Genomic DNA, 71,081 nt, shown 5'->3' on the forward strand with positions numbered 1-71,081 from the left:
GCTTTATTGTTGTAACTTTTCATCTAAATTCGCTGCCTTCCTAACTTTCTGCTCCTGTTTCACAGGGACTATCTGTCCGGAACTTTCTTGGAAAGAAAGCAGAATTCCCTTTTGACAGTCACACTGCGCGCACCCCAGTCTCCCCACCTGCTTTCATCTGCTCCGCTGTTCTGAGGAGCACGCTCTGCCCTCAGTGGGCAGTGGGAAGGTGGCCTGCGGTTGAGGGCGGCCTCCCTCTCTCTCTCTCCTTGTGGAACGACAATAGAAAACAGAGGACTGGACAGCATTTTCCAGCCCGGGATGGAGATGGGACAGATGAAAAGAGAGATGAAAGCGCGGGCCCGTCTTTGATGGTCTCTGTCTTTCTCACCAAGGGTAGGAAACAAGGCAGGCGTGCGCGCAAGCTAGATGTGTTTGTCTTTATTTGCTTTGCAATTTGCTTTAGTTTCTCTTTTCCTAAATCCCCGAATGAGGTTATTAGACTGCTAATCAATCAAAATTTGCAGTTTTGCACCTGTCTATATTTTGATAAGATATCGGGAGAAGCAACATTGGCATTTTAGCTAGGTGTTCCAGAACTCAGGGTGGAGTTTTTAATCAACTTTGTTTTAAGAGCAATTCTAGGTTTACAGGAAAATGGAGCAGAAAATGCAGAGTCCTCATCTACCAGCTCCCTCATGGCCCCACACAGAACCTCCCTTGGGGTCAGCATTCGCACCAGAGGGTGTATTTGTTACAACTGCTGAACCACATTAATACACCATCATCCCCAAATCCGTAGCTTACATCCGTGATTGTTGTTGGTGGGCTTGCTGTGAGTTTTGGCAAGCATGTGGCGACACATCGCCATCATGTACCCAGAGGACAGTTCACTGTCCAGAGAGAATGTGCTCCAGCTGTCCATCCTCTTCCCCCCTCCATGTCCTGGCAGCCGCTTATTTCTTTGATATCTCTACAGCTTTCCTTTTCCAGTACATCATAAGGTTGGAATCAGATTGGTTTCTTTCACTCAGTAACATGTCTTTTCATGACTTGTAGCTCATCTCTTTTTAGAGGTGAATAATACAGTGCCTACTCATCCAAGTACCCACTGAGGGAAGTCTTGGTTGATGTCCTTGGTTGACTTCCATATTTGACAACTATGCATAAATCTACTGTCAACATTTATGTGCATATTTTTGTGTGGACATACGTTTGCAGTTCATTTGGGTAAATACCTTGGACTGCAGTTGCTGGGAGGCAGGAACAGCATGTTTCCTCTGGTAAGAAACTGCCAAATTGTCTCCAGTGTGGCTGCACCATGCTGCATCCTTACCCACAAAGGATGAGAGCTCCTGTTGCTTCTCATCCTCACCAGCATTCATTGTTTCCAGTGTTCTAGATTTTCACCATTCTGACAGGTGTGCAAGAAGAATATGAGTACGGCCATGTAACAATATGCCAGTTCTTAATGATGCATGACATTGACTATCTCTCTGGACGCTTATGTGACATGTGTAGGATTTGCCTATTTTTCTACTTTACTAGATTTGATTTGCTAATATTTTATTCAGGAGTTTGCATCTTTGTTCGTGAGAGATATTGGTCTTTTCTTGTGATGTCTTCGGTTTTAGTATTAGGCGATACTATTTTCATAGAATGAGTTGGAAGTGTTCCCCCAGCTTTTGAGGACATTGTAGATAATTTTAGAGGACATAATAGATAATTGGTGTAATTTTATTTAATGTCACAGAGCATATCTAACTTTATTCCTTTATATTTATTCTACACTTTCCATCATACTTAATGTAGGTTTTCTGTAGACAACATGGAGATGGCCTCGTTTTTAACAACACACTCTTACAATATTCTTTTACTTGATGTACTTAGACTTTGAGCTCTAAAATGATTATTGATAGAGTTTAATTAACACCTTACTGGGTTTGTTACTCTTTTCTATTTGTTACTCTGCTTTTTTCATTTTTGTTGTCTGCTTTTTTCCCTGACTTTTGTGGTTTTACCTAACCATTTTGTAGGACTCCATTTTCTCTCACTGTAGACATATCAGTTATGCTTTTTTTTTAAACTTTTGAAGTGGTTGTCCAAAGGTTGCAACTTACAGCAGTCCAAGATCACTTTCAAATAAGAATGTAAGCGTCTTGGAATCACCAGGTGTCCCAGGTCCTCCCTCCCAGCGCTTCTGTCTTTGCTGCTACTTACTTTGCTTGGAGATAAGCACATACGTACCCGTTACTGTATGTAGTATTGATGTTATTACTTTACTTAATCATGTATTTGTTAAATCAACTAAGAATAAGAAAAGTCAGTGTTTTTATTTTATCTTCACAGTCCAGTACCCTTTCTTTTGTTACATAGATCCACGTTTGTGGTCTGTACGTTTCTTTTCTTTGAAGAACTTTCTTTGTTTCTTGTGATGCATGTCTACAGCAACAAATTCAATTTTCATTTGAAAAAGTCTTTATTTCACCCTCACTTTTGAAAAATTATTTCATGGGACATAAATTTTTACACTGTTTTTTTCTCAACAGAGTAAATATTTTACTTTTCAAGAATAGCTTTCTGGCTTTTGAGAAGTTGAAATAATTCTTGTCTTTTCTCTTAATAGGTAAGATATTCCTGGTTTTCCAGTTTTTAAACAGATTTTTTTCTATATATTTTATTTTTATTTTATGCAGTTTGAATATGATGTGTTGGACTAGCCCCCTCCCTTTTTTCTTGCTTTTATTGCTTGGGTTTTTAGTCTTTTTGTTTGCTTGTTTTTGCATTTTTTTTCTTCTTTTTGTTGTGGAGTAGTATCTGACAATTTTGGAAAAATTCTGTTATTGTTGCTCCAAATATTTCCTCTGCTCCTTTCTTTTTATTTTTCCTATTGTGTATCTGTTGCACCATTAGCAGTTGCCAACAGTTTAGATATTCTGTTCTTCTGTATCTTTACTTTTCAGCCTGGAGGTCGGCACTGAGGTATCCTCACCCAGAAGATCTCTCCTCGCCTGCTCGACGGACTGATGAGCCCACCATGGGCATCCCCACTTCTCCTGCAGAATTGTGACCCTCGGTGCTTTCCTTATCCTTCTTAGACTTTCTGTCTCTCTGCCTGCATCATCAGGCCTGTGATTGCTGTCACCAGTCATCTGTGCAGCAGTGAATGAGTATCACAGTGAGACATGATCGCTGATAATTCTCAGAACCATTCACTGTAAATAATATATAAAACGTACAAAATATGCTCAGATCAGCTGTTTTGGTTAATGAGAAGGCATTCTAGTCCAGAGTCGTATGGTGGCTTAACTAATGGTCAACTTGTAACACCCACCTGAACTGAATCAGCATGGTTCTGGGATGGAGGGCCCACCTAAGGATTGTCGTCAACAGCATAAGAAGGAGAACTGGAGGGTTTTTCTGGACAAGCTTGACACACTGGCTTTCCTAACATGAACTCAGTTGTTATCATCAGAGGAGCTCAAGTCCCTGCTGTCACTGAGACTGGCTATGGTTCTCTTTGGGGAAGTTCTGGTCCTTACTTTGAGCATGACTTCCTGGTTCCAGGGCAGATCCCTCATCCTGCTGGCACAGATCCTTCGTCCACTGGCGCTGGCTTCCACCACTGGCCTTTGGACCTTCCCAATGCAGATCCTTGATACAGACTTGCAGGAGATATTGTCATGGCCTGTAGGTCTGCAACTGGACTCCTGGAGGACATTTCCATGAACTTTAGGTCTTCTATGCAGGACATTGCCGTGGTATCCAGGCCCTCAGCTGGAGTCTCGGGTCTCTAGTATGTGGACAGATTTCCTGCCCTCCCTTGCCATTGATTCTTTGGGTAAATATTACAAAATAACCCTGTAAATTGCGTGTCATGGGTTATGTCTGTATCCCCCAGGCCTCATGAGTTTGCATTGTGTATTTGTGATTAGTTCATTGTCTAGTGCTTGGATTGATGGTGTCAGTGCTCCACCCACAGAGGGGTGGAGCCAGGATGTGATGTAATGGCAGGAAAAAGGTGTGTCTTTCTTTTTGCTGGTTCGAGCTTGCTGTCGGCGGCTGCCATGAACTGCAGCCCAGCCATGCCTGCCTGTCGTGGAGCCAACTGAGTGTGGACTGAAACCTCCAAAAACTGTAAGAAATAAACCTTTCCTTTCCCAACTTAGGCATCAGGTATTTTGTCTCAGTGACAAGCATAAAGTAACCAAGACACCTGTATTAAATCTTTTCCTTTGTAAACACTAACTATAACAGAAGGCTGTTGCTTGAATTTAGGGAAAGTCAAAAATGACCATAGATATTTCATCTATGTGAGAGGGGAATGCCTCAACCCCACATTGTTCAAGAATCATATAGTATTTATATCTATGAACAAGTACAGGCAAAGATATATTTGTCTTCATATGTACATTAAAAAGATCTATACAAATTTTTCTATTTGTAATATATACAAATATAAAATGACCTGCTGCGAGGAATTGCTTTAAAGAATTATGAAGACATAAGTCCCGAGGAAAGAGAGGTGAGCAGGCAAGTTGGATTGAGTTCTGGTCCACCTGCAGAGACTGAGCCCCTAGAGGTTGGTGATTCGTCTCTGTCTGAGGGCAGCAAGCTTAAGCCGGAAGAATAGACACTTTGACTCAAGCCCAAAAGCAAGAGAAGAGCAAATGCTCATGGTGAAGGCAGTGGTCTCCAGAGGAACAGACCAACAGGATCACTCCTCTGCCAAAAAGATTTACTATAAGGTGATAACTCACACAGCACTGGAGGCTGAGAGACCCTGAAACCTGTAGTCAAAAAGCTGCAGAGTCAGGGAATCCAGTTAGAAGGTCCAAGAGCCAAGAGGCCATGGTGTAAATTCTAGTTCAAGTTCGAACATCCAAGAACTGGGAGCCTGGGGACAGAAGGCTGCTGTTCCAGCCCGAGCAGAGCCAGCTACCCCCACCTCTCCCTGTGTGTCCTATTTAGGCAAAGTCTCCCCCACCAACACAGAGCAGAGCCCAGCCCTCAGTTCACCACCCTAAGTACTAATCTCGTCTGGAAGCTTTCTTCAAACACACACAGAAAGCAGGCATCTCATGGCCCAGGTAAGCTGCCACACACAGCTCGCACCGACTGACTGAAGAGTCCACTCATATTGGGGCAGCCTGCTTGACTCACTCTGTCATTCAAAAATCCCCTCACCAAAACACCCTAGGTAATGTCTGACAAGGTACCCCCAGTGCCCTGAGGCTGGATCACATTGACACAGTTAACCATCATCTTCTGGCCGGCGTGCCCAGCACTGAGGTATCTCCAACCTGTGACGTAGCTCACCCCTGTCCTCACATGTTGAAAATGGCAGAGAAGGGGGAGGAGAAGAGAATGAGACCTGGAGCCACTCACTGTGTTTGGGAGAATGAGGAGTTCAGTCCTTGAAGGTGTGCTGTGATGAGGACGGAGGCAGAGCAGGCCATATGCTGGGGACACGAGCACCACCCCAGGGAAGTGACAAAGGGTTTTAAGCACAATCATAGTCGCATTTCTGAAATGTCTCCAGCCTGCCTCCTCATATTGGGCAGAGCTCTCCTGCTATTCGTCACTCAGATATCAGCCTTTAAGGACTCTGGAGCGGCTAGATGAGTCTGCAGCTGTGAGTGGCATGCAGCAGACGGGACCACTTCCGTGCAGGGCATGCAGTGGACGGGACTGAACCTGTGTGTGGTGTGCAGTAGAACCTCGCTCCTATCTGCAGTGACAGCTGCATCCAGGGGTGCAGCCCCAGCTGGGGAGGCCAGAGGTACTATAGGCCCTGCAAGGGGACTCCTTCTGCTCTTGGAGTCCATTTGCAGCCAAGCCAACCTCTCTCACCGTAACTATGGAAATGCACAGGCCCAGAACATTTCTCCCACTGTTCCAGGGGTAAAATTTTCATACCTGACCCAGTCCTGTGGAGCTCCAGTCTTTCTCTCTACTCTCCTCACTGTGCTGTGGGCTCCTTTCCTGTCACACCTGTGTGACTGCTCCTAACCTCAGGCCTCTGGCATCTGCTGTCTTCTTTGCCTGTGCTTTGCTGCCCACCCCCTTCACAATGCCAGCCTATGTGACTGAGTCCAAATCCTCATGGATTTCATTTCCATCACTCTAGTGGCTGAGTCTTCCTGAAGCATCTTGACTACTTGCATCTTCTTGCTTTTCAGTTCCAGCTATCCTCTATCCTCCAAGAGAAGAACATGGTGATGTTTTACAAATGTCAAGACATGAAAGATACCAGGGGTCTCTGCTGAAATGGAGCAACAGGGTTATGTAGCCTTGCATCACAGCACTGAGTGTGTTCTCCACTTCACTAATCACAGTGAGCTGCTTTTTGTGCTACTTATTAATGGGATTTGGAAAGAATGTGTTTGCCAGATCAGTAGTCACATTTCAAGTTCGCAGGTCTGTGTTTATCTCTTCTAGTAAAGATGGCATGTCCACAACCACTGTGCAATTGAGGCTGACATTTGGCTGCATGTACAGTGCTCCATTTCATGTGCTGCATCCATGTAGCTTCTGCAGAAGCCACATGGATAAACTGAACAGCAAAGACATGGCGAGGACCATCAGCCTGCCTTTGCTAAGTCTTTGAGGGGGCTCTTCGCCACTTTATCCAGCAAGGGACTACATGGCTTCTAATTTGCTATCTTGTTGGTAGAAGAGTTATTTCTCAGACTCCTCTGGTACTACTAACTTTGACAGTTCTTCCTCCACAGATCAGAGAATGAATTAGAGGCTCTCTCAGCCTCTAGGAATAACTGTATACTTGGTGATCAGGTAAAGAGAAGAAGGCAGGTCTGGCTGCAATGGGCCAGTGTGTGACAGCTTGAATCACCATAGCCAGGAAGATGGGCTACAATGGCACATTGGGTCCCTTGGACTAGGGGTTAGCCTGGGCATCACATCTTAGTCCCCTCCATAGATCCATGGGAAGGATGGTGACCCTCAGGGAACACAGTGGGCTCCAGGCCTATGAACTGACCCAACTCTGGAGAGCGGAAAGAACAGCAATCTGTGTGGCAGTGTGTCGGCCTCTGTCCATCAAATCTGCTCTTTCTGGTCTGCAGCTCAGATCACATCCTAGCCAGTTACCTGTGAACCCCAACCCTGGAAAAACTGTTCCACCAGCCTCCTCTTTAAAACCACCCTTGCTGCCTTGATGGCTATTGCCTGTTGGCCTTTGACTACATGACCCTTGCCTAGTGGACCTTCTGCCCCCCATTTGCTGATTGCTTTGCACTATGGCAATGTTTTCTAGCTTCATCCAGGCCACAGAAAGCTGCAGTGTGGAGCTCTTGGGAAAGCCAGGTGCTGTGGTGGCTTTAATCAACAAGGTGCAGAATTGTTTCTGGCTCCTCTCTGGAGTACGGTAATGTAGTAAGCTCTCTGGTCCTACAGGTGTCCTTACCCTCCTACCTTTCTGCCTACCTCATCTCTGCCTCTGCTGCCAGGGCAGATCCAGGACTTGATCTCGCACAGGGGACATTGAGGAGCCATGCAGGGGCAGCTTCCACTGCCTCTCATACTCTTAGCTGCATATGAAGCCTGAGACACAGCCCAGGACCTGGATGTCAATAAATTCCCCTGGCTGCAGTGTCTGTCCTAGGCTTCTTTTCCAGCCCAGGTTCCTACCCCTCAAGACCCTAGAGCATTTGCCCCCTGTTCCCATTAGCACCTACTGACCAGCTCTGTAGAGTGCAACCCTCACTTGACTTTGTAGATGAAGTTTCACTGGAACACGTCCATCCCCACTGTTCACATATGGCCAAAAGCTGATTTCATACCAAAACAGCAGAGTGGACAGAGACTACAATCTGCAAAACCTAGAAAACCTGTCACCCGGCTCTGATACCTACTTTGTCCTGGAGTTTCTGCAGGCTAAAGAACCAAGCTGCTCCTCGGGTGCTGCTCAGAGGGCTGGAGCCTCAAGCTCTCTACCAAGCTGGATCTCATCTTCTGAAGGACAGTTTTTCAGGGTACATCAGTCTAGGCTGGAAATTATTTTCCTTTGGGATCTGAAATACTTCACTCCATGCTCTTCTTGACTTCATTGTTTGTGTTGAGAAGTCTGCTGTGATTCTGATAGGTTTTCCTTTATAGATGATCTGTCTTTTCTCTCTAACAGCTTTTAATATTCTGTTCTTACGTTGGATTTCTGGGATGGTGATTATTATACAGCTGGGTGTAGTTTTATTTTGGTTATACCTATTTGGGGTTCTATATGCTTCACTAATCTGTATATCAGTTTCCATTCTCATGTTTGGGAAATTTTTAGCAATTCTGTAAATAGCCTTTTGGTATCATTTGTGTTGTCCCCTTCTTTTTTATTTATCCCTACCAAGCTTATGTTGTTTTTCATTGCATCACCTTGCAGCTGTTGAATTGTTATTTCCTGATTCCTTGTTATTTTTAAAAGATCTTTCCTTTCCTGTTCACTAGCTGCAATCTTGTCTTCGAGATCTGAAATTCTATCTTCACTTTCATTGAGGTGTTTTTGACAACTTTCAATGGAATTTTTGATATCTCTTTGAATCTGCTTCATGTATTCTGTTTCTTATATTGTTCATCCAGGGATTCTTTTTGTTTTGTTCCTCTAATTTTTTTAACTGTGTCTTCTTTAGATGTGTTCAGCATCTCTTTGATTACTATTATCATTTCTTCTTTTACTTGGGAGATTATTTCTAGTTTGAATTCCTTTAAAGCTTCCTAAAGTTGCTTCTTTATTTCAGTTGCTATTATTTCAGATATTTCAGGTGTATGGCATATATTTTCTTCCATGTACATGGTTCCTAGACTTTCTTGGGATGGGCTGGAGGTTTGAGATTGCATTTTGGTCTTTTGTTTTGTCATTTTCCTATATTTCCTTGTTTCAAGTGTTGTTCCAAGGCTTCCCCTGGGCCTGTTGGAAATTGTTTCTTATGCCCTCAGCTCCTGGGAATGAATGAGGTTGCTGAGTGTGGTCCAGTCAGGCCCATAGGACCTCTTGCATCACCTCAGTGTTTCAGGAAGCTGGGCGGGCACCTAACCACTGTGGATGATGGTCCAGAGCTCTCCCTGTGCAGGGACCAATGCACTGGAACTCACTTCATGTGCTCTCAACTCCCCTGATTGAAGAAGGCCGATGGGTGTAATCTAGTCAGGCCACAAAATCTCCCAAGCATAGTCTAGTGTGGCTGGAAGCTGGGCGGGTCCTTGACCACTGGGAGTGATGATCTTAAACTCTCCCGGAGCTTGGGATGGTGAGCAAGAACTCATTCCCGCTGGGAGCCCAGTTCCCTCCTCCGACAGCACAGTTCCCCAGATTGAAAGCTGAATCTCACCTTCTGCTGCTCTGTCTCCACCTCCTATCTGAAGTGAGAATCACCAGGTGCTTGTTAGCCTCTGCAAAATCTATGACCCTGACCTGGGGCAGTTTGATCCCCAGTGCATGAGAAATAAAGCACTGCAGGAAGGTGATTTTTAAGTTTCTGTAGAGGAATTTGGTGGCACCACATGAAGAAAGAGAAGACATAGGCTCCGAGAAGCACTTCGGGGGTGCCTCAAAGTCAGTGACTGGGGGTAGGGGAGGACAGAACCAGGGAGCAAGAGAAAGGGTAGGAGCAGAGGAGTGTTCTGGAGAATGGGTTCAAAGACTGCATATCTGTACCAGATGGCTTGGTCTAAATCACTTGACTTCTCTAGGTTTTGGCTTTTCTTAGTTTTTAAATGGAATCAGTGATAATTCTTGCCTCTTGGTGAAGAGGCAGCACTGTCCCTGCAGGGCGGGGTGCCTTTCCTGGGGCAGGGAAGGAGGCAGGGTGGCAGCTTCTCCGAATTTCCATTTTCATCTTGCTCCTGGCCTTCCTATAGTCTCTGTAATTACATTGTCCTAATACAATGTAAATTGAAAAGATAAGAAAAAGCTTGACTGGACATAGATTTCCTTGTTATTTCGAGTGCATAGCTTCTCTCAGAGGCTTGAGTCTGTGATTGCTTTTGCCTATAACCTTCATTACTGAACAGGCAGCAAGGGGCTCTTAATGCCTACAGCCCACTTTCCAGCAGAGGACTTCTCTCCAGGCAGAGGTCATGGCTGCGGTATGGGAAGGCTCATCTGAAGAGTGCAGCTGTCTCGCCCTCACCCTCGGTGAGAGATTGTGTGGGAGAATCCCTTTCCAGGTCAAGGGGGACTTCTAGACAGGTTTCCACAGACAAAACTCTTGTAGGAAATTGAGATGCTCCTGCATTTTCTATTATAACTCAGCCACAATGCCCCAGATACAGCCAGGAGAGCCAGGAGGTAATGACTAGGGCTGTCGTGAAAGGAATCTGGGATGCATTTGTAAAGTCAGAGACTTAGTGTCCAAGCAAACAGGACTTCCCCAAGAGGTTCAGAGGATGATCATTTCTTGATCTCAGCCTGTTTCTTCCTATGAAGATTTTTATTTGTCGCTTTCAAAATTAATAATCTGTGCTCTTTAACTGAGCATTCAGCCAAATAAAAGCACTTTGGATATTTTCCACAGCCGTCACTTCTGCTGGAAGGCTTTTGCTTGGACTGTAAGCAGAGCCTGTCTTTGGCCAGTTGGAGTCTCGCTGTGGGCATTGCTGGTAAAGGTACAGCAAGGTGATGATGCCATGGTTCCTATGTGGCTACAACTGAGCCGCAAGTCTTTGCTGGCTGCGTGTAGCTGGAGTGAGTCATTCTACTGTCCTGGATCCAACTTTCTTTCCTACAAAATAAGCCACAGCATCTCCAAGAAGTCAGTGACCTTGGTTGCCCCTAGAGAAGTGAACTAACCACCTGATGGCCAGTTTAGGACATGCTGGATCTGCGTGAAAAACCACCTTGTGTTGGATGGGTACTTTTCACAGTAATTTATGCATCTTTTTGTAACCTGTGTATTTTACACAACACATGTGTACCACCTACCCATTTTAAATGAAATAAGTCCGTAGACCTAGCTGATTTATGTACCTTCTTTCAGATACGAAACATACATTTTCATTTCTAGTCCACAATTCTATGTGTTTAGAATGATTTGCAATGTATCTTTTATATATCACCATCGTGACTCATTAAATCAGATTTTACATATTATAGTCCCACAGTGAGCTAAGTAAAAGGACACATGGAGCTGTCCATTCTAATTCAGGGCATTAACAAGTGTGACAAGGCCCCATTCTGTCCATCAGAATGAAGCATCCATCCTTGTTACTGGCAGTGCAGGAGATGGGGACTCTATCATCTTATAGTGTCCCCCTAATTGGTGAGAGCACTGGTAGGGGTGGCTGAGATGTGTCCAGCCAGCAAATGACTCTGGAGCCAGGATGATGGACAGAATTTTCATTCCAATCAAATGGAAATTGGTTTAGTTAATATAAAAAATTATATCAATAACAATTCAAGAGGAAATGCTTACTATTTGGGGCCAATGAAATGTTGCTTGAAGGTTTCTCATATTTGTCTAAACTTTGAACTTCAGGGACAACACGGGATGTATGTGGCATATATATAATAGTAATAGCAATGTAATAGTAATGTAATAATGTAATAGTAATATGTACATGTGAATGACTACCTAGTATAAAGAAGAAATAAAATTATGAAAGTTGGCAGCAACATCTCAGAAACAATGATTTGCAAGGGATTCAATCTAAATTATAATTTCTTAGTCTATCACAATTAATTTCAAGACACATGACCTACTTTTCAAATGAAAAAGTATTGACAGGAATATCAGCTGTACACAGTAGTATTTTATGTCTTTTCAGCCCCTTCCTTCAAAGCATTGTCTTTGTATTTGTCTCTGATTTGAAACCTGAGAGCAAAGGACATACTGGCTGCTCACCATGAGCAATGGCTAAGGGATCTGCAGAATTCCAAGCTAATAATTTTGTTTAAGGTGGAAGAAAACAGTTAAAGAGGGTTGGTAACTCCCCTGGGGTCACGCAGCTAGCTACAAGGAAAACACAAACCGAGCTTGGTGTGCTCACTAGGCCACCACACCCCCACTTACCAGAGCCCTCAGGTAAAGGAGCAGCCTCCTTGGTAGAAGAAGGCACTTTGAGGCTGGCAACCAGTAGAAGTAAGCATGCAAATACAAGGTCTTATCCCGGGCAGTTAGCGGTGTCTTATTTTATCATTTAAATCCTTTTATCCTCATGCACACTTAGGAAGTTCCCAGGAGGCCTTAGCATGGATCCTGCCTCCCCTCAAAGTGCTGGCAGGTCAGTCACTTTGCAGCATTGGCAGCTAGCAATAGAGCTGAGTGATTCACCCCACACTGACCCAGCAAGCAGCCAAACATGTGCCAGATGCACTGCAGAGCCCAGCAAAGGGATTGCTCCTCCATGGAAATAATCAACAAGCTTTGATCAAGAGGCTGTGTTGATTCTGTCAATGAATGTCTTGATTGAAATAATCACTTCTCCAAATAGACCCAGGATGATCTGGAGAGAGTAACTGCTGCCTGGAGAAGCTGTGCTGAAGGCCTGCACATTGAGTATAGATCATGTGCTGGATGTGGGAGGGTATGGCAAGGGACTCCGTACCCATTATCCTTGGAAGAAGACAAGAATTGTAGCCTGGGCAGTGTCTTCCCCAGCACCTGGAAGAGAGAGAGAGAGAGAGAGAGAGAGAGAGAGAGAGAGAGAGAGAGACCAACCAGCAACCTTGTCACAAATGTCTAAAGTGGTAAGACTGACACAACCAGCTGATTTAACTTCACATTATTGGATTGTTGAGTATACCACTGTGATGGACATTAATTATTTATGGTGATTCAGTCCTTGATCTACCTTCTGTTGAGAGTGGCAGCCAGCATTTACCTTTCTCTTGTTGATTATCTAGGACATTGTTTAATTAGCTCTTTCCCTTCCCTAGTGTTACAGTTTATGGCTGAATGTCCCCTCAAAGCCTTGGGCAGTCATGGGGGACAGGCTTTTTGGAGTCAGCTGAATCTAGAGTTTGTGATTGGTTCATAGTCTAGTGCTAGGATTGGTGGTACGAATGCTACACCCACACGGGTGGGGTGCCAGCATACAGTGTAAGGGAGGGAAAGGCATGCTCCTGCCCTTTGGTCTTGTTGCTTTGCTGTCTTCTGATGCCCTGAAATGTTGCCCCATGCCATGCCACCCTGCCCTGGAGCCAGCTGAGTAGTGACTGAAACCTCCACAAACTGTGAGCTGAATAAACCTTTCCTGCCTTCATTTTGGGCATGGGATATTTTCTCTCAGCAACAAAAGTAACCAAAACACCTAGTTAGAGGTAGAAGAGGTGAAGCCACTTATGCATTTATCCTAAATATGATTTACAAGGCAAGAAGCAAAAGGACTGAAAAATTGAGATCTTTCATCTGTAATTGCTGATATCTGTGTGCTGAGTTAAATAGCTAGATAGATGGGTGGGGAGAGAGCCCTTAGTTCAAACTTGATCAATGTCTTTCATTTTTCTGTGCCCACCAATCTCACACATAAAGAATGTTCAGTAACCTTTATAAGACAAATGAGTAAACAGTAAGTACAGAAAGGTGAAGATGTGCCCCAATATGCTGTGTAACCAGGGCTGAGAGTGTGAGCAGGGAAGAGTACAGCTAGCTGTGGGGGAGAGGCAGCTAAGGAGAAGGTGTGGTGGGCAGGGTTTTGGTGGGTAGGTCCAGTGCGGCGGAGTGGAGAGCATGGGAATGTCAGATGTAGGGTGAGGGTAAGGATGACCCCGCTGCAGTGAGGGAGATCCTATTATGGTTGTAGGCATAGCACAGGCTCTTTGAAACAGCCATTTCACTTTCATAAATATTGATAAAGGACATACTGTGTGCCAATGTGAGATGTGCCTAGGGGTGTGCTGGGGGTTTCAAGATGCGTAAGATCCAGACACACTGGAGAGAGACAGGGAATTCCTCAGAGGGCAGAACCGCTGTGGATCGGTGCAGAACATGCTGAGGGCTCCTAACTGGGAATGAGCCCTCGGGACCTTGCAGGATTTCAGAGCTTGAGCACCTCTAATCATGAGAGAATGTGGAGCTGCCCAGTAGGTTAGAAGGAATTGCCCAGAAGGAATTCAGGTAAGGAACAGCAAAATAAGGTTCCAAGAGGCAGGAAGCCAAGCATCAGGACAGAGCTAGGAGGACAGGAGGAGCAGAGGTGGCTGGAAGAGCAACAGTGTCCAGCAGGCATCAGGGCAGAGGGGGAGCCCTAGGTGCGCCGCTGATCGGGCCTCATCTCACACTTAGCAAACCAACTTCCCAACGTGTTCCAAAGCCTGAAGGGGCTCACAGAGTGACCACCTTAGATCACTTTATCTGGCTATGAGAAATGTCTGGGTCACATTTGTTATTCTGGTTTCTGAATAGATTACTTACTATCTTTCCACCAATAGAGGCCAAATTCTTCTGAAGACACAAATCAACATCAGCAGTAGTGGAAAAGCCTTTGACCACTGGGTCAGTTTTAGGAAACTGCGGGATGGGTATGGACTCAGCTCTACTGGACTAGATTGTGAGCCAAGGCAACTTAATGGGGCTGTGTGTAGATTGGTCCTGGGGGGCTGGACCATTCCCTCCTCTGCTCTGAGGCTCAGTCTTAATAAAACAGTGCTCCAGGAAAGGTCAAAAAACACACGACACAAATTTTCTTTTATTTTAAATTTTATTTAAAAGGAAAAAGAGAAAAAAACAAAACAAAACAGTGTAAGGGTACAAGTAATACAGAACTACAAAAAAAAAAAAAAAAGTAAGAAATCACCAGTTAATAGATTACACATTATCATCTTAGAGATAGTTGCTCAAGTCACAGGATCAAAGCATACAAAGTGGACATTCAAACAGTGAGACTGCAAACAGTTGTGTTCAATGATCCAACCAAAAACATTAATATGGTCATCTATCTTAACACACCTAAACACACTTGCAGTTGTATCATTTAGAGTACTTTTTTCCCTCTCTTTTTTACAACAAAATTTACACATTTTGGGTTTTATTACTCCCATAGTTCTTATTACTTTTATTTTGGAAGAGAATAAAACCTAATATGACAAAACAAAGCTGTCAGTCAAAACCAAGGACAGACATAGCTCATGATGTAAAAACAGAGTACAAGGTTATCAACAATGGTTACCATAATGCCTCTTGCTTCCTTTAAAGAATTGCCTATATCATTAGGTATTATAAAGTTGAACAAAACAGTACAGAACAAGACCAATAAAACCTAAACATTGTAAACATTACAGAACTTCAAAAGAAGATAATAGTCAAACCAGAATGGGCATCATAGAGAATCTTATTGCCTTCAAAGTGGTTGCGTATACCCTCAAACTTGATACTATCATACAGAACAGAACAGAGTCTAATCAGTGTATTACTCCCACTATCTTGTTTTGACACAAATTTTCATCGTAAGTGTGTATACTGAGAGCAAAGTGGGAGACCTGGGGATAGCTCGGGGATTTAACCTGCAAAGGTACTGGGGTGCGGTGGGAAACAACTTCTCCTCCCTCCTCCTCCTCCTGGTCCTCTGTGTCCTCGTCCTCGTCCTTGTGTTGTGATTAGGTAATACTTTTAAAGAAAATTCGTAGGAAACGCTAGCAATGCTTTTGTCTTCTGTTGCATACCTCCCCTCCTGTCCATATGCGGAGTGTTTTGTTGTTACAACAGTATGTGTACAGTTCCTTCTGTAGTTTTTAATAAGGCCCATCATAAACTTGTTTCTTTTTCAGGTATTAGTTTTATCTTGGCTGCTAGGAACACACAGTCTCCCTGACTTTCTTGTCACTGGGGCACCATACCCAACACCCTCGGCTTATTGGGCTCCTGGTCTCAGTACTTCCTGCCCTTGCCCAGTTATCGGGCTCCAGGGCAGGCAGTGCATGGTGAGAGGGGAGCCTGGGTTAGAAAGCACTGCAGGCAGCCAGAGACGGGGTTTCCTCCTGAGGCAGCACATCCACCACGTTGTGTGACTGCCCCTGGCCAAAGGGAGAGAGGAGGGAGGGGGGAGGGAGAGCAGCCCCTGCCCTGCTAGGACCCTCAGACTGAGCTACTTTCCAGGCCTTGCCGGCAGGGACTCTCTCCACCTCTATCCTGGAAATCTCAGCAGCTGTACGACTCAGAGCAGTGCCCACTGACTTCTGAGCTGAAGTGGACAGTCGTCAGCATCTGGGGACACCAAACTCCAGCCAGGGCTCAGATGACCTTAGGGCTTGGCTAGCCATGCAGGTACCGAGTCACAGTGCTAGCCAGCACCGGAGAGGACGAGCGGCCAACGTGTCACTCTCCTCCTCCCCAGCAGCAGACAGCGTGGTACAAGAAAGTCACTGAATAACAGAGACGGTCTTCGAATAAATCATAAGTGCTAAAATAAAATTTCCAACAAATGGGCTGAATAGAAACTATGACTGAAAAGTGAGTAAATAAATTCTAAGACTAAACTGAGAATTCCCAAATCTCAAGGGAAGGAAAAAAGTAAGTGCACAAAGAAAGTGATCAAAGTGGGGCTGGGGATTTAGCTCAGCAGCATAAGCGCCTGCCTTGCAAGCGTGTAGTCATGAGTTCAATCCCTGGTACCAAAAAAAAAAAAAGCTCTCAGAGCCATGTGGGTAAGGAGATGGGTTCCTAAATGTATCTATCAAGTGACAATTTTAGAAGAAGAAAATAGAGAGGACTCTAATGGTGTATAAGACCTGGACAAAAGGCTAAGAATTTATTACAGTTACAGAAGGACCTTAACTGTCAGCCTGAAAGGGCCTACTATTCACCAAGCAGAATGACAACACCTGGGTGAACCGTAGTGATGATTCAAAGCATCAAAGATAAAAATTCTGGAAACTTCCTGAGCATAAAGACAGAATACAGTATTTATATATGAATGAGAAGAAATCTCCCTCAGAAACATTAGGCAAAAGAGGACAGTGGGGAAATGGAGTGAGAAACTCTCATGCTAGAAGTTGAATCTGTGAGTAAAGTCTTTGTTCTGTAAGAAGAATTAAGTTTAAGAACTTTAAAAAGTACTCTGATAAGTTTCCACTCACAGATTCTCCTCAAAAAACAGCTACAAGATCTGCTCCAGCAGAGAGAAACAACAGGCTAGTAAGACTGAAGAACCCAGCCGTCATGGAGACCTGTCAGCACCTGTCTTGTGAAGTTAGCAATGATTATTAAAAGGCACAGGAGCTGGTGTGAGGCAGGACTGGGACCTGATCCAGGGCCCCATGCTGGCTCGATCAATGAGTTACACCTGAGAGGCTGAGGCAGGCAGATGGCAAGAGCTACTTTTTATTAAACCAGAAATGTAAAAACTTAACAAAGCAGTGCTCACCTGTATGTAACCGAAGCAGCCAGATGGCCCAGGAACATGAAATGTGGGCTAATTCTTAAAACACAGGCAGTGCACGGAGGCCACATGTGAATATCACTTCCCTGGAGGGCGGCTCGCCAGGGTCAGCAGAGTGAACCTCCTCCCTCCTCTTCCCCTCAGCAGCTCTGCTTTTAAGGATTTATCACATAGGGTTTCACTCACAAATGTGCAAATATATTGATGGCATTAACATTTATAATAGCAGAAAATTAGAAATTATATATCTGTTCAAGAAAGGCATTCAACAAATTATAGTAACCTACGCAGAGGAATATTAAGTTCCTTCAAAAATAAAAAAGATAGGAGCTGGGGATTTAGCTCAGCGGCATAAGCACCTGCCTTGCAAGCAGGCGGTCTTGAGTTTGATCCCTGGTACCAGAAAAAAGAAAAAAAATTTAAAAATAAAATATAGATGCATGTGAATCGATGTACTTCTCAAAATAAAGCAGTCTCCTAAACACTGCTGTGGAGTGATCTCTAGAATAATTGATGGTAAAAAATGTAATGAGTCTGAGACAATACCACTGCACAGAAAGAGCACTGCCGATCTTCCTAATTTGTCTTGGAGGTGCATGTAAGAAACTGGTGAGAAAGTTGTCTGGACAGGGGAGCTAGTTGGTTATCAAATTTGTTGCCTCTGTATGTTTCCCCTTCAGAACAATGAAACAATTCATTTAGTGAGCAAGAGGACCCCTTGCAGACCTTCCAATGGAGTGGCCCTCCATTTTCTGTCCCCTGTATTACCCCGAGTTGTATGGATTTTCCTAGTGGACAAGACTTTCAAGGGCAGAGACGACACCGCACTCATGGTAGTGTGGTGCGACGAGTCTAGCATCTAGAATAAGGTTCTAGAGTCAGACTGCTCAGCCTCAAATGCTGCAGCTCATACGGGCTATGCAGCCTTGGGGAAATAACTAAACCTCTCACTGACTCAATTTCCCATCTGTGAAATGGGAACAGTGGTATCACCTGTCTTATATGGTTTTGCAAGGATTAAGTGAGATATATCAGAAGACAGATTCCTGGCACATGAGGTGGTCTAAATAATTGTTAGTGTCTGGTGCCCTGTCTGTGGTCAGTCAGATGAAGATGGCACAGGCCTGGGGCATAGCGGCATCCGCAGCATTCATGGAGCAGGTACAAGCTGGTCGCCTCAAGATCAGATGCTGACAGCACTCACTACACTTTTTTTGTAGACAGTTCGGAATAGTTCCACTGTCCCTAGCCAAAAGACCCCGCGTGATGAGGGAGACGGCTACTTCAGGAGAAGTGGAAGCAGACCTATCTAAAATATTTTTTATCTCAAGAATTGAGATAACTCAGGGAAATAACAGATTCTCAGAATGAGGCTGAGTTTCCAAGATTTCTGATACAGAAGCCAGGTTTGATCTGATCACAAAATTGTACCTAAAGCCCCGGCAACGCACCACGGCACCAATGGAGTTTCCGTAAGTGCCCTTGTACCTGGGATTTCTTTTGCTGAGCTCTCCTTTTTGGGCAACAATACTTAGGTATGCTGAATGGAGGTCAAATTTCTCTTTGAAGTCCAGCCTAGTGGAGAAAACAGTAGATCAGAAGCCAAGATGCCCCTCTCTCCAGATGACCTTGGCAAAGTCCCTTCATTCACAGTATGGGACTTGGTCCTCCCATCTGTCAAGTTGTGATAAGAAAACAAACTCAACTCTGACTCCTCCGTCATGAGGATATTACGAGGTTACGGACAAACTCGGGCTGGGAGCTGTGCAGATAAAACCATGGGAGTACAGGACATGGGCAGGCATTGCTTATGTGTCAGGCCCGGCACTTAGCTCTGGGGACACAGAACTGGATGAGCTTCGTGTTAAGTTGTACAAAGACAACCACATTGCTTGGCAGCCACTTGCTGAGCTTCTCCCGCTCCCAGCACTGTTTCCCTTCGCGGGACGCTTCCAGGCTCTGCCTGCAGAGACACCTGGGTGTTCCCTGGCATGACAAGAACAGGTGGAAGAAGGCTGGATACTTTACTTTGTTCAGGGACTCAAGTTTCAGCTTTCATTCTTCAACAAAAGTGATGCCATCTGTGAATGACCTAAGCAATGCTCCTCCGAAGGGGGAGCTCTGGTTGCTCCATGTGTGAGTTTCCCATTTGGAGTCTGCACATCAACAGGCAACAAGAATGAACTGTGTTCCCCAGAGCGTCATGGCCAAGACATTTGTCTCCACACTCACCTAACCAGGGCAGCAAACAACCCTCTTTCCCTATCACGGAAGAAAATTAAACCACTCAAGTCCTGGACAAACGCTGTCCTGTCCCTGCTTTCTTCCTGCCGTATCTTCCTTCTGGCAGCTCATCCAAGAGGCCTCACCATCTGGGGCCAGAGCTGACAGCATGGGGGCGCTCCTCCGGGAACCCCTTGCAGGAGGTGTAACCTCCTCCTGCAAGAAGTCGTCAGGGAATCCAGTCCTGGTAGTGCCATACCTGCCGAGGGGGCCCGGACCCCACCCCAGCCCTGTCTCCCTGCTCAGTGAGCCGCTCTGTAGCTTCCTGTGGCCCAGTGTAGCCTGGGGTTGCAAGGGAGGAGGGGCAGCAGGAGGTCCTGGGGGCTGGCCAGTCTTGCTGCCATGGTTGCCTCACCAAGCTGCCCTTCGTCCTTTCGGGACGGCAGGTTTCAGGAGTGCAAATCCGGCCTCTCAGGCACCAGACAGGACTCTGGTAGTCTGTCTGCCTGGGCAGGAGAGGAGTTCATTGGAAGCGGTGAGGCCAGAAAATCAGGCTTGGAAGATGCACTGGAGGGGGCCTGCAGAGAATGGGGCTGGAGCACAGGCTGGCCACAAGGCCACCGTCACACTGTGGGAAGGACCTGTTCAGGCTTTGAGCCCAGCCCCAGGCTCCAGGTGCCATTGGCACCAGGGGTGCAACAACTTCCTAGCAGCCACTGGGTTCTTCTACAGCCTGTCTGGCTTCAGATTCACAGTTGCGAATGGGAAGAAAGCTGTGTTTGCTTAGGCCGTCTGCCCCTGTCTATGCTGCCAAGGTTCACAAGGATAGCTTCTCCAAGAGAAGAAAAGCATTTAGAAGTTGACTGTAAAGATCGGAATGTCCACTGCAGCATCTCTGCTTGGAAATGCTGTTTGCACCAAAGCAGGGTAGAATCCAGTGACCCACAGATTAATCCAGGGGGAGTGAGCCCCGCCTCCTGGAGACAGGTGCAGATTCTGCCCCTCAAGTGGTCTGAAGACCCCTCAGCCGCAGCCAGACTGGAAGCCTGGCACTGCTCTGAGCTCTATGCCTAGCAGCGCCCCAGGACACGTTAGGAGGAAGCCTGCCTTGGGCCGTGGATGGAGTCAGAGACTCAGCTGTTGGTCCAGGCCTACTCCCAGGTACAAGGCTGCTCACAAGTCTGCAGCTCTTTCCAGAGCCCATCGGCAGGGAATGACTGGCAGCCTGCTGGTGCCGGTCTCTGCCCACTGAACTCCCAGCGGAGGAATTAGGCTGCAGAGCTCTGTCCTCCACCTCACCTCAGGTTTGTGTCTCACAACCCTGTTGTTGTTCCCAAACTCCTCTGAGCGATGCAGCTGGCCAGGGATTAAATTAAAAATCTTTCCTTGGGAGACAGAGGGTAGATACTATTCTTTTCTACCGCTTGAAACTGTTGCCTTAATCCCTGAGATCTATTTCTGCTTGGTGCACATCCTTCTAAGTCTTTAGGTGGGATGTGGGAAGCCTGCGGTCAGGGAGACTGCACTGGCAGAAGACAGCCTCAGAGGCTGGCGACAGCCTGCAGCACCCAAAGCAAGGAGGATACAGAAGAGAATCAGAGACCAAGCTGCTAAGCACCAACAGCTGATTATTTTTCTTTTTGTCAGTCACCAAAGCAGCATCTAAGGAGGCTATGGCTCACCCTCTCAAGCTGGGGGAGGAACAGCTTCCCTGCGCTGAGTGCCTGATTCACTGCGTAACTTCTGCCCAGATGCTCAAGGTGCAAGGACTCACCCTTCCTCCCTACTCTCTCCTGCTTTGTTTCTTCTCTCCCCTTCCCTTCTCTGCCATCCTTCCTTCCTCCTTCCTTTCTCCTCCCCTGCCCCTCTTCTCTCCTCCCCTGCCCCTCTCAGTTTTTCTCTCCCCTCTCTGTGCAAATGTAAGAGCCATGAACATTTGCTGAGTGCCATGGGGCTGGCACTTCTTTAATCTCCCCAGAATTCCCATGAATCCTCTTCTTCTGCTTCTATAGAAGATGGGAATGAGGCTCGGGAGAAGTTGAGAACAGGCTTTAAGGAAAGGCCTAGGGGGCCTCAGGGAGCGGAGGCAGCACCTTTGTTTAACAATACTATGCCCCTTCTTCTAGTAAGGCCGGCTGTGTGCCTCAAGCCAAAAAAGCACAAAGGAAGAGGCCCTGCGGGGAGCCCACGGAACACAGGAAGCAGAGGCAGAAGCAGGACAGGCTCTGGTTGTTGACATAGTTGTGTCCCCCTCCTCCTTCTCTGTCTGTTCCCAGACCTAAATAAAGTAAAGAAAAATAAAACAAAGTACTTTTATGGACCCAGAATATAGTGCCATAAATTCACACCGCCCCAATTTAACGCGTTGGGTCCGAGGACAAACAACCTTTGATTCTGTTGTGTAAGAGGTATGGAGCCAACCTTCCCTCCCCTTCCCCCAGGGTGACGTGGGGTGTCCAGAAACACCTGTGCAGAGGCAGAGGCAGAGGCAGAGGCAGAACTCCTCTTCCCAACAGGGCTGAACAGGGGAGAGCACCTGCATGTGGTGTCAGTTTTCCATCAGTAGTCAATCAATACCCCAGGCGATTCACTTACAAGACACCAGGGCGGTTTTGGTTCAGTTTTGGATGTTCCAGTCCGAGAGCAGGTGGACCCACTGCTTTGGGCTTTGGATGGAAACAGAGTACATGGTGGCCTTAGCTGCTTACCATGTGGCAGGAAGCAAAGAGAGAGAGGTGGCTGGGTCCTGTGGCCCCAATGGTGTAAGCGCTTTCCACTGGGCCTCTTCCTCCAGTAGGCACCTAACCAAGGCCCTAGCTTTAACATCAGGGTTTTGGGAGACATGTGTACCCAAATAACAACAACAACATAACAGTAATGACAGAGTGTCTCTTGGGGCAGAGCGAGTTACCAAATGCAAAGTGACAGCAATGCTTCCCAGGGACCTGAGGACTTGGGAGATCAGTAGCCAGCCAGCCAGCAGGAGTCTTTTGCATCTGTAAGCAGCCCCAGTTGCTGGCTCCAGTGGAGCCACTGCCTAACTTCACATCCCTTTTGTGCTATTTAAAGTTTTAAGAGTTGGGTTACATGGAATTCCTACTCTTCCCCTTCCCCAAGAGTTTGAGACCTCATGCATGCTGCAGTGACACATGCGTGTGTTTATAGCAGCACAATTCATAATAGTGAAGTCCTGAGAACAGCCTGTATACCTACAACAGATGACTGGATACAAATGTGGTGGCTATAAAGAAGGGCATGCCTGCTACATTCATTGGAAAATGGAAGCACCTAGGAAATATAATGCATCTCTCAGTAAGGCAAAGTACAAATAAAGAGAAAAATAAGGGACAGAGGACAGGGGGGTAGGTTTCTTGCTGATGGGAAGGGGTTTAGGAGTCCAGGGGTCCAGGGGTGAAGCGGGAGGGGAGAATAGGCAGATGAAGAAGCATCACGTGCAAGGTCCTCATAACTAGCAACATGGACATCATGCACCATAAGCATGAACTAAGATTAACAATATCAGCAAGAACAAAAAGGAGGAATAGGAAACTAGAAGAGAGAAGGAAGGCACGGGAGAGAAGGGCTTAAAAAAGAAGCAAGCTACACTAGGCACAGTTCCAGCTCCCTGTGATGACTGTAAAACGCATGTACTGCAGACAGGCACTAATAAAACAATTTAAGAGTTGCTTTCCAAAAGTTTTTCAGGAAACCTACACAGGGGCAAGGATAGATTTTCACCGTTCTGAGCTTTAGGAAGCTACTGTTTTCTCTCTGAAAACGTGTTCGTGGGGGGTTTTCGGAAATGGTTAGTGGGAGCCAGGACAGGGAACCTCCTTTACTCCTCGAGGTTTAGCCTCTAGCCTTGGGAACAAGTGTCTGTCTGCTTAGATCTCTACCACTGACACTTTAAACTCAAAGGGCAACGGGTGCAGCAGGGTCTGAGGTCTTCTTGGCTGTCTGTGGTCACATGGACTTCTCCCGGGGAACCCTGACCCTGGAACTCTGCTCCTGCTTTTACCAGGAGTAACCCTGGGACCAAGGGACAGGACTCCTTCAGCAGTACTTAAAAATTGGATCCCTGGGCAAAGTACAAACTTCACTCTTTGAAATCTGCAGTCCTCCCTAGCAGAGGTCTGAACCTGTCTTACAAAAGGACATACAGGCAAGGGGGAACCTCTCATTGTCAGCACCTGTCACTCCACGAGGCTCTGCAAGTATCAGCGACGCCCAGGTTCTCTGGGCACTGCATTGAGGCCAGCCGCAGCTTGCAGGACAGGACCCACCAGGCCCCACCTGGGGAGGGGCCCTACGGCCTCATGACCCAATGGGGTTCAGCTTTCATTCTGAAACAGCCAGGGGGTGCGCAGTCCGGACTTCTCCGGTTCCAATCTATGTGTCCATGTGGACTTGTGGGACTACGCGTGTGTGCCTGTGTGTGTGCGTGTTGTGTCTGGGAGGGTCACGTGCCCATCTGGGTACCTATGAGATTGGCACCGACCAAGAAGGTAATCATTGAGCCCAATGACTGCCTCGGACCAGGCTGCGAGCTGCACAGCTGGGGCCAACTGAGGCGGCGGTCACCTTCGCCGCGGACAGGAGTCCCTGGCGCGCGGTTGGACTCGGCCCGCTCCAGGAGCCCCGGCCGGGCCCGCCCTCGGGAGCGCGCAGTCTCCGCCGTGCGCCCGGCCGGCGCGGTGGGGCAGCTCCCGGCCCGTGACGCGGGACCGAGGCCATGCGCACCGCGCCCGCGCCCGCGCCGGCCGCCCCCAGGAGCCGGGCGCTCACGGCGGCCGCCGCGCCGGGGCTGCAGGCCGGTGGGCGGCACCAGGTGGGGACGGAGCGGCGCTGCGCGGATCTCCTTCCTCTTCCTCCGCTCTCCCGGCGGCGCAGCACCCGCGGAGGTGACTCGGACGCCGGGGGCGGGTCGCGAGCCACGTGCGCGCGCGCGTGCGGTGCCAGGTGCGGCCGTGGCGCCCCCAGCCGGGCGGGGGCGCGGCGCTGGGATCTGTCTGCGGGCGCCCGGCGGAGATGGGAGCGGGCTGCGCGTGCAGGGGCGGAGAAGCGTCGCGGTGTGGGGCAAGTTTCCTGGGTTGGAATCCATCCGGGGCGCCAAGTGCGGCGCAGAGCCGGATGGACTCCAGCGGCAGCTAAGCCGGTGCCCCCCCGCGCGAGTTGGCCGCGGACCCGGACGGGAGCTGCTCTTCGGGAAGACCAGGGTTGCAACTTCGCCCGCGGGCGCTGGGAGTTGGGCCTGGCCGGGGGTGCTCGGGCTCGCGTGCTCGTCCCCGCCGCCTTGGAGTTCCCGGTGCTCGGAGCCACCAGAGTGACCCCGTGCGCGCGGCAGGGCGCCGGAGCCTTCGCGGCGTTCCCTTGCCTTGCCGCTCGATCGCACTCAAGCTGGTGTCATTCTGCTGGGACACCGTGCTAAAGGGCCGTCTGCACAGTAGGGAAGGTTTTCCTTTCAGTGGCGAGTAAGTAGTTTTTTGGCGAAGTCCTCAGGGGAGAGCAGAAACCCAGTATGCGAGAGAGGACAGACTTTGCGCCCATTCCTCCCATGCATGCGGCGATCTGAGCAACGCGGAGCCGGCGGGGCCCTGCGGCTGCCCTGTGTCTGCGATCGGGCTAGGCTGCTGGGCTCTGCCGCGATTTTCTGCGTGGCCTGAAGAGTTTCTGGGAGGAGTTGTGGCCCCGTACGAGCCTCGCCGTGCACCCAGCCTTCCAGCGTCGATGCACGGCCCACCCTTCCCTCTGTGTGATCGCGGCGTCCCCGCAGCCTCCTCGCTTGGAGCTGCCAGCCTTGCCGCGGCTGCGCGCCCCCGGTGAGCTCCTGGCCAGTGGCTCAGAGTCTGTGAACAATTTCAGGGATTGTGGAAACCAGAGCAGTGGGTAAAGCAGGCGCGTAGGACGCTGGAGTTGTACAACCCCCTCGAATGGGATCGCTCGTGCCCCCCCAGGAGGAGGGTAGGGTGCCAGAGAGTGGCGCGTCTGCAGAAACAGCACATTCACAGATTTCATCGGAGCCCGGAGGGAAAGCCTCAAATGTCTGGTAAATAAAGTCTGATTTTTATTGTGTATGTGAGAGATTCGTGCAGATCTGAGACTGTGAAAATAAATGTCAGTTGCCAGGAAAAGAATAGATCAAACAGTTCATTTGCATTTCTGATGAGTTTAGTGAGGCAGTGTTGTAAGCACTTAATACATGGAAGAGAGACAAAGGCTTCTTTGTCAGCGTTATGTTCCTTTTGAATTTTAGGTATGTAGTGTTTTCCTCTCCCTGGCCAATGCTACAAGCAAAATTAATGTGCCTTTCCAGCCCCTGAAAGCTGCTGTAATTGTTAACTCTCTGATATTCGGGCTGAAACGCGCAGCGCCTGGGAGGATATCTCTCCTCTTCTGTCTCCAGCGTGGAGACTTGAGCTGGGGGTTTCTCAGTCAGGAGCCCCGGTGACCGATGTAAAGGGGAAGGCGGCCTGCCGCGATGGTGATGGCCGTGCTGCAGAGCAGGATCCATCCAAAGACAGGAGAGGGAGGGGAGGCCCGGCGGCTCCAGCGAGGCCATGTGCATCCCCAGGCGGGGAGAGCTCTGGTCTTCTGTGGACAGCTCGCTGATGCCTCTGGATGAGCTCTCACCAGGGATATTCAGGTGTGTGTTTGGGGAGCTTGCTCTGCCTACTCGGTGTAAATCAAGGAGGAAAGGAAAAAGGACTCCTGAGTTCAGGGCGGGAGAAGCAGGTGGCAGCTGCCTCAGGCAAGCTTCTCACTCACTGTGTGACCTGGCCAAGTCCCTAACTTCCCTGTACATTTATTTTCACGTATGTAAAACAAGAGCATGTCTCTCTGTTGTCCAATGCCTCTTTCCCTTTTCTCTGCCTTTTAGAAGATCAGAACCCTTAAAGTTAAATCTCACGTATGCTTTGAGGATGTGGAGCTGATGAAGGAGTCTTGGCAGCCTTTTCCTTTCTTCTTTCTTTTGTAACAATGTCTCCCTGCGCAGTTCAGGCTGGTCTTGAACTCACTTTGTAGCCCAGGCTGGTCTCGAACTGAAAACAATCCTGCTGCCTCAGCCCCTTGAGTGCTGGGATTACAGATGTGTGCCATCACACCTGGCCTGGCAGCCTTTCCACACCTCCCTCATGTGTGAAGCACGCCTGACCACACAGGACACAGCTTGGGAGTCACTCTGTGGAACAAGGTTCGGTACTAAGTGCTTCCAAAAAAAGGTTGCAGTCCGCTGGCTGTGTGTTCCACTATGTCGTGGAGTTTTTCCTGCACAGCGTTCCTGGAACAGCAGCTCCAGGACCCCTGGAGGCTTTGAGAGCTGCATGTGAGTGGTGCTTAGTGAGTAGGTGCCACGTGGACCCGGAATAAAGAGGGGAGAGTGTTCTGACTGAGTAGCACTGGCCGGGGTCCACTGTGTTATGGATGGCCGTGGAATGGGCCTTTGGTTAGTTCGGTTGGTGCCACTGGCTGGGGTACTATTTGGCATGGGAAGAGAATGTTTGACATATTGAGAGTTGACTCTGGAAAGACTGCCTGAAGCAGAGTCGGTTTCATTTGTATGTTGGCTCCCAGCTCCACATAAAGATTCAGTTCCTTCTCCTTTCCGCACACAGTAGGGCTCTGTCTCCTTGCTCACTGCAGCCAGGTGCAGCCATACAGCTATCGGGCGAGGGAAGTCATGAGAGTCCACAGATGCCTGCCATTCTCCTCTTTCTCATGGCATGAGCTTCTGAGGTTGCTTCCTCTGTAGACATGGAAGAGGTCCTGGAAAATCCCCTCCACCATGCAGTGCAGATGAGGAAGAGGCTGTTGACATCTGGGGGCTGCTGTTGTTGAAGCACATCCCAGCCTGTGCTGGCCGATGTTGCATATGCAGAATTGAGGCCAGTGCTCGTGCAGGTAGCCAAACTGTCCAGAGGCCTGTGGTGGCTGAGCTCTCATGAATTCATGGGAGTTGAGGACAGGTTGTGAGCGTCACGGTGAGGCAGGTGCTTGTCATTGTGACTAGTCGGAGAGAAGACACAAGATGGTGCACAGCCTGATGGACCGGCTATAGAGTGCTAGTGTAAGAGTTCAGAGGGAGGATGGGGTCCGGTAAACACGCACTGACCAGGGAGGAACACCCATGCAAGCCAGATAGTAAGCAGATGCTGCACTGCAGGCTGGGAATTAGAGCCAGGGCCATCCGTGGGATGTGTCGCCAGGACAGCGTCCTGTGTGGCTGTGACGTGCTGACCGATTCTTCTTACCCCTTTGGGGTGGACACATGTCATGCAATTCCAGCCTAAAGTGCTGGCCCCGACTGCAGCAGGACTATGTGGCACTGTTAGCATTTCCCATGATCTCAGTCAGTGAGAAGCCCCACTCTGACCTGAGGGACGGCCAGAGGAGGGGTTCTACCCGCCCCTAGCTTTGTGTGTGCCTGGACCTCTGGTGGCCCAGAAGGTATGGTGACCAGATTAAGCCTTTCAGTAACAGTAGGGTCTCCAAAACAAAAGATGTAAGCAGGATACTAAGAGTGCACCTTACATGCTTACCTACAAAACTGAGAAAAACCCCTGGGAAAAGGAAGGTGAAAGACCAGCAGGCCACAGTGAAAGAACAAGCAGGGTTAGGCCAGGACAGTGGAGCTAGAGCCCAGGCTGTCGGGGGCATCCGAGCTGAGGGGAGGGACTGTCCTGGGGGGCTGGGTGAGCGGCATGTGGGTAGGGAGTGGGTGTGGGCAGAGTGTGTGATGTGTGGAGGTAGCTGTTAGCGTGGAATTGTGTGGCGTGTTACAGATAAGCAGTGAGTGGCGCAGGTGGTATGAGAGTGGTATTGGTAAGGACGTGCAGTGCAGTGGACTGTCAGAGGTGTGGGTAGGCGGCAGTGGAATGGGGTGAGTAGTGATGTACCTAAGCCGTGTGGGAGGGGGGTCAGTTGGATGCGTGGTTCCTCAGTGGTGTAAGCTGTGGGTGATGTGAATAGTGAGGGTGATATGGAATGTGAATCGATGGTGAGCGGGTGGGCTGGTAGTGGTTCGGGTGGTCCCTTGTGTAGGAGGGTAAGTGTGAGTGCTGTGAGTAGCAGTACTGGTGCAGGGTGGATACTGGTGTGAGCAAGCAGTGCCGTGGATAGGTGGTAGTGGGCAAGGTTGTGAGTAGCTTGTGGGTGGGTAGCAGTGGTGTGGGCGTGGTTAGGTGGTGGGTGGAGTGGTGGCAGTCCGTGGTATGGGTGATTAGATTGTTGCTGGTGGGATAGGTAGCAGTGGTGTGGGCGTGGTTAGGTGGTGAGTGGAGTGGTGGCAGTCCGTGGTATGGGTGATTAGATTGTTGCTGGTGGGGTAGGTAGCAGTGGTGTGGGCGTGGTTAGGTGGTGAGTGGAGTGGGTGTACAGTTTTGCATGTACACAGAGGGGACCAGGACTGAAGGATGAAAGGGCAACTTGTCAGGGAGTGGACACGGCCTCCCTGGGAAACAGTGGCCATTCTCTGTCTCAGGAGCCATGAAGCCCAGGCAGGCCCACATCGGGGAGCCATGAGTTCCCGGGTGGGAGAAGGTCCCAGCCGACCATGCGACCTTCACATCTTCTGCTTTATGAGGTTCCAGGCACTCTAGTACATATTTTAGGGTGACACTAACAAAAGTCCTTATTCTTATCGCCAGTTGCCATTATCCTTTACTAGTAGTTGGTGGGCCTTCTAACCCACGAGGCTCATTTCACCACACAGAGACAGGGTGCTTGCCTTTGGCCTGGCTGTGCTGCTGTCCAAACAGAAGGTGACGAGGATGCACTTTCCTGTCTTCCTTGAGGGTCAGGAAGACCAATGTATTGCAAGAGCTTGTGCCTGGGGAAGAGGAGGCAGCAGAGTGAGAGCAGGAGACACAGCCGTCAGAGTAGAGGTCAGGATGCTGTGATCGCTGGCTTTGAAGATGGAGGAAGGGACAAGGCCAGAGGATGCAGGTGGCCTCTGGGAGCTGGGAGGTACATGGTATGAGGCGAGCCATTCTCCCCAGAGGCTGTAGTGGGAACAAAGCCTGGGGTGCCATGGTTTTTAGAACTCTTTTGGGAATCCTGACTGCCACGACTGTAATCCATGTTGCTTGAGACCACCACATTCATGGCCTTGAGAAGCGAGTGCGGGACAATCTCTAAATTACCGGGATTCGCCCCTTACGTGTGGGGGGCCAATAGAGCTTTGCAACCTCAAGGCACAGCCAAGATCTGGAGACCCTGTCAGACCTTCTGTTTGGTCTCTGTTATGGGAATCCTGAAACTGTGCCCTTTCCAAAATGAACTCTCGGCGGACTGCAGGTCAGGAAACAGCGCTAAAGTTCATTGTAGTTCCAAAGCATAGAAACTACACTGCTGTAGTTTCTTTAAGAGCAGGTAAACTCTACTCCCTTTTATAGGTGCCTTTTACAGATAAGAACACCTATAGGAAGACATACAAAAGATCTAGATTATGAACTTAGATGTATCACATGTGGGAAAACAATTAAGATAAATTAAACCAAAACCTAAGGGAATGGCATGCCGCTGAGGCTGCGTGCCCAGAGCAGTGAGACCATCCTGGCCCAGCAGTCCCCAGCCGGGAGTATCCTTCCGTCTTGACATCTGTCCTCCAGCCCAGGCCGGAGGTCAGGTGAGAGGCCGGCTGGCTGTGGCATGGTTAGCTTAGATGTCTCCGTTGTTTCCCTCTAAAATAAAACGAGGGCAGAGCTGAGCATTAGGAAGCCGCTCTGAAGACATTCTGAGAGATAAACATTTGGAACTAAGTACTGCATCAAAGGTGATATGCTGATAAATACCGTTTCCTTTGCACATTGGATCTGGGAGGCCCTCTCCTGGCCCGCCAGCCAGGGTCAGCGTCCACCTCCAGCCTTGGCACTCGAGGTGCCCTGCCTGGGACCTCTGCCTCCCCCTTTCTCCTCCCTCCTCGCCTTGCTGGGCTTGGCTTGCTCTGCTGCCTCTTTGGGAAATTCATTCAGCCACAGTCCGACTCAGACCTTTGGCCATCTGTTTAAAACTAACTTCCTACCCCGTGTTTTCTGACTGCCTCCTGGTGTCCATGGCGTTTTCCACCATGTAATCAGCTGTACCTTTGACTTCTAAATTGTGCTTATTGTCTGTCTCTCCCACTGGAGTGGAAGCTGGTGAGGGTACAGTGTTTGTTTCGTTGCTTGTTCTCCTTTGACCGGCTGTATTTCCCCTTGAATGGTGCCACATTTCAGCTTACAAAATAAATATTTCTGAATGAGTAAACAGCTCTCTAATTTAACCCCAGGAGGAGGGTCAGGCGCTTCCTTTTATAGGTAAGGAACCAAAGATCAGAGATGATCATTTATTTCCCCAGGTACCCACTGCCAGGATTTGCGTGCAAATCCTTCCCTTTTTATTTTTGCTAGAAAAGCACATATTTAGAGCAATATAGATCTAAAACAGAAGTAAAAGAAAATACCTAGAGACGACTACTAACATTTTAGTATATTGGAGTTGATAGGTAAAATTTTATGTATTATTCTATACCATTCAGTAGCATACTTTCCCACTAAATATCATTGAAAATTAAGTATGCCAATAAATACATTTGGGCAGCGTGATTTATTAAGGATGCACAGCAATCCATTATGTGAGTGCTGCAATTTTATGCAGCCAGTTGTTGGATACAGAGGTTATTGTTGGATTTTTTTTTCTTCTTTTAAGCAACTTCGAGGAGAATGTATTTGTAGCACTTTTACACATCGCTGGTTATTTGCTTTGCATAAATTGAAGTGTAGATTTCTTTCATTTAAAGGATAATTTTTTGAGCTTTATTGCAGAGTATTTCATACAATAGCTATACAAATTTATACTTTTTCAGCAATATATGGAAATGCCCACTTGCCTTAGTTGCCCTAAGAGTGATAGAAGCTGGCATGTTTTCCAGTAGCAGTGATGTGAGTTCTAAGGCTGGGACCAGTATGCTGTGTGTTGGTGATGACACACAGGTATGTTATATAACATACCTGCATGTTTTAACAATAGGTATGTTAGCAGCTTTGCAGTACACGACTGAATGCCTGCAAGAGTCACCTAATTAAGGGCAAAGATTTTGGCTCCTGTGTGTGGGACTTCCAGCCCAGGGTCACTGGTCCTGTGGCTCCGGGCCTGTGGCAGCTTATCACGGTGGGAGTGTGTGGGAGAGGAGGGTTGTTCACTGCACGGTGGCCGAGAAGCACACAGAACGAGCAGAGAGTCTGGGTCCCATGTCCCTTCTTGGGCGTCCCCTAGGACCCAGCACTGAGGGGTCCACCAGCCCCTGTGGTGCTGTGGGCTGATGAGCAAGCTTCCATACCTGTGCTTTTGGGGACTATTTAGCCAGACAATAGCAGTAAGTAAAAACCTCATGGTGTCTGGTATTTTCCACTTTGGAAAAAAATACTTTTTGTTTCCTTTTAGATTTATAAATGATAAAATAATCAAACAAATTGCAGTTTTTTATTATATGCACAGTTTCTTTGCTATACTTTATAAACTGATGATTTTTCTTTTGAGTTGTTCATTCTCAATTTTTAAGAGCTTTCAGTAAGATGTAAGAAGTTTGTTTCCTGAGCTGGACATGGTAGTGCATGCCTGTAAATCCCAGAACCCTGGAGGCTGGGAAAGGAGAATCACAAGTTCAAACCCAACCAGAGCAACTTAGTGACTTCACAAGACTATATCTTAAAATTAAATAGAAAAGGAAGGAAGAAAGCGATGAGAGCAAGAGCGAGAGAGAGAGAGAGAGAGAGAGAGAGAGAGAGAGAGAGAGCGAGCAAGCGAGTTAGCTGGGGAAGCAGAGCAGTGTGAGGCTATAAGTTTAATCCCCGCTATAAAAAAGTTTGGTTTTTGTCTTTCCCAAGTTTTATTGTGTTTTTTGGCATGGTAAGTCAGTCATTTTCATTTATCCCACTGGGTCAATCACTTACTTATGTCAGCTTCGGGCTCTGTATGGAAACTGCTTTCCAAACCTCTCATTCCCTGAATCTAGAGGAGCGTTTGCTTGTTTCCACTTCAGCTTTTGAATATGGCAAGTAGTAAGGGTCAAATTCATGTTTCATCAGTTGATTCACGATCATTCCAGTAATCCGCAGCCAGTAAGCCAGTTGACCCAATGATGGCGTCAACCACATCCCCTCCTGGGCGCGTCCTTCCCACAGGCTGGACTTGGCCTGCGTCTCTGTCAGCTTCTTCCCCTTCAAGTTAGAGAAACTCATAGTATATTTTAATATTTGGCCATGCAAATGGATTTCCATTCTGAGTGGAATTCTTAGCTAATTAACTTAAAGGAAATAATTATTAGTGTTCCCCCTAACACAGAGCCTCTCCCTATAAAAAAGGAGGCAAACCCCCAGAAGTCCATAAACAATAGAAAAAATGTGTTGTCCGTTCTCCCCAGAACTGCCACCTTTAGAGTCTTACTTATGCACTGTTTTCCAATAACCCACTTTTGACAGGTCTCAGTCAAACTTGGTAAATGGCAAATCGTTTTCCTAGTTTTGCAATGCACTTTTCAATGAAATGTGCGATGCACATTTCAAAAATTAAGTTCAGAAAGTGATCTAACACACTACTGAACTGGGATGAAATTAAATTAACGCTTTTTTGTTTTTAAGAAAAGACTGTTGTGGTTCACATGTCACCTACCTCTCTTGGTGGTGGACACTCTTTCTCTGCTGGGAGAGCCTACCCCAGGTTGCAGGGGTGGCTGAACCCAGGACATTTGGAATGGGACTAAGGCTGGCAGTGATGAGCTGATCTCTTGCATGCAGCCTGGCTGACGTGAGTTCTGCAGGCAACACAGCTGAGCTCAGGAGCAGAGCAGGCCCTGCTCCACTGGATGGGAGAGACCCTGCTACCACAGAAGGAGGCGATGAGCTTGTGTGCATGCTGTGTGGACAGGCAGGGAACCACACCTGTACTCAGGAGGAAGCAGGGTCTGGGCCTGGTCAGTGGGCGTGTGGCTAATGTGCTTGTGTGCAGCAGTGTGGGTCTGTGGCTAGGCTTCCTTGGACATCAAGGCAGGGCAAAATAGCCTGTTTCAGGTTACCGTCACAGACACCATCATTAAACCTAGTATATTTCAGTTCTATGTAAGCTTTTGTACTTTCTCTCTAACGTATACATTCCCACGCCATCTATTTTTTTTCAAGTTGCATCTATGATATGGGAGATCCCTTTCCAACTTGGTTTGTCTCGGCATTCTTACATTTTTGAAGTTCATCCTTAAATGTTGTGTAAATAGGTTAGTTTGTATTAGTGCTGTACCATATTCCTTATGGGAGCAAACCTAAGTTTATGAATTTCTCTGGTGTATTCATTGTCTACGAAAAGTGCTTCATGGGGCTGGGGATATGGCTCAGTGGCATAGTTCCTGCCTGGCAAGGGTAAGGTCGTGAGTTAATTCCCAGTACCAAAAACAAACAAAAAAGTGCTTCATAAGTCTCACCATCTGTGGCCCATATGTTATTTGGGGTAGATACCAAAGTGGGCGTGGAGGGCCATCCTTTGCTTACTTTGACCTCAGCTGTGCTGCAAAGTTGCTCTTCGAAGTGGTTCTTTGGACACCTGGCAGCGTATGAGAGAACTGGCTTGTATCTTCCCACCACTCTGCTGTTGCTACCTATCAAGCCTGTGGCTCCGTCGCTGTGTTCACCCTTAATTCCGTGAAGGGCAGCCCCAGGTGGTGCTTACACACGTGCGCTGAGCTTAGTCTACGCAGTTCAGGTCCACTGATGCATGAAGTGACTGGTGCTGGCATGAACTGCCATAAACGGCCATCCTTCTAGTTCCAGGTTCAGGTTTGTGTGAAGATTAAGTGACTTTTGCTCATCTATGGCATACAGTCCTGTCTGAGACGTAGCAAACTGTCTTCAAATGTCGCCGGTTGTTACTTGCGTCTTCTTCCCTGCCTGTGAAAGGATGTGGTTCCCTGCCTGTCCACATCCTTCTTCCAGTGATTTTCCGATTCCATTTGTCGTTTCAGAGAATTCAGCATAGGTTTTGATAATCATAATATTTCTTTATTCTTGACCTCACTGTTTTATCTTACAATATTTTTAAAATTTTGTTTGTTCTTACTGTGCCAGATTTTTCCTGGTTCTAAAGTGGGATACTTACCCCACTGATTTTCAAACTTTTATTCCAATACTCATATGTATCAGTAGCAATCTTTCTCTAGAGACAGTTTAACTGTACCTCACATGCTCTCATTATGTTAATTATATTCTAATTTCTACTGTGATTTTTTTGACCTATGTGTTTAAATATCCATGTGTTTAGGGAGATATTTTGGGCATTTTATTGCTTTTTTAAAAAAAATTCTCTAGAGAATGTAAATGTTTTGTTTTGTTTTGTTTGAAGTATTTTTGTGTCCTAATGTATGACCAGCTTTTACTTTGAAAGAAATACTATTGTTCCTTTAGAATCTTACTGTGAAATACTTTGCTTTTCAAAAAGACTTCTACTTTTTTACTGTTGTGTCTAGGATTCTCTGCATGATCAATAAAGAGAGTTAATGATGTTGTTCTAATATTTTACTAAAAGCATAATATTTTCCTTTGCTTGAGCCACCATTTTCTGAGAGAGGTGTTTTAAAATCTCTAATGTGACTGTCAGTTTGACGTCTAAACTTATGAGGTTTTGCTTCATATATTTTGAAAGATATATTATTGGTCCTCATAAACACAGAATTGTTTTATTTCACAGTAAAGTGTTCTTTTTATTGTTTTCTAATAATTACCTGTATTCTAATGCTTCGTTTTACCTTGAAGTCTCTTTTTTAATGCAGTAACACTAGTTATACTTACAGCTATACTATTTGCTAGGCACAGTCATATGAAAGAACTCTGTTATATGAGACAGGTGCCATCATCATTTGCATGTTACACAGCAAACAGGGCACAGAAAAACTAATTAACTGGAGGGTGAGAAGCGCTGAGGTCCCAACCTGGCTGTGGTCTTTAACCACAGCCCATGCTGCTGCAGTGAATATTAACCACATTATGATTTGGTCTCTGACTGATATGTCTTATTTTATCTTCATATATTTAATATTTCTGTGACAGTATTTGTAGGTACATCTTGATAGTACATTTGGCTATATTTTAATTTAATTTTTTAAAATGCAGCATGAGAGTCATTGTTTTTTAACTAGTAAGTTTATACTATTTACATTTATTATGATAGGTTTTTTGGAAATGGCTCTGTTAGCTTATTGATTTTTATTCTCTTGCTTTGTTTTTGCTGTTTATTTCCCTTTTTCCTGTAGTCTCTTAATTGGCTAGGTTTCATTTACTCACTTGTTTTCTTTAAAGAGATTTAGAAGTCTTACACTGAGTTCTATACTTTCTGCGCTTTTAGTGGAAAACTCATAATTTTTTCTAAAGTACTTTTGTTTTATCTATATGAACTTAACATTTCGTTCTACCTTCAGAAAATACAAGGCAGTTCATACAAAGTTTTAACTTTTATCACCCTTCTCTTATTTTACCTTCAAAATTAGTTGTTGGATGTTTTATAACATCAATACATGATTAGAATTAATTATATTTCCATCAGTTTCTTTTAAGAGGATTCTTTAAAGCTTTTACAACGAGGAATATCAGTGATCAAATCTTTTAAAATTTTATTCTTGAATAGTATTTTATCTAGTCATAGAATTATAGACTGTTCATGTTCTGTAGCACTTTCAATATTTTATTCTCATTTAATTTTTATTTTTATTCTTGAAAAGCATGTCTTTGGATAAGATTTTCTTTTGTCTCTGGGATCCTTCAGTTTCAATCTGATGCGCTCAGGTGTGTGGTGCAGAATTGTCTTCACAGCTCCTTGAATCTGAGGGTTATTGCTTTAAATTCTGGAGTGTTCCTCAGTGCTGTCATTTTGATGATCATCTTTCTGCTACTGTCTTTTCTTTGTCATGGAATTTCCGTTACACATTTGCTGGAATTTCTCCATCTAGGCTTCTGTCTCTTTATCCTGCTTTCCTGTTTTTATCTTTGTATGCCTTTGGTACACATTCTATTAAATTCCCTTAAATCTTTCATTTCACTAATTTTGTCTTAACTGTTATAAATAAAATATTACTGATTCTGTTCACTCCATCTTTTCCTTCACTGATATTTTTCTAAAATGCTGTTTAGCTCTTTTCTAAATGTATGTTGTTTTTTCGATATCTATGCAGACTTATTTTTATATCTTGTTATAGATATGTACATGGGGGAATTGTAGTTTCTTTTTGAGAAGTTTTGAACATTTAATCCTGCTGGTCACCTCGTGTCTGTTGGCCTTTACTCACTGTGGTGCATCCTTTCTTACGTGTGATTTAACAAATATCACTGCACTTCAGTGTGGTTTCTCTTCTCTGGGAAGAGGTGGTCTGTGCATTCTGGTAATGCAGAGCAGCTTTATCCTTGTTTCTGCTCCCACTGTCAACATGGAAACAATTCCTACATTACTCTCTGAGTTCAAGAGCTCCTACACTTGTAGCAAGGTAAATTTGGGACCTAACATCTTTAAGATGCAGTCATTAGTTTGCATTTCTAAAGAAGTTTTTGAACCCAGAGCCGAGGTAGAAGCTGACCAGAGTGCTAGATTAGTTTTCTGTTGCATGTTTCACTCGATATGAGGAGCAGCCCTTCAAGGGCCCCACATCTTTAGGCAATCTGTGTTCCATCCTCAGCTCCAAGTCCTCCCCAGCTGCAGGGCAGCCATGAAATGCACCATCCTCCTGAGTGCCGGGATCTCCGGGCCTGGCTCTGTCTGTGACACCTGGGCATTTATCTTGCTCTCTGCAAGCTCAGCTGCGTATCTTAAGGAAAAATACTACATTTTGTCCTGTACTCCTAGCGTTTTTAATGAGAAATTTGTTCCATTTTCTAAGCACATCTTCTTGCTAGACCCAGAAATTGCTTTATAACTTCTGGCTTCTCTGTTAAAGGTGCACCCAGGTGACCTCTGCAGGAAACACTTGGCAAAAAGAAGTGCGGCCCCCATCTGCTTCCCAACATCCTCTCAGATGTTTTTGTGGAGGAGAAGCTGCCCTCTGAGAGAGACAGGATCTCCTTTTAGTTTAAAGTTGTGTTAAACACAATGAAGGTAGAAATTCCTGATTATATTTCTTAGATTTCTAGATTGATTCCTTCCTTTTATGGTTTCACTGAACCCATAATTTCATTAAATCACAGGAGCAACCACCATGCTGGAAAACACATAATAAAACAAACACAATTCCAGGTACAAACAGGCCAACACCAAGCCAGGAATTACACAAGTGATGCAGATAAATTCTTGCGTTTTTCATAGATGTGAAGTGAGAACATTGTGGCCATATTACATCTCTGCAGCTCGTCTCAGTTTTTGAAAAGTCAGTGTATCATGGCATATAGGAAAGCTTTATAAGCCTCTAACTGAATTTTGCTAACCAATTTAGTTTATATCATTCATTCTCATCTGTGGCAAAAGGAAAGATTAAACCTTTAAGGAGATTGGTAGAAATGAAAATCAGAGTTTATCTTTTGTCCAAAGATTCAAACAGCAATCCTACAAATTATAACCCTAAATCATCTCTCGCTTGTTCTGCTGTTTTGATTAACATCGGATGTCAACCCCTGAACATTTAAAAACACTTCCAGCTGAAGATGGGTAGACATAGCATGAGCCTAAGAGCTGGACTGGATTAGCAGTGGTCTCTCCAAAGGGCAGCCTGAGGCATAAGCAGCCACCACAGGTGGAAAACCATCAGGTGTGTGGTTCCTGCCCCTCCGGTGTGCATCCGGCCATGTCTCCACTCAGAGTCTGCTGTTCTGCTTGTCTGGATCTATTGTACTGCTGTAGCAGAATACCATAAACTGGGTAATTTGTAGAAGTCTGATGTATTGCTCACAGTTGCAGAAGCTCAGAACTGCAGGCTCAAGGCATCAGTCTCCGGGATCAGATGAGGGGTTTCTGCCGCACTCTCCTACAGCAGCAGGGGAAGTGCCTTGAGCAGTGGCCACGTGGAACCTCTTCTAATCCCACAGGTGAGGGAGATGCCTCCGTGACTGAGTGGCTTCTTCTTAGTTACTTTTTTTTGTCATTGCTGAAATAAAATACCCAACATCCAAAATGAAAGAAGAAAAGGTTTACTTAGCTCCCAGTCTGCAGAGGTTTCAGTCCATCATCAGCTGGCTCCAAGGCAGGGTGGTGTGGCACAAGGGCAACCATTCATGGTGGCAGAAGACAGGAAAAGCAACCAGAGAGAAAGGGGTGGGGCAAGCCTTTTTCCTGTCTTATGTTGTAAGCAGGTTACCAGCCCTGAGGTGGCTGTAGCACTCACAGGGTCTCAGTGTGTCTCAGTGTGCTCCTCTTGCACAGGATGAGGAGGTTTACAAAGCGAGGATGCTGGGCCCCTGCTGCATGGCTTAAACTTCTGACCTTCTCAGGTTGACACAATGGCCAACATCCTAGAGCAGTGAGGGCATGTCCTCTACACCCAGTCAGGCTGCAGTGGGACCTCTTTGCTAATCCCACGGGTGAGGGAGGTGCCCCCACGGCCTGATGGCCTCTTAATTGGCCTCACCTCCCACTGCCATCACTCAGCAACTTCTGACTTTTGGAGGGGACCGTTCAAACCACAGCACACCTTGCTCAAATTCCACTTGGGGCCCTAGAGACACGCATGACCACGGGCCCCGAACCTTTAGCCCCTGCCCTCTACCCAGGTCCCCCTCTGTCTACTTCTGCAGCCTCTAAGAACCGATTGCCCCTGAGTCTTTGAGGTGTCTACAGTGCTAGACTCCAGCTCACCCTCACGTAGGTCCAACCCTGGCCCAGGCTCCCCTGACACGAGACAGCCACACTCATTCTAGGTATTGTGAATACCTGTAGATACCCAGGTATCAAGAGACAGCCGCTGGGCCAGTTCTGCCACTGCCTCCACATGAGCCTTGGAAAGTCTTGTCACCTCTGGACCTCAGTTGCCTCGTCCATAAAATGAGAGGCTTAACCTGGGCATAGTGGTGCATGCCTACAATCCCAGCACTCGGGGGTCTGAGGCAGGAGGGTCACTATAAGTTTGGGGCCAGCCTGGGCTACATGGTGTGTTCAAGACTAGCCTGGACTACAAAACAGTTGCAGCCAGTTATTCACCAACTTTGACACTCAGACTGCTTGCTTTCTGCGACTGTGAGCTCAGGGAGGTCAGTAAACTTGCTGTATGGGGCTGTGCCCCACACTGAGTTATAGACTTACCTCGTTCCCAGGAAGAGTGTCCTAGGGCCAGGTACCTGTGCTTTATGGGACCTCATCCCTGTGGTTGCGTAAGGCAGGGCCTACAGAACTTTGAAGGAGGCAGGGAGCAGCTTATGATAGGGGGCCAGGTGAGCTAAGGTCCTCTGTGCTGAGCAGGTGAGGGGTAGTTTTAACCCATGGACCTCAGAACTTCCACAAGGAATCAGTTCCTGAACTTAACTGAGTGATGAGTCCCTCAGCCATGTTTATTTCCCTTGGAGACAGCGTGTAATCAGACAGAGCAGTGACTCCTGGGCCTACTGCAGATCCCTGGAAGCCTGTGGTCAGGGATGGAGTATTCCACAGTGGGAACTGAAGTTTGTAAGGAAGTAAAAAATGTCATAGAGAGAGGCCAGCATCATGCCTTGGGTGAGTGTGTCCTGCTCTTCGTATGGAGCACGGCCATCTTTCCCAGCTGAGCTCACAGGGGTTAACCCATGCTGCCCCCGGCACCTCCTCTGCTTGCCAAAGGACTGTTTTCCTCCTCTTTTCAGCAGCCCTTAATTCAAGAATCAGACCCGGGTGACTGCTGCCTCCTCTCTCGGTTATTCAGTTACTCCCCTCTGTCCTCATTTCCTTATCTGTCCTCGTGGAGTTGTAGCGGCGTTTGTGTGGTCAGATGAGGCAGCTGGTCAGTGGCTGTGTGCTCCACCGTGAGTCTCTCTCTCTTTTTTTTGGTCTTTTTCGTTTTTTTACTGGTACCAGGGATCGAACTCATGACTGCCTGCTTGCAAGGCAGGCGCTTATGCCGCTGAGCTAAACCCCCAGCCCCTCCACTGTGAGTCTCATACGCTGCCTAAAAGCCTGTTTCTCAGTGCCTCACCTTTTGCTCCAGTGCCTCTCTGGGTATCAGTGCATTACAGCAAATCTAGTGGGGCTTCACTGATGACTGGCCATCACCACATGTACCAGTGTCACACCTGTGTCCATACCTCTATGCCCATGTACCTGGGTCTGTGTATCTGTGTGACACCTGTATCCACGCATCTGTGCCACACCTTTGTCCAAGCACCTGTGTCCATGCACCTGGGCCACACCACTGTTCATGCACATGTATCAGAGCTGTGTCTGTGCATCTGTGTCCATGAATTGTGTCCACTCATAGACTCCTGACTTTACTTTGGATAAAAAATGACTCATACTTAGCATAGTGTACGTGTTTCTGCTGTTCACTTCAGGAGGCTCTGGCCCTTAGATGTTCAGGTAGTTTTTTTGTCCAGGAGTATAATTTTTTAACCATGCAAAGCAGGATTGAAAGTTGAGACAGCTTCTGAGGGCAGCAGTGTTGTGGGCTTTCCTGGGTGGGGTGTGGGCGAGATGCACGGTGAGGTGGGGCAGGAATTCAGCCAGCAGCCCCGGCCTTAGATCTTACTGCTGGGTCCTTAAGTTCTGCATCTGTCAGAGACTCATAGTAGATGACGGGAAGCAGGCCTCCTACAGCGGCTACCGGGATTAAAGAGAAGCGCAGCTGTGAGTGTGCATTGTGTCACCAAAGGCGTCAAATACAATTTGCCTGTGTTGCGTTTCCTCAATTACTGCCCTGGTAGGTGCTCTCAGTTATGTACTTGGGACCCATGCATGACAGCTGTCCCCACCTTAGCAAGTCCCAGGTACAGCAAGCTTTTGTCAGAGGGTGAAAGGCTGGGGCAGCTGGGCACTGGCTAGGAGAAGTGGGTTTCTCGGTGATTGTTCTGGGCAGGAACAGAATCTCTCAAGGCTTCGTTTTCTTTTCCAGATGAGAAAATGCAAATCACTGGTCTCAGTTATCCTTCTAGACTTTCCTGGGGGAGACAAGCAGAGCTTACAAAAAAACTGTTCTTCATCTTCTCTCATGAAGTTTTGTAAATGTTTGGTCTGATGGTTATAATTTTCCCACCCAGATCAGTTCATGTTGTTTTTCCATTCTATTTCTTTTTTTTTTTTTTTTTCTTGGTACCAGGGATCGAACTCACGACGCCTGCTTGCAAGGCAGGTGCTTATGCTGCTGAGCTAAATCCTCAGCCCGTTTTTCCATTCTATTTCAAAGGAAGACACGTGTGTGTGTGTGTGTGTGTGTGTGTGTGTGTCTGATTATAAAATAATATGTGCTCATTGCAGGAATTTTGGAAAAGATGGTGGGAAATTATAAAAAAATGTAAAAATTATGTATTAGAAAAAGAACAGAGCCTAGGGCAGGAATAAGCATGAGGAAACTTTTGGGACAGTGGGGCCATGGTAGATCTTTGTGCAGGTGCTGGTTATATGTTTGTTGGGACTTCAGCCAGTGCACACTTAATAAAATTGCATGCTAACTTTATGTGAAAAAAAGCTAAACAATTATTGAACTTGAATGAGGGATATGCATAACTAAGTATTTAGGGAGAAGTGTAGACATGTCTCCAATGTACTTGGACGTGTACCAAAAAAGTAAAATGGATTGATGCTGGGTAGCTGGATAGATACATGACCAAGGAGATACAGTAAAATGTTCGTGTCAGAATCCAGATGGTGGGTGCACAGGTATTCACTATAAAAGTTTTCAAGCTCGCTTTGTTTAAAAATTTATGTTAAAAATGGATTCCTAATCCAGAAAAAGTCCATATTTAAAAATTAATTGTAAACTGTATTAACATCTACAGAGCCATTCTTTAAATACTTTTTATATTGCAGTTTTTTGGTCAGAAAAAGTTTTATGGAATTTCTACATCATAGTACTATTTGTATATACTTTGCAATGCATAGTTCCATTAGTTTTGATAAATGAATAGTCCTGTGACCACTCCCACCACCAAGATATAGAATAGATCCTTTAATTTGGAAAATTCCTTCATGCCCTTTGTAGGTCAGTTTCCCTTCTCATATCCAGCTCCTGGCAACTGTCTGTTTCCCAGAATCCTATAAAATAGAACCAGATGGCACAGCATGGCAGGTGGCCTGGGACTCCAGCTCCTCTCACTGTGTGACTCGGTGGTGCCACTGCGTGCTCTGGTAGTCGATTCTTCTTTAGTGATGAGTAGTCTTTCACTAGAAGTATGTACATTAGTGTAATACTTGTAGAACTTAATTGCTTATCATTGCCTGCCCTATTTGTTTTCTTTATTAATTGGCTATTGCAGTAATTTATTTCTCATTGTTACATGTCCTATTGTACTGAACTTCTTCACATATCATCTTTGTTATCAATTGCTTCATTAAGGTAGGTTAGGGGGAAAAGAATTACTAAATTGAGTGTTATATTTTTAAAGTCTTTAATACATTTTTAGTCATTAAAGTGTTTTTCCATGTGTTTCAAGTACACCAAGCAAGATTTAAACCTGCACTGGTGTTTGTAACCTCTTTCCCTCCTCTTTTTAATACTGCCATTGTAGAGCTGACCCGAAGTTTCAGTGTCATCAGCCAACTTTCCAAACCCTAGGTCATGGAGGCCAGTCAGGAGGCGTCACTCTTCCTGGTGAAGATCTTAGAGGAGCTGGACAGCAAGCAGAACACCGTGTCCTACCAGGACCTGTGCAGGTCTCTGTGCACCCGCTTTGATTTGTCCCAGCTCACCAAACTGAGAAGCATGCTTTACTACACAGCTTGTCTTGACCCCAACTTCCCAGCCACTTTATTCAAAGACAAGATGAAATCCACTGTGAATAACCAGCAGTCAAAGAAGATCATGGTGGCGGCAGACATTGTGACAATATCCAACCTGATCCAGATGAGTGGAGGTGCCGCCAAGGAGAAGCTGCCCCCGGGCCGCCCCAAGGTGCACAAAAAGGGGGCCTCCTTCGAATCGTGCAGAACGGACACGGAGGTTTGTGATGCAGCCGAGTGTGCGCCCCTGACCTGTGACCTGAGTGAGAGGCCCTTCAGCCGTGGCTACCCAACCCGGCAGTCAGCCAGGTGCCGGCAAAGGGACTGCAAGGACTGTCCACAGTTCATCCCTGCGTCCGAGCCCAACTTCCTACTGGGTGTCAGCAAAGAGGGGAAGAGCAGGGCCGCCTCCCTCGACAGACTCCAGGCTCTGGCACCGTACTCGGTGGCCAGCCCACAGCCCTGCGAGATGCAGAGGACGTACTTCCCCATGAACCTGGAGAGTGAGTCCACATCAGACCAGGAGCCCCTGCCCATCAGCCAGGGCCTGAAGGAGACCTTCAGCCCCCCAGAGGAGTCCTTTGTGGTCCCGTCCTGCGTGCAGAAAAGGAACATCTTCAAGGAGGACTTTCACAACCTCATGCCAGTGTCTCCCAGCTTGGTTGGCCCAGACAACAAGGCCAAGGGGGAGCACAGGGTCCCCCAGGGCCGCAAGGAGCCCCACAAACCACCCTTCTTCAATCACAGCTTCGAGATGCCCTACCACAGCCAGTACCTGAACCCCATGTACTCCCCTGTGCCTGACAAGCGTCGGGCAAAGCACGAGAGCTTGGATGACCTCCAAGCCTCCACCTACTTTGGACCTACTCCGGTGATGGGGACCCAGGACCCCAGACACTGTCTGGGGAGGCCCAGCAAGCAGACTGGAGAGTCAAGAGCTGCAGCCTGGCCAGTCAAGAGCTGGAGCCTGAACACTGAGGAGGTCCCAGACTTTGCGCGGTCCTTTTTCAACAGAAATCCCTCTGAGGAGAAGCTACACTACTCAAACCCCAACAGCCAGACCCCCAATTTCTCAGCCCCAGACAGGCGCCCAGCTTACTTGGTGCCCAGTGATCCACAGCAGATTCTACCTGTTGGCTATACAGCCAAGGTGAATGGGCTCAAACCCAAAGAGCTCTCACCCACCATCGAGCTGGAGAAGCACGAACCAGCAAAGAAGTTCAAGGACAAGGGCATCGGCTGTGCCAGTCGGCAGGTCAGCTCTGATACCAGCAGTGTGGGCACCCAGACAGAGCAGCACACACTGGAGCCCAAGAAATGCAAAGAGCTGTGCTCCATGGCCCAGGGCAAGTATGGGGACAGACACTCCGGGAAGCACTCAGACGATGACTCTGAGGTTGTCAGTGACGATATCAGTGATATCTTCCGATTTCTCGATGACATGAGTGTCAGCGGCTCCACTGGCCTGATACAGTCGTCCTGCTACAACAGCACTGGGTCCCTGTCTCAGCTGCACAAGTCGGACTGTGACAGTTCCCCAGAGCACAACCTCAGCAGAATCACCAGCAGGGCCCCCAGCAGCAAGGCAGACAAGGGCAGCCGGCCTGAGAACCCGCACCGCTCAGAGGAGGAGCTGAAGACCAGTGTGTGCAAGCTGGTGCTCAGGATTGGCGAGATCGAGCGGAAGCTCGAGTCGCTGTCGGGCGTCCGAGAGGAGATCTCCCAGGTTCTCGGCAAGCTGAACAAGCTGGATCAGAAGATGCAGGAGCCAGAGCAGGTACACGTGCACGTGGATCTGAACAGTTTGACCAGTGAGGCCCAGTCTGATGACAGCACCTCCCCCAGGGTGTTCCGTGCCCATGACAGCACCCACACACCCAAGCTGGAGCCCAGCACAGAGTGGTGCTGCTCGGATGCCAGCGGCAGCAACAGTGAAAGCCTGCGAGTCAAGGCCTTAAAGAAAAGCTTGTTCACTCGGCCGTCATCCAGGTCCCTGACAGAGGAGAACAGTGCCACTGAGTCCAAAATCGCCAGCATCTCCAACTCCCCCCGGGACTGGCGCACCATCACCTACACCGGCCGCATGGGGCCCAGCCAGGAGGAGGTGAAGGACGCTGGAACAGAAGACACCAAGGACTGGCACTGGAAATCCAAAGAGGTAATGAGCTTGTGCCCGAGCAATTGGCATGGCTCATGCACAGCCTTGGCATCCATCCAAGCTGAGAGCTTTGCAGTAAGCCAGGGTGAGGCTGGCTTGCCTGGGCTCATCTCCTTCCAGACTGGCTGGCTTTCCCCTAGGACAGTGGGTGACATGGGCCAAGCTGTCAGTCAGCTATGCAAGCACCGACTGCGATTCTCGGCCTCAGACGGTGCACTCGGGCCATGGGGCAGGTGGCATAAGGACGGCTTTCATAGAAGGCAGTGTGTCGGGCAGGCAAGCACCGCAGAGACCAGCTCTCTGTCCCTGCTGAGGCCCATGCAGGCCAGTGGGAACTGCCGACTCACCCCTTTCATGGGTTTGCTGCCCACCAGATGTTCTCTTTTATTTAAAGAATTTGGGGGGGCGGGTTCTGTGTAGTTGTAGGGTTCTGAGAAGTGAGATGAGCACATGAAGTAGTTTGTTTCCTGATCCCAGTGAGTCCTGTGGGGACCGAGCTGGTCCCCATGCTGCAGCCTTTGGCCAGAGGGTGCCACTGGCCCAGCACTGTCCCTGTCCTCCACGCCAGGCCCCCAGCATAGGCCAGGGCCCTGGAGCCCAGATAGCACGGAAAGCGGAGGGCAGTCCCGTACCATGCCCCTTCTCAGGAAGATCAAGTCCAACACACCACAAGGTCACCGCATCCACTGGGGTGCGCTGCCCTGGCGCAGTTTCCCTCCTGGACCCTACTCTTCTTCTGGTGCTGCCCTCCTCTGGGCTGGTGGTTCCCATGGTGTTGCCTAGCCCTGGCCCTCTGAGCCACTCCCCTGATTCCGGTGTTGAAGGTCTCAGATCTCTCTCCCACAGGTTTCAAGTCAGGCTTTCCTATGTGTTCAGAGCCCAAGTCCCTCCTCCTTACTCCCTTTGGTGGGACTCACCATTCTGTCTGTCTTGGGTTGAATTCACATGCAAATTCTGGACCCAACAGCCCTGTCTTCATGATGTAACCTGCATCCCTGCCTCCTCTCCATTGAATCCCCAACCTGCTGGGCCCTTAGCACAGGCCCTGGGCTTGAGGGCTTGAGGCTCCCTCCTGCATAGCTCACCAGGAGCCCTGTTCGCAGCACCTCCTGGGCTTCCCTTCCTTTGCTGTAGAAAGAAATGGTAAACTTCCTAGCCTAGGCTTTAAAGATCTGTGGGTTCCAGATATCCCCCACCGCACCCACCCACCCTGAGCCCTGCTCACTCACTGTGGCCCCCGGGTCAGTGGTGCCAGTCAAGCACCTGTTCTGGACAGGTCCCACTCTACCCCCAAGGTTCCTCCATCAAGAGTGGCTGATTCAGCTGGATGTGGTAGTGCCCACCCATAATCCCAGCACTCAGGGAGGCTGAGGCCAGGAAGGTTCCAAACTCAAGTCTAGCCTGGGCTGCATATGACTTGGCGAGCCCCTGTCTTAAAATATAAAGAGGAATGGGGATGCAGCTCCACCTGGGTTCAATTCTTGGTACCAGACAAAAAAGCAAAACTGAAAACCAAACAGTGAGAAGGAATGGCAGATCCAAGTTCTCTGTTCTCTGAAGCTGCTGGGCTCTGCAGTCTGGGTCTTGATGGACCTGGCACGGTCAGGGCTGGAGGCTGTGTGCTGTGCATGTGGAGCAGTGCAGGGTGGGAGTGCAGCCTCCTCAGTGCAGGGGCAGCAGCCAGTGCCCCTCGTCACACATCATCCTGCCTGGCCCCTTGGCAGCCGCTCTGGCCTGAGCGGATTATCACAGGGACAGGCTGGCATGTCAAAGAGACGATGCGTGAGAGGGCCGCGTCTGGCACTGTGCAGGCGGCAGATGCGTGTCGGCCCCGAGTGCAGTCATCGTGCCAGGGCTGCGCTGTGGGTGTCCTTACTGCTCCAGCCCCTGCTGTGCTGGCTGTGGGTACCATAGGGGCTGCACAGGTGCATGGAGGGGGGATGTGCAGGTTCGGAAAGTCAGCAGGGCTTCCCAAGGCTTAGAGCAGCAGCAGGATCCCTCCTGTTTGTTCCCGGGGTATCGCTGAGTTTGTGCCCGTGGCCCTGAAGGATGGCAGCAGGCATGTGGTCTCCCTGGGGACAGCAGGCCTGTGCCTCTCCAGACCCGTGCTCCTTCTCCTCACACCCTCATGTATGCGAGCTCTTCTGTCTTTCCTTCTCTTCCAGCCGGGCAGCCCTCTAATTCATACCCCCAACTTCCTGTCCACGTGTTTGCTCCCTGAGGCAGATAGTGAAGATGTTGTGCTCGGTGGCATAGCTTTGCATTAAAAGTGGAACGAGAGGCTCCCTGTTCACTGGACACCCAGCCTTGCAGGGGGATGGGCAGGCAAATGGGCAGTGACTATTCAGTGTGATGGACATGGCCAATGGGTCCGTACCACTACCAGGACGACACACAGACCAGCACTATCTGGGTCTCGGTGGGCCAGGGAGGACTTGCTACAAGGAGAGAAGTGTGGAGCTCTGAGTCTGGAAGGCGGAAGGGGAGATGTCAGAGGCCTTGCAAAAAACCGAGGACACCCACAGCATGGCACAGCCTGGGCAAATGAGTGGGAGTAAAGGTTCTGCTCGGGGGTTGGAAACCTTAGCTCTGCTGGGGTCAGAACAGAATTTCCCCAGCATGGCTGCGCTTCCTGTTTCTGAGTAACTGCATGCTGCTCGCTTGGTGTCACCAGGGCCTCATGACAAAAAGCTGCTGGCTTCCCTGTAGCCCTGTGAGAGCCATGCTTCTTGCTTATCTGTCCTCTCTGCAGGCCGACAGGCAGTACGACGTCCCCCCGCAGCACCGCCTGCCCAAGCAGCCCAAGGACGGCTTCCTCGTGGAGCAGGTGTTCAGCCCTCACCCGTACCCCTCCTCCCTCAAGGCCCACATGAAAAGCAACCCCCTGTACACGGACATGCGGCTGACGGAGCTGGCAGAGGTGCGGCGGGCGCAGCCCTCCTGGACGGTGGAGGAGTATGCACGTAATGCGGGTGACAAGGGCAAGCTGGCGGCTCTGGACCTGCAGGTGAGCCTGTCTGTGCCCGCAGGCACAGGAGTAGTCGGGTGACATAGGCCTGTGCACTCCCTGCCCTCCCATTCCTGGGTCCTGCCATGCGGTGCTGAGCCTTAGTGAACCAGAGTGTGGAAGAGACTTTTGGCAAGGGCACAGTTGTTTTGCTTAGTTGTTTGTTAACCCTGAGCACTGGGGGTGCTTGCTTTGCCTGTTTACCTACCTGCTGACCACCTGGTTTGCTAAGGATATGTTTAAGACCAAGTGCAGATTCTAATGTTTGCTCACAAGATCTGAGCCAAACAGCCTCGGGAAACACAAGCCACTGTGGCGGTGCAGTGGGATAAACATACTGGTGGGAGCTGAGCTATGGATTGTTTCCATACCAAGCAGCCCAGGTAAGAGCCACCCTGGGGAAAGATCTGGGGAGGCCACTGTGGCTAGAGGGTGGGGAGGGCTGGGTTTGGGCTACAAGTTTATTCTGCTGTGTAGCTCTGAGGTGCACCCACACACATCTCCCTGTGCCTCCATTTTCACCACGAACCCAAGGAAGCATCTGTTTGCACCTTAGGTTGAGGCTCTGTGGGTAGTGAGGCCATGGCACCAGAGGTGCCAGTTCTCATACAGCTTGATGTGCATTGGGGTGCAGTTGGTGAGGGCTTTGGGGGGTTGGTGTGGGGAAGCTCCCTGCGTGGTCAGGCTGTGAGGCAGAAGTCTGTGCAGGAGCAGGCAAAGGACTGGGTTCCAGAAGAACTGGATTCTGGCCCAGGTGCCTGTGGCCTGTGAGCTGGAGCCTTAGCCTCACCCATGCAATGGGCCATAATTTTAGGCATAGTCACCCTCATAGGCCCCCTGTGAGGAACCAGAGCGGTCTTTCCAAAGACCTTGGAGTTAAATAGGCTCTAAGAAAACCTCTAATGAAAGCACTGAATTCAATCAGCATGGCATGATTGGTGGTGGCTCTTCCCAGGAACCACCCAGTTCCAGGAACCATCACAGTGGCCCGGGGAGCAAGGATCGTCACCACCACCTCCAGTTTACAAATGAAGAAATTGAGGCTTTGGGAGGCTCAGTCACTTGCCCAGGTCAGCAAGCCTAAACTCACGTCGGGTCATCCCACAGCCGGTCTCTCATGGTTTGTCCTGCCTTACCTCCATGCCAGTCCACTTTTCTCTCTCTGCCTTACTAGAGATTCGTGTCCCGAACAAGTGGCTGCAGGAGTACTTGTGTGCCTGGGCCCTAAATGACAGCGACTGCAGTAAGGGAAGCCCTGTCAGATCCTAGGTCTGTGGCAGCAGTGCCTGCCCCCATGGCCCGACTGTGTGTGTGCACATCCCCGGTGCTAGCTCTGGCCACTGTGTTCATCCTGTGCGGGGCAGGCCGCACAAGGATTCAATCTCCCTGAGTGGGGCCCGGGGTGACTTTACAGAGCTTGTGCACCTCACGCCATGAGGCAAAGAGCCTTGGGCCTCCAGGCTGCCAGAGAGGACCCCAGGTACAAAAGACTCTACCAGTGGGGTCCCCAGGACTTCTGGTGCTGCAGGATGCCCTCAAGAGAGTCTGGTATCTCAAACGAGACGAGGAGCATCTTCTTAAGGGCTGGGGCAAGGAGTTGGGCAATGTGGCCTGCATGGATGTGTGTGAGTTTCATGTTCCAATGTTTATAAGCATGGCGGTGGTTATAAAATAATAATAATAGGTTACTGCACACTGAGGAATACGCCATACGATGCGAAGTATGCAGCTTCTGGTTACTTGGCATGAGGGGACTCCAGGCTTTGGGAGGTGTCTGCCTTGAAGCAGAGGCGAAGAGGCATCTCCTCTTCGCCTTTCAGAGAGACAAGTGCTGACTTGGATCAGCTGAGCATCTGGAGGTCCCTGTTGTCCAGATTTACATTTGCCATTGGTGCTTCTTCTGACAGGGGCAGGCAGAGGTGTGGCCATGTTTATTTCCTGTGTCTGGCAGCCTAATTAGCCATGAGGGGGGCCCCCCTGCACTCCTGGGAACCTTGAGATTACCTCCATGCTATGTGGTGCTATTACAGCTCGCAGTTAACGAAAAAACTAATTAAAAATAGTTTATTTCACAGGCAGAATCCTGGCCTGTAATAAAGTGTCAATAGCTCTGAAAGGAAGTTGATTCCCGCTCTGTGAAGCAGAGCGAGCGAGGCACACACCCTGATGTTTCCTGCATGCATGCACTGTTTTCTTTCCCAGCCAGCCCTGGGGTCTGGGAAGGAAGGCAGGTTCTCTCCACCTCCCCACCTTCAGCGTGCCAGGCCTGAGTGCCTCCAGGCTACATCTCCACGCAGGCCCTGCCACCCAGCATGCCCTCAGAATGGTGCAAAACCAGACCAGTTGTGGGCCCGTCATGGGAAAGCAGCCAGTCCGAGTGCCCACAAGGGCAGAACTGTGTGTACTTGTGCACATGGTGGTGTGTGTGTGCACGTGAGTGTGCATGTGTCTGGACGGTAGCTCAGCTCAGTGACCTGTGTTCTGACATCAGAGTGGCACTGGGGGAGCTGACCAGGGTGGCCCTGAGCGAGGCTGTGGGTGGTGCGTTAACCCTGCCTGGTCCTGTCCTGCAGAGGCTCCAGGTAGATAGACTACCTGCAATTGCAGACCTGTCCCAAGTAATGCCCCAGTTCCCTTACAGTGCCGCTGGCCCCTCCACATAGCCTGGGGCCCTTGGAGAGGTCAGTGGCTCTGTCCTGCTACTCAGCTCTCCCTGCAGTGCAAAAGTACCTATAGACCATTTGTGAGCAAATGGGCCTCGCTGTATTCTGATGGAACTTGATTTTTTAAATTGAGACTTACATGTCTTATCATTTTTACAGGTCACAAGATATTGTTATTTAGATTGTTTTCTCAAGGATTTATACATAGAAAAACCCATTGAGGATGAATCTGCAGGTGGGATCTGCAGGCCACAGTCTGTAGGGAACAGGGGAGAGGGGTGGGGCCAGAATTGTGAGTAAGCAGACGGCACATTCAGGGCCCAGGACCACACTGTGCCCCGGGCCCATGCCCAGGCCAAAGGGACTGGCACAGGCAGAAGCCGCTGCCACTGTGGGTTGGCAGGCCAGGGCAAGAGCTATTTCTGATACTCCTGGAGACCAGTGGCTGTGGGAGCCAGGCTGCAGCACAGCAGGCACAGAGCTGAGGGAGCAAATGCCTCTGCCTCTCTGTCCTTTGTGCCCTCTGACCCACACGTGAGACAGGGCAAGGACCTGTAAAGCACCATCTGCTGGGACACAGAGCAGGTGCAGGTGGAAAGTTCCTAGCATGCACCAGAATTGGTGTCCCACTGACAGCATGGCACAATTGAGTTGTTAAAGTAGTGAAGGGTTTGGCTTTGATCCTGTGTGTGTGTGCATGTGCGTGCGTGTACACACGTGCACATCTGTGTTTATGAGTATTAAACAATGCAAGCGAAATCTTCAAAATGAGTATTCAATTTGTTTCAGATTCAGGTGACCTCACTGGGAAGTGCACTGTATTACCATTTTGTGTGGCACCTACATTATTAAATGCTTGCCATAAAGCAAGATGCTGCCGTTCTGTGGAAATAGATCATCAGCATCAACATGGAGGAGAGTTTGTGGGCATTACAGGTTAAACATGGCGTTTCTGCTGCAGACAGTTCATTAATCTCAGAGACTGGAAGAGAGGGACCCTCTCTTCCAGCTGCACCCAGACCATAAATGTTGCCACAGCTGGCCTCGGTCAAAAACAGTAGGTCCTGGTCTGTAGACATTAACTTTGAGCCTGACCTGCTCAACAAGGGTTTGAAGCTGGAATATTTTATGTTTTGTTCGAGCTGCTTATCTTTGCGATGCTTTGATTTTTAGCAGAAGTTTTTATGAGAAGTGGCACTGACTTGGAATCCTGTGAAGGCCTTGCTTCCAGCAGGTCTCTTCCAGGAAGCTGAGGCAAGGAGTGTTTTGCCATGATACCCTTCTTCCTTGAAAGTGGGGCCGGTCCATCCTTGGTTTACTACCCTTGACATTTAGAGTGTCTGTCCCAACCCAGTTTTGCTTGCTTCTAGACAGGAGACCCCTGGGGTTCCCTTTGTCAAAGTCAGCCTCCCAGCATTTTGAGTCACAGAGGGTCCAGGGCTCAGTCAGTGGTAGTTGTGGAGGGCACAGGGCCTTTGGCGACACGTTCCTGACACGATCTTCACCGACCCCCAGCCGCAGACAGCTCTTCATGCTTGGACAGTGACGACTGTCAAGTCTCTGACCTGGTTTCAAGTACTCACCATGTTTCTAATATTTTCTCTTCGCTTTTAGACACAAGAATCTTTAAATCCAAACAACTTAGAGTATTGGATGGAAGACATTTATACTCCAGGCTATGATTCACTCCTGAAACGGAAAGAAGCTGAATTCAGACGAGCCAAGGTCTGCAAGATAGCTGCTCTGATCGCGGCTGCTACGTGCACCGTCATCCTGGTCATTGTCGTGCCCATCTGCACCATGAAGTCGTGAGCCCGTGGACCCACGCTGTGTGAGGCTTACGCAGCTGGTGCCCTCCTCTGTGTTTTAGAAGCTTGCAACAGTGTGGCCACAGTTTAGTGAAATGAAGATGGTCTTCAGAGCGCACATACTCTAGCAAGACATCTACCTACTTATTAGCTTCGATGTAATTACACTCGACGAATTTTTAGAAGTGCAATATCTTTTCCTACCAAAAGAATGTAATGGACTATCAGTGAATCCAAATTGAACATTCTGAGCAAGAAAAAAGAAGATAAATTGGGTTCTTCCCATTTGGTGATGTTTCAGGCGGGTTTAAATTATACAGAGGGTATTTAATGTGTCCTTGGACAGGCTAGGAGATGGGGAGAAGACCAGGGGCGGGCTGTTGGCCTGCCCCCAGCGGCCACTGCTGGTGAAGAGCAGGCTGTGTGTTCTGCCAGGACCTGACCTCTCACTGACTTCTCAAGGGCTGCTGACTTCCCGCCTGCCCTTCTCTCACTACTGTGGTGGCAGAGTCTGCCTTGCTGCAGTCTTCATGGCACAGGCTGGACCTTCCTCCTTGTGCCCAGGGGCAGAAGGAGTGGGCTTGCCAAGCAGAGTATGACCCAAAATGTGCTGTCTGCATAACAGGCTAAGTACCTGGGCCTGGAGGCCTTTTGGTTCCCAACCCATGATATGCAGTGGCTGCTTGCTGCTGGTGGGACTTGGGAAGCATCTCAGAAGTCAGAGCCACCCCCAAGGAAGCGCCCTCCTCCCTTCGCCATGTGGCCCCACGCCTTGACTCTCCCAGTGGTAGCAGATGCTCTCCTCTGAAGACTTTGGAACTTGTCCTTGTGCCTTGAAGAGCAGAAACAATGGCAGAATGTCGACATTATAACCATGGTTTTCATGGCTTTCCCAATGGCTTTAAGATGTTGAAAGCTTGTTCAACAATATGATACTAGCACTGAGGTCTTCTTAACTACCCAGCACCTACTCAACAGTTTGGAGCACTTGTCAGCAGTGCAAAAAAATAGTGTCTATTTAACCATTTATCTAGCTACACATCTGTCTGGGTCCCTAATTTTCATTTATGTCTTCTCCGGTAAGTAACTGGAGAACAGGGTTTTCCAGTATATAGGAAGCTGCTGTAATTTCATCAGAGGGTGATCGGGCTTCCACCTGCAGAATGGTGCTCAGATAATGACCAGATAGAGCAAGCCCTCACCAACATCTGCATTTCATGTCTCGTTACATGTTAAAGAAGAGATGATTGACAGAAACTAGCAACCTTAAATTCTTCTGATAACCAAGTAGGATATACATTCATTTTGACAGAATAGTCATTCTGGATGGAATGATAAATTCCTGTAGGTGGGATTTGGGAAGCATCTCAAATTTTAAAGCAATAGGATTCCAGCATTCCTCGTAAACAATCTCAAGCAGTGCTTAGCTTGCTGCATCTCATCCATTGTCCACTCTGAAGGGGTAGTCAGCACAGTTTTTGATGTTAACAAAGGATGGGTGCCATCATCTCTAGGAACCTTTATGTCAGAGGTCTTCGTTGTCTATTTCTAGTTTCATGTTTATATGTGGATTTTCCATTAGGTGACTGAAGCTTAAGCCTTAGGGTGGAGGATTTATAATTGACAGTGAAAAAATTTATCCATATATTATTGCCTGTTGTCAGAGTGTGAGTCCTCTGGTGCTCTGTTTTAGATGAGGCACATTAAATAAGGTTGCTTCTTTTACTCCAAAGAAGGTACCAGTTGACACCTTTGAGAGTTGCTCTCTGCCTTCAGCAGTGAGACTGCACTGTATTCTGATCCTGCTGCTGCTGCTGTTTATCACAGATTAAGCTGTCGAGGATAGAGAGAGTAGTTCCCAACCTCTTGCTCTGTGGTTTGCAGAACAGCATAGATGTGCTCACCTGGGATAAGGAAAGTCTTACCGCACCCCAGCCTGACTTCTCCTCCATCTGGCGGTGGGATCTTGGGGGCTGGACCAAACTACTTCATCACTGCCCATGGGCGAAACTGCTCCTACTGGGACTCGTGCCTAGTTGCCCCCTAGGGGAAGGAGAAGCCCCACCTCAAACGTGGAAGTGGGAGGGCACTACAGAGTTTTCCTCTGCCCTTTTTATATCTCGGGAGGTAGTCAGAGAAAGGCAGTCTTGCTCTAAGTGCAGAATGACTATAAAATTCAGCTCACCATCTGGCTGCATCTGGCAACATCTAGACCTGGTGATGCCTTGGGAGAGCAGATTACAGGACCAAAGAGGAGGTGGGCACCATGTCTGATGCTGAAGGATGGACTTTGGCTATTTGCTGGGCTCCTGGGCACCTTCTATACAAGGTGAAGTTCAAACTTGGGCTCGTTCTCCTTTAACCCAAGCTTGCTCCACCCTGCGTCCCCTGGGCTCTGTGGCATTGTTACATAAAACAATTTCTTCTATTCAAATCTCATATTCAACACAATCAAAATTCATATCATTTTTCTTGCATTTTAAAAAGTAAACAATCAGGTGGTATTATTGAATTGGATTAATTTGAAAGCAAATGTCCTTAGCCAATGACTAAATTCAGAATTAATATGTCCTCTTTTCTAATACGATTTTGTTGGGAACATGGCCTCACAGGAAAGGCAAAAAGAAAGAAAGAAAATTTCCCAGCTCACACATTTCAGAAATTTTACCCCAGGACTGTCTGTTTAAGCTGGAAATAAGGTGAAGCTGATCACACTCATGTCACCCGTGACTCGCTGCTCATAAGTACTTTAGGGCATGCAGCTCAGTGCCTGATATCTGCAATGGTAGTTTATCCATGTGTTAAATCATTATCCTAGATATCTGTGCCATAGCCTGTACCCTTACTGGAATCCAGGCAGTGTGGGGTTTTTTGTTTGTTTGTTTACAGTAACATTTCATTGTTTGTTTTTAAACAAAAAACCCTCTGCCAACAGTAAAAGATTCTATTAAGTGGTATAAAAATTTGTGAATGTTGAAATTCAATGTGCTTCATATTATAACCAACCTGCAAGAATCTTGTGACCAATTGTGTGAATACCAAATCAATATATACTATATATTGTACCACAGAAATTTGCATTTAAAAGCAGAGATACAAGTGATTGTTGGCATACCTGGGGAAAAGGGTATTAGCTGTTTATTCAGTAACACTGAGAAATGCAACAAACTTCCTTATTTATGCCTTATGAACAAAAGAGTGTGAAACACAAGGTGAAGTTTGATGTGTAAGACCCTCCGGGGTGGGTGTCCTTGAAGGCAGGGACCTTGTCTTTTCTGCGTCTGTTCTGTACAGTTCTCAGCACACTCTTGGTGCTTGATAAACGTTATATAATACCAATAACTAAGCACATTTTTAGATCCTTTTTCAAATGGCTTGTGTAAAATTTGCTTAATGTACAATGGTTGGTTTGAAGCTATCATGTAAAATCTGCCTCTCCAAATATAATCAAAATAAACTGGAAAGTATAAAATATCTTGCAGCAAGGTTTTATTCTATGCACAGATTGTTGGTGTTCAGCTTTATGGTTACGCTGTGAGTGTCCAGCTTGATATTTCTTCCTAAATTGAAAAATTCCATGGAATCAGCACTTAGAGCAAAACCAGAACATCAAGCACCCAGACAGTTGCTCCAGCTGCTCCCTGCCAAAGTAAAACACCTCCCTGTTCTCTAAGAAGACAGCTCAGCTTACCTGTCCCTGAGCTGTATGTGAATTTAACCAGGCAGCGTGGACTCCCGTGTCCTTTGCCACGCAGCCCGATGCTGGTGAGACGCCCACGCGTGCTGCGGTTGTGGTCCTCTCACTCCCACTTCCGTCAGAGCTGGTAAGTACATCACGGTGGACTTGGCCCTGTGATCACCGAGTGGACATTTGCGTGGCATCTGCATTGGGCTCTGCATGTTCTGGGCAGAGTCCTTTGTAACTTAAACACATAGGAGCAAAGCTGTAGTGTCATGAGCTATGCTAGCACTCTGCTTCCGTGGCCACTGCCAGCCCTTGGGCAGCACAGCTCCGCCCAGCTGCTCCTGTGATACCCACAGAGGCTCCCTTTTCCACATCCCATTCCGAAGTTGCTGGCATCTTTCATTTTAGACATTCTGCTGGATGTGTAGTGTAAGCTCATTGTGTTTTTAACTAGTATTTCTATGATGGCTAATTAGATTTGGTACTTCTTGTATGTTTGCAGGCATTTGCCTCTATTTTGTTAAGTGCTTGTTTGTGTTCATACCCAGTTTCCTACTGGGTTTGTGTTTTTTCTTTATCTATTATGAAAATGAATTCTTTGATATCACAATATTATTTTTTCATTCTGTCCTGATGGTATGGTTTTAATGAATGGAAGGGTTTTTTTAAAGCAGAATATATATATTGGAGTAAAGAGAGCTTCTACTTGAGGGGGAGAAGGAGAGGGAGAGGAAGAGGGAGAGGGAGAGGGAGAGAGAGAGAGAGAGAGAGAGAGAGAGAGAGAGTCCTGAATGGGTTCCCCTGAATGGAAATTTTTGGTTTTAATACAGAAATTCATTATTTTTTCCATTGTGATTGGCAGTTTAATCCTGCTTACAAAATCTTCATGGAACCTTTAAGAAAGGTCGTGAAGATGCTCCATGTTCTCTTTTGGAAACTGCTTTACTGTTTTGTAGACCTGTCCTCCTGCTGGATTCCTTTCTGTACCTGATGTGAAGCCAGAGGTGACGGTGTTTGTCCCCATCTGATGATCCACTAGTTGGCACTGTTCCTTAGGTTGCGGACTCTGCTCTCCCTGGTAGCCTGGTCTTCTCCTTTAGCTAAGCATGGCCAAGGCAGAATTCCCTCCCCGAGACACTCAGGTGAGCTCCCCTCACAGACCGCGGGGCACAGCTGATGAGGAAGTCACCTCAGCACCTTTCTTAGAGATGAAGTCACAGCACGGAGGCGGAGGAGGTGAGGGAGAACATGTTAGCTCCTTTATCCCTTCTACCATTTAAAAATGTCACCCGCTTCCCTGCTTGAATCATTAAGGAAAAGTAATTACTTTAAGCATGAGTCACAGCACATTGCAAAAAGCAATTAATATCTTGACATCTAAATACAGAAAGAACTCCCTGACGATCTTGGAGAATGTCAGGGTAACTATCTGACAGTAGGCATAAGAATGCTTTTTAGTTTTGCAGTAAAATATCAATTCAGACTCAAGGATTCCAAGTTTACATTTAGCTGGACTAGATCTAGCTTGAGTGTTAAGTGCTCCGTAAAAAGGAAGTAAGAAATAATGTGGAAGTTATCTTGTAGGGAAAAATGTTTATCCTATTAAAAAGAACAAATCAATGTGCAGTATGCTATGGTGAGGCGTTTTAATCTATCACTAATTTAGCTCTCATACCCCTCCCAGCCAAAGTCAATACTTGGTTAAGTTACTTCACATTACTGAGTGCACTTTTTAAAAAAATATGCACCATCTCCTGGTGCCTGGCTAGGACTCTAGACACCAAGCTTTCCTCCTGGCTTCCTCCACCGTGAGACTGACCTGTTGGGATTTCTCTCTGTGTGGATTTAGTTTATATTTTCATCAGTTTCTAGGATGGGAAGGAAAGGGACAAGGCTATACTGACTTCACAGAGAAGTGATGCTGTGGCATGTGAAAACTCAGCCAGGCCCTGGGGCCAGGAAGACAGTATCTGAGTTTCTAGCACATCCACCATTGAAAGTGCCTCTTGCCTCTGTCTCTTTGCTGTCTTAAATTTGGCTTTGGGTCATAACAGTCTATGGAAATTCCTGAAAGAGTGATTACAACCTGCACGTAAAATTATTGTTAGGAATTAGAGTGCAAGTGCAGTGATTGCAAACACCATTTCATTTTTCAAGGAAAACACTTAATAAATCATGTCTAATAAGTTACTGGGGAAAGAAAAACATGCACGGTGTATTCATGCTGGCTACCCCCAGCCACATTCTACATTTTAACAATTCCTGCATAATTTCAGAGGTCCCAAGGAGGGAGCCTTTCCTAGCTCATTTTCTCTGGACCAGTGCTGTCTGATCGAGATGCCTTAGCCTGGCTCAATTAGCATTTTGTTGTTTTCTTGTTAAAGTTCACTGTTACCATTAGTGAGGTACAAGTGACCTGTATGCTTTTTTTCTAAGTCAACCTGTTTCTTACCTTTTGGTCTATTCATTTGTCTGTGTCATAAGTTGGTATTTAGTGGGCAATAAGAATAGCAAAGGAGCCTGTTTGATCCATCATGATGTTGCCTGCTGCGTCCCCAGACAGCAACGTCCTGTCCACCCCAGATGCTTAGTAAGTGTCTTAGAGCGAGTGAGTGAATCCAGGAGCAAATGATAGTCTGAGAGCCTCTGTCTCAACACTGCCGCCCTAACGATGTGCAGGTGACAGGTAAGTAAGAAAAAGAAGCTCAGTCAGCAAAAGATGTAAAAGGACAGGAGAGCCTGTGAGAGAAACTCGGAGAGCAGCAGTGCGCTGCTCAGGTTAGAGGGACCAGAGGAGGTTTCTGGAGGCAGCGGTGTGAGACAACGGAAGCAGAGGATTTCTGGCTGAGGAATCTTCAGTGCAAAGGTTTTAAGCAGAGAATGAAGACCAAGGAGGGTCAGTGTGGCTTAAATTTAGTGAGCTAGCCTAGCAAATACGGCACAAGGAGAAATCGGAGAAGTAAGCAGGACTGGATTCTGGAGAGCCCTGCAGGCACTGTCAGGTGGGCCACCGTGCAAGGCTTCCCTAAGCAGTCTGACTTGTGCTTTTAGCAGACCCCTCTGCCCAGAGGGAAGCAAGGTGGGAGCAGGGAGATGGGTCAGCAGGGCACAGGCCGGGACAGGCTGGGCTGGACTCCCATCTGCAGGAGCAGCAGCAGGTCGCTGGCACCTTTCCTCACCTCCTTCTCCCACTGCACCTGCCTTCCACTGCTGCTTAGCGCGACACCCCGGGAAGTCAGGGTGGTCAGCACCAGCTCTGGCTTATGGTACCACAGCTGCATCATCATCTGATCCACAAGAACAAAAGTGTGTTGCCAGCCTAGCCTGGTTCTGGGTGCCCACAGCACTCTGGAGGCCTCTGTTTTGGAAGAACAAAGGGTACATGGACTCCTCAAAGTGCTCCTTTGCCCCCACCACTTCTCCACCTGTGGATCTCAATTCAGTTCCTGAAACAAACGCAAGCAGACTCTGGCTTGGTACTATGCGCTCTTCACACAGGTCTCTGCACTCAGTTTGGCTTTCACCTGTTACCATCTCAGACTCCGGCTACTGGTTTAAGCTTTTGACAGAAGTCATCTTTTGGCACCTCTGGCTCACAGCTGGGTCCCTCTGTGAGCTTTCCCCAAGCTCACACTGCTGTTGTGAGACCACCTTGTACTGAATGGACCTGTGCTGGTCTGGAGCAGTGACTTCTGGGGACAACAGCCCCTTCAGGGCCCACAGTAGGCCAGGGCCCTCCCTGGCTGCTCAAAAACAAATTGTAATTCTTGAGTGCAAGAAGCTGCAATTTGTGTTCAGAAGGCTGGCGAAAAGTGCAGCAGTCTACAAGAAGGTCGCTGCTGTGAACCACCAGCCAGCTCCGTACTGTGGTGGGCACTGGTGAGCTAAAGTGAGCACCAGTATGCAGCCATGGCCGCCAGGCCGGACAGTAACCCACAAAGCATGGTGCGTGCAGATCTCTCTTGATTGTCACAGCCACCCTCAGTAGAAATGGATTCTCCTCTCACTTTCCAGCCAAGGGCATGGAGCCTCACAGTTTTGTGTCTTAGGTGATACAACTGGTTTCTCAACTCAGACCCAGAGCCCATCTCAAGTGGAAAGTGCTGATGTAAAACTTGAGATAAATAAGGTTGACAGGACAGGTTGAAGAGATGAGGGGGCGTGCACTGTCAGAAGGGTGAGGGGCGCGTGGCAAGAAGCTCTTGGGGCACAAGAGACCACGAGGGCTCTCAGTCAGCCTGTTGCAAGGATTGGAACTGAGGCCAGAGAAGCCAAGGACAGAGTCTTGCCTGAGGTCCACCCTAAGCAACGCCGCGTGGGTTGGGGCGAGCCCAAGAGCCCGAACTCCAAATCCCAAGCATCTGCCAGGAGTTTGAATTGGAAGAGTGAGAAGGAGGCGCCTCACTCACCCTCTGCGCCCCGCAGAGGCCCCCATGTGCATTCACCGCCAAGGTCTAAGTAAATCTGCACAACCCAGCACGTCTCAGCGCAGGAACGACTACAGGCCAGCAACACCGGGAGCCAGACGGATGATTCACGGGGAGACGGGCAGAGGCACGGTCCTGAGGACCGGAGAGAGACAGGCTCTGTTACTGCATCTGTCGCCCGCTGCTTAAACTCAAGCAGGTCTCAACCTGGAGAAATAACAGGAAGTAATAAGCCCAGAGTGACAGAGTTTTCAGAGGATTGGATGCCAAGTCGTATTCAAAGCCTGGCTCCTAATAATTGCTCAGTAAGCACCAGCTGCCTTTCTGTAATTGGGAGGTCATGACACAGAGGGCAGAGAAGGGAAGCGGGGCCAGGCTGGGAGCCACTGCACCACTCCAGACAGCTACAGTCCCAGAGGCTGGAAGACCAGAGTGTGACCCACCCGAGGTTCTAATGCAAATGTCCTGAGGTTATAAATCTCACAGCAAGTAAGAAGGCAGAGCCAACACAGGGAGCAGAGAGTAAAGTGTCTGCTGGAAAAGAAGAGGACAGTTACTGAGGACACTCAGAATGGGTGTTCTGACGTCGAGGCTCCCTCACCAAGGACCAGGGCTGAATGTAGGAACTGTGTCAAGAAGGCAAAAATGGCCGAGGTGCACTCGCTACGGGCAGCATGGTGGGCTGCTGCTGTGTCTCTGCTTCCCCCACACCCTGTCTACCTGTCCCTCATCAAGTGCCTCCGAGAACCCGCCAGGAGTGAGTGATGGTGGTCAGAGGATGCTAAGGAAAGCAGCCTTTGTTTCTTTATCTTACGAGGTTTAAACTCAGCATAAGGTAGATAAATAATCACATGTAGGACATATAAATAATTACAGCACAATGAGATGCGGGCACAGGCTGCTGGGGGAGAAGGCAGCTGTGTAACCTGGTGAATGCAAAAAAGCATCTCAGAAGATGGCATGGATATCTGTTTTACAGGATGAAGAAAAGCTCAACAAGAGAGAAAAACAAGAAAGCTTCTCTGAGCAGAGCACTCTGGTGTCCATCTGTGTCCCCCAAGACTGTGTATTAGGCTATATCACCATGGAGCAGTGATGGAACAGTGAAGGTGTGTCCCCTGGAAGGGACAGGGAGACCCTGCTCCCTTCATCTCTCTCTTTTCCATGCTGACCACATGGTGAACATTTTCACCATCTTCTCCCACCGGGACCTCCCAACTATGACAGAAAAACTGGCCCCAGACCTGCTCACCCACAGGGAGAATCTAGAAAACTGGGTGAACTATATGCACTAAGAAGTGGCTGCTTTCAGTCCTTGCATTCATGGGACAGGGCCGTCACTCACTTCTCTCCTAGAGGCAGGGACGGGCCTGCGGGTCCCAGGGCCCCTTTAGAGGAGAGGCCGAATGGGCCTCGTGAAGGCTCAGACAGCCAAACGTAGGAGAGCACCAGGAGGAGGAGTGCCCCACCGCAGAAGTCCCAGCGATCTGCAGACTTGTCCGCTCTGGTCCCTTCTTCCCCAGCCTTCAAGTGAACAAACGGTGCTCACTGCAGGGCCGATCAGCAAGGCTGGACAGAGAGCCACCGCTGAGCACCGACCAGGGGACAAGTCTCAGAGCTCAGAGACAGAGAGACTCTGTTCAGAGTCTGCCCAGCCACAGTGGGGTCCCTGAATAGGAGCATCCAGACGGGCCCTAACCTAACAACAGAGCTGATGTGATCCTAGAGAAAGCCCACTCTGGAACTGTCCTAAAACATCTTCGGATACAGGCTTCCAGAGAAGGCAGACATTTTGACTGTTACTTAGTCACTTGCCAAAGCAAAGGCGCTCCTTAAAGGAAATGGACACAGTCTGAGTACTCAATAATGTAACACTGACAATGTCAAACATGCAACAAAAAATTCCTAGATTCATAAAGAAGCCAGAAAATGTGAGCAAAAACATATGACCCATAGTTTTAAAAAAAGATTCAATATGCGCAAACCCCAAATGGATGGGACTATAGAAAATACAGTCACAGGTACTTTCAATGGACTACTATAAATATATCCAAGTCTTAAAGCTTTCATACTATTTTCTCATGTTGCCTTTAATAACTGTGACCTGCAATGCTGTCACCTCTCTCAGTGCTAATTTTAGGAATATCTCCTCTCTTTTTATTAGTCACTCTAGCTAGAGGTTTTTCAACTTTATCTTTTTTAACAAATGAGCATTAGCTTTATTGGTGGTATTTTTTCTATGTCACTAATTTGTACGGTTTTTCACCATTTCCTTTATTTCTACTTACTACACGCTCATTTACTCTTCTGCTTTTGCTTTTATTTTTAGAGTTTTTTGTTTTGTTTTGCTTTTGCTTAAATTAGAAGCTACAGTCATTTATGTGAGGACTTTCTTATTTTCTGACGTAGGTTTTTGGTGTTATGAGTTTGTAAATATTGCTTTTAGAGCAGTCTACAAATTTGGTATGTTGGGTTTTCATTTTTTCTTACTTCAAAATAGTCTTAAATTACTCTTTTATTTCTTCTTTGATGTACAAGTTAATTGAAACAATTTTTTAAAAATAAGTCCCAGCCTTTTTGCAGGAGCAGGTGTGACTCACTCACGCTCCTGCTCCGAACTGCATGCTACTTTTCCAGACCCCTGCACATGGGGCTGTCCCGCCCTGCTGCTCAGGGATCAGGCCCAAGGATGGGGAGGACACCGGCTCCTGAGCCTCACTCTCCTGCTTGCCTGACTCTGTGAATTGTGAACTACGGTTTTAGGCATTCCTGTTACATGTGGGAGGGCAAATATGTCACTTTTTCCTCCGGAAGCAGAAGTCCTAAGATAATTTCCATTTTAAGGAAAAGATAGCAATGTATTATGGGGTCTGTTACACAGGCAAGGGAACTGCACAGTAGAAGCAACACAAAGTTGCAGTGCCAAGAAATAGAAGTGTTATTTGTAGGGTGATTACAGTTTTTATGAAGTGGAATTAAACTATTGGAAGATATCCAGCAATAAATTAAATGTGTTTATTGAGAGAAAGTAATATGAAGCAAAGAAATATGTCTAATAGAGATAAATAAAATAGGTAATAAAAAGGTAATAGGTAATAAAAAAGTAATAGAGAATAGAAAAATAACTAATTGAACCAAAGAAGATAAGAAAAGAGGAAAATTAACAAAGAACAGATGAAACAAACAAACAAAAAATAAGCAGAAGACAACGCCAATGTGTTGATGGTGATATCAAATGTAAACAATGTAACCAAGCCAATCAAAAGACAGAGATCATTTAACTGGACAAAAAAGATGAAAACAAGACAGCTCTGTCATGTCCACAGGAAATATATTTTAGATCTAAAGATGCAGGTTAAAAGCGAAAAGATGGAAAAAGGTAACCCTGTAAAGACCAGTCAAAGAGAAGGGTGTGTGGGGAAACATCCATACTACAAATCAGAGGAGGAAAACTTTTGGGCAAAGTCTGTCACCAGACCTGAGGAAGAATATTTCACAACAGCAGAAGTGCAAGTGCTTCAATGCTTCAAGAATTCATAAGGATCTTAAATGTACGTCCATCTGATTACAGATCTTGGCCACACCCAAGCAAAACGGATGAAACTGTGATAATTAAACTCTTCAAATCTTCTAGATCCTTTCTGGACTTTCCCCCATTGTGTCCTTATTATAACAACTGATGAAAAGGAAGTGATAAAACTTTCTCCTGTGCTTGTGAATCTTGTCATTTAAAATTTTTAAAAAATTTTTGTTCATTGTTATGCACCTTAAGGCTACATGCCATTAAGTACATACAATTTTAAATTTTCACAGCTTCTTTGTGGCTTGACATTTTGCTTGCTGTGAAATATTTGTCTTAATCCCTATTTAAGTTCATTTTCTCCACTTTGTCTATTTTTTTATTTTAAAGAAAAAAAGATAAACATGATAGTGAACCTGAGCTTCAAAGCAGGTTAGCAGGACAGTTACAATAGTTGATACACTGTATATTGTTGCCTTTGTAATAGTTATTCAGAGTACAACATATAGACATGATATTTTGTCCAAACAATATTAGCACAAAACTTTCTTTTCAAGGAACTAAGCTAGCTGTATAACTATTGTAAACCCAAATATCGAGTTCAATCATCCAAGTATTAGAATCCTCCTCCTAGTTTTCCTCACAATCCAGAAAGTTGTATTTGTAATCCCACTGAGAGGTTATTGGAATCCCAGCAAGTTCCACCACCACCAGTGCAAACCACGGCAAGACATGTTCCAAGTTAAGGGCAGCCAAGCGGTCCTAAATCCAGTCCCGTGAGGACATGCAGACAAACGCCTTGATTGTAAGCCTCTCCCAGAATTTATTATCTTGTGAAGAAGGTGGGTGGCTCAAGGATGAATGATAGTGAGGATGGTGGGAATTACACAACTTGACCTGGTTGGCCAGAAATTGGCATCTCTGTAAATTGCAGAGATAAAGATATGCAAAAGGATCAATTTACATAATTTAATTAAGGTAGCAGTGGAATTGTTTTAGGGAGCTATCTCTTTGGTTTTTGATATGCCACTCTTGTGCCCTGAGGAGTCATAGCCTCTTATCTTGAGGCTGTACCCAGTTGCCATTCCCGGAGCTATTTGCTCTAACATCTCCTGTGCTCATATCCTGTACATATCTGTATTGTATGGAAAACACTATGCGAGGAAACAGGACTGTCTGTTGGCTACAGAGATTGCATATTAGCACCTCCGTTAGCCTTATTTGCAATGCTTAGAGCTAATTGAAGAGAGAAGGAAATACCCTAGCCAGCTTTTTACATATCAGAGTAAGGAAATGAGTCTCCAAGTAACCAAAGCCACAGTAATTGTTCCGCATTCAAGGGGGGTCCCTGGAGCTGCTGCCCACATGTAACTATCTTAACTGTCTTGTGTAGACACATATTTTTTCTTTTCCCCTTTCTCCCTTTCCCCTTTCCCCATCTTAGTTTGTTTTTACTTTTGAAGTTTCTTCCCATTTCACAATATCTATTGTACACTTTGGATCTTATTTACTCTTTCACCTTTTCACACTAGGGAGACAATACAATGTTTAAATACGTAAGTCTGATTAATTTTACTTATGCGTGTGGTATCAAGTTGCATTCATTTACCTATAAGAGTCTGGAGTTTATCCATCTTTATGGCTGATTAGCACTCCATCATATGAAAAACACCCACATCTTTTTATCCATTTCTTGCTTGATGGGCATCTGGGTTGTTTTCAAGATTTAGCTATTAGAAATTTTGCTGCTATAAACATGGGTGCACATATATCACTGTGGTATGATGTTTTTAATTCTTTTGGGAAGATATCCAGAAGGGGAATAATGAGGTGGAATGGGACCACTAATACTAGTGTTTTGAGGATTCTCCATGCTGATTTCCACAATGGCTGCACCAGAGTACTCTCCAACCAGTGGTGAAGGGCTCCTTTTCCCCCACAGCCCTGCCAGCATTTCCTATTGGCTGATTTTTTGAAGACAGCCAGCCATTCTTTCTGGGTGAGATGGACTCTCAGTGTTGTATTAATTTGCATCTCTTGAAAGACCAATGACGAACATTTTTTTCATGTATTTATTCGCCATTTGTGTTTCTTCATCTGAGAAGTATATACTCATTTCAGATGCTCATTTTTGGGTTGGGTCTTTGAATTTGAGAAAGTTTTATTTTGTCAATTCTTTATATGTTCTAGGTAGAATTTCTTTGTGGACCAACTGGCTATAACTTTTTCCCACTCTATGGGTTGTCTTTTTACTCTGTTGGTGATTTCTATTGTTGTGCAAATGCTTTTAATAAGGTGCAAGGTCCCATTTGTTGATACTTTACATTATTTCCTTAGTATTCTGGGTTTTGTTTGTGAAGTTTCTGCCTACACCTATGTCTTCAAGGTTTCTGCCTGTTTTCTCTCCCAGTAAATTTAGTGTTTCTATTTTAATGTTTAGATCTTTGATTCATTTTTTACTTTAATTTAGCCCATGGGTCTAGTTTTAATCTTCAGCATCAGAGAGCCAGTTTTCCCAGTACCGTTTATTTCAGTGAATGTGTTTGGCTCCTTTGTCAAAGGTAAGGTGGCTGAGTGTCATTGTAGTTGTATCTGCATCTTCATTCTGATCCACTGATCCTCAGGCCTCTTTTTGCCTGTATTATGCTGATCTTATTACAGTAGCTTTGTAGTATTGTTTTAGGTCTGGGATTGTGATACCCCTGACTTGCCTTTGTTGCCCAGAATTGCTTTTGCTTTTCTAAGTCTTTTCTGGTTCCAAATGAATTTTAGGAATATTTTCACTAGATCTGTGAGGTATTTAATAGTACATTGATTGGGATTACGTTAAATCTGTTTAGCAGTTTTGGGAGAATGGCCATTTTCATGTTGCTCCTTCCTATCTAAGAGCAAGGGATGTCTTTCTGTTTTCTGATATCCCCTTCAACTTCCTTTTTTAAGGCACTATAATTTTCCCTATATCTCTTTTAGATCTTGTGTCAGATTGATTCCTAAGTATTTCAATTTTTAGATGTTATTGGGAAGAGTGTGCTTTCCTTAGTCTCTCTTTCTGTGAGTTTGTTTCCTGTGTACAGGAAAGCTACTGACTTTTGAGTGTTGACTTTGTACCCCAGGACACTACTGAATTTGGATATTAAATCTACAATTACTTGGTGGAGTTTTTGGAGTCTTCTGTATAGAATATCGTGTCATCTGGAAGCAACACTGATACAACTTTTTCCTTTCCTATCTTTATTCTTTCTTTTCCTCTTGTCTAGTTGCTCTAGCTAATGTTTCCTGAACTGTATTGAACAGAGGTGATAATAATGGACGTCCGCATCTTGTTCCTGATATTAGAATGAAAGCTTTCATTTTTGACCATTTTATTTGATATTAGCTGTTGGTTTGGATGGCTTTTATAAGATTGAGGTAAAGACCACATATTCTGATTTTCTATAGTGTTCTTATAATGAATGGGTGTTGGAGTTTGTCTAATGCTTTTCTACATCTATTGAGATGATCATGTGATTTTTGTTTTTGACTCTATGAATATGGTATATTACATTTACTGATTTGCATATGTTGAACCATTCCTGCATCCCTGTGATGAATCCTACTTGGTCATGATCTATAATCTCCTTGATGATTTGCTGCATTCTGTTTGCCAGTGTCTTATTAAGGATTTTTTGCATCAGTGTCCTTTGGGAGATTGGCCTGTAGTTTTCTTTCTTGGTTGAGTTCTTCTCTGGTTTTGGAGTCAGGGTCATACTTGCTTCCAGGAATGCCTTTGGAAGTTCTGCTTCCCTTTCAATTTTTAAAAAGAGTTTCAGTATTAGTGGCATTAGCTTTCTCTAAATTTCTTGTAGAATTCAGCTGAAACCAACAAGGCCTGGGATTTTCTTTGTTGGTAAATTTTTAATTATGTTTTCAATTTCATTGGCTGATATTGGTTTATTGATTGTTTTCCCTTTCACTAGATCAGTGAATCTTAGACCTCTCTTTTATTTAAGGACTTTAATGCTGCCACTATATTTCTCCTCTCTCTCTCTCTCTCTCTCTCTCTCTCTCTCCCTCTCTCTCTCTCTCTCTCTCTCTCTTTCTCTCCCCATCTTTCTGTTCTTCCTCTTTCTCCTCTTCTTTTTCTTCTTCCTTCTTTTCCCCCTTCTCTTCCTCTTCCACACCTCCTCCTCCTTCTTTGTCTCTCTTTCGTGAACCATTTCTCTTTCTCTTCTGGGAGTATATTCTAGGAATTTCTCTAAAAGTTCAACAATAGCAGCCCTTAGCTCCCTTAGCTTTGTGCAGCACAGTTAGCTGTAGGTGTATTCTTCTTCCCGGCGTCTTCTCTCCTCCAACTGCTCCGGAAGACCCTGCTCCAGACCAAAACTACTCTTCCCACAGAGCACAGCGCCAGCCCTGTGGCCAGACACGAGGCCCCTGCCCTGGCCCACGTCCTCCCTGTGCAGGCAGGCAGCACACCACCTCTCCCTCCCTGCTTCTTCCCACTCCATTCCCCTCCTTTATCTGTGGTCTCTCGTCCTTTTCTCCCCCTTTCTAGCTCCCTCTCTCTTGCTCTCCCATATTCTTCCGTGCTCTGGCTTAGCCCTCAGCTCTTTCCATCTCCATGGTCCTGAGGCAGTGACTTATACCCGCTCCTTGCTGATTTTTCCTGACCTCCAGCACTCAAAGCCGAATGCCAAATGGACTTGTCCATGGACAGCTGACAGATGCCTCACGTTTAATACCAGAACTGGGAGTTTAGAGTCATTCTCCAAGCTTGCTCCCTGTTCTCCTTTCCAGGTTAGGTCACTGCCACCTGTGGAGCTCAGAGCCTGAGAAGTCTCTGTGTTCTCCTTGCTCAGTCCCCACATCCAGTCTGCCATTCACTCCACTACCCTGCTTTGCAGTACATACTCCAAGTAAGACCTTTCCTGTGTCTCCACCACCACCCTCCTTCAAGCCATCATGGTCTTGCCTGGACTCTGATAATAATCCTCTCTTTGGGCTTCTGCTTTGCCCTTCACCCTGCAGTTTATTCTCAGAAGCCACAAAGCCCAGCTCAACCCAGTCCATTGGGATCTTCCCACCTTACTCGGGGTCTTCCCGTGATACTACAGTAGTATCTGCAGGACCCAGCCAGGCCCTGGCCTCCTCCCTTGTCACCTCTCCTTCCTGGGGCCTGGGTGCCCCACACTTGATCCCTCATGACGGCCACATTTGCTGTCAGCTGCACCGGATGAATGTCGTCATCATGCCAGCTTCAGGGAGGCCATGCCCAACCAGCTGGCAAAAACCTCCTGCCCAGACACCGCCCACGTCTTCACTTGTCTTGGTTCATCTGTGGAACCTGAGATTGGACTCTGTCTTTTATTGGAGAATGGAATCTTCATAAGGACTGCATCTCTAGCACACAGAATAGAACTAAGTCCAGAGTCTTTCCATGAATATTTGTTGAAAGAATGAATGGATATTGCTTAATATTTGTTTTAAAAGTGAAAACCAGTGTGTGTTACTGCATAAAAGAAATGTTGCCTACCATAGAAAGAATGTTACCAATGTGGAGTTAGAATACTCCATGAACTTAGGAAAACCTATAAACTGCAAATTTCCTGAAATATTTTATATGTGCTATATGAAATACCATTAAGATACAATTTAAAAATGATGCATATAGTAACTCTAACCAACCTTTGAAAAAACGGTGTACACAGCCGGCCAGCTTTAGACTGCTGTGTGTGGAGGTTTCTCTGCAGTCGCCAAGCTAAGCAGCTGGTTGGAGGCAGGGTCTCAGGCAGGCTCTCCACAGATTGCAGTCTGCTAACAGGACTTTCTCAGAAAGCCCCTGGGAATCCCAGCTTGGAGAGGGAGGAAAGCAGAGCAAAGGGCAGAGCGAGACAGCAGAGGATTCAGCCCAGCCCTTTGGTGTGGGAATTTCAGGAAGTCGTGGCCATCCAGGAGGGTTCTGCACTCAGCAGGAACATTTTCTGCCCAAGGCCAGCATGAGAGGAAGCCTTCTGTCTGTCACTTCCAGCAGCTGAGGGCCTGCCATCTCCCTATCCCCTACCCTAATCCAACACAAATTCCAGCCCCAGCACAAACCAAACCTCAATCCAAGTCCCAGTCCCAACTCAAACTCTAACCTTAACACCAAGGCCAACCCTAACCCAAACCCAAGCCCTAGCCCCAATCCCAGCCCCAACTCAAATCCAAACCTAAACCTCAACCCCAGCCCAAACTCCAAGCCCATACCCAACCCTAACTGACCTGGGGAGTTGCTGCAAATGCAAATTCCTGCACCACGGAGCATGGCCTGAGTGGGTCCTCCTCCTTTCAGTCTGCTGCAGATCTCTAGGAGAGTTTGAGGTTGGAGACCAAAGGGCGTGAAGTGGTCCTAGCCTCCTTAGAGTCACTGGGACCTGTTTCTCTTTCTGGATGCAACACTTGCAAACCTATGTGTTTGCTTTTCCTAAATCCATATGTGTAA

General features: G+C 47.3%; 1 protein-coding gene across 2 annotated transcripts; it reads left to right on the top strand.

The window, feature by feature from the left end:
- Positions 1-24,276: 24,276 nt before the first annotated feature.
- Minar1 (membrane integral NOTCH2 associated receptor 1) lies at positions 24,277-56,470 on the top strand. 2 transcript variants are annotated; one of them, XM_063249788.1, is made up of 4 exons: positions 24,277-24,425; positions 43,143-45,511; positions 48,264-48,518; positions 52,796-56,470. In XM_063249788.1, exons 2-4 carry the CDS (start codon positions 43,193-43,195, stop codon positions 52,991-52,993), a joined length of 2,772 nt encoding a protein of 923 aa, XP_063105858.1. In that variant the 5' UTR covers positions 24,277-24,425; positions 43,143-43,192; the 3' UTR covers positions 52,994-56,470. The 2 variants fall into 2 exon arrangements, with proteins under 2 accessions (XP_063105858.1, XP_003461512.1); XM_003461464.5 differs by lacking the exon at positions 24,277-24,425 and adding an exon at positions 24,470-25,570.
- The last annotated feature ends 14,611 nt before the right edge of the window (positions 56,471-71,081 follow it).

Source organism: Cavia porcellus, unplaced genomic scaffold (assembly GCF_034190915.1).
Source record: "Cavia porcellus strain 051 isolate PalLab524CR breed Dunkin Hartley unplaced genomic scaffold, mCavPor4.1 scaffold_6, whole genome shotgun sequence".
NCBI lineage: Eukaryota > Metazoa > Chordata > Mammalia > Rodentia > Caviidae > Cavia > Cavia porcellus.

Bases quoted from the DNA above. Each gene is read 5' to 3' on its own strand.
- Minar1 (XM_063249788.1), top strand. From the start codon at position 43,193: ATGGAGGCCAGTCAGGAGGCGTCACTCTTCCTGGTGAAGATCTTAGAG. The intron at 45,512-48,263 runs GTAATGAGCTTG...TCCTCTCTGCAG, and splicing joins GGCACTGGAAATCCAAAGAG to GCCGACAGGCAGTACGACGT. The intron at 48,519-52,795 runs GTGAGCCTGTCT...CTTCGCTTTTAG, and splicing joins TGGCGGCTCTGGACCTGCAG to ACACAAGAATCTTTAAATCC.